This window comes from Pristis pectinata, chromosome 8 (genome assembly GCF_009764475.1).
Source record: "Pristis pectinata isolate sPriPec2 chromosome 8, sPriPec2.1.pri, whole genome shotgun sequence".
Taxonomy (NCBI): domain Eukaryota; kingdom Metazoa; phylum Chordata; class Chondrichthyes; order Rhinopristiformes; family Pristidae; genus Pristis; species Pristis pectinata.
Window position 1 is genome coordinate 69,423,530 of NC_067412.1, and position 72,089 is coordinate 69,495,618.

General features: G+C 39.0%; 1 long non-coding RNA gene across 1 annotated transcript; it reads left to right on the top strand.

Annotated features, from left to right (window-relative positions):
* Window positions 1–2,939: 2,939 nt before the first annotated feature.
* LOC127573702 (uncharacterized) lies at window positions 2,940–27,644 on the top strand. The gene is made up of 3 exons (XR_007956802.1): window positions 2,940–3,002; window positions 26,360–26,426; window positions 27,410–27,644. It is a non-coding gene; the product is annotated as an uncharacterized LOC127573702 (long non-coding RNA).
* Window positions 27,645–72,089: the final 44,445 nt, after the last annotated feature.

The window sequence follows — 72,089 nt, forward strand, 5'->3', positions numbered from 1 at the left end:
TCTCTTACCTTGTACAGGCTCCTGAGTTTTCTCTAAGGCCTTAATGAGTGACTCATTTCCTAAATCTTGTTGTGACATATGTCTCTTGGCAGTTCTCCTCTGCTGTTATTCATTCTCTCCTTTGTGAAGTTATTATCCAAAGGAACAGGAGGTCGATCCTGAAAAATATTCTAATGGCTTGATTTCCTGAAGAGGTCTGGTGGGCCAAATTTCAAAATATGAAGAACATTACAGCACAATACAGGCCCTTCGGCCCACAATGTTGTGCTGACCTTTAAACCTCGCCTAAGACTATCTAACCCCCTTCCTCCCACATATCCTTCTATTCTAAATTCCTCCATATGCTTATCTAGCAATCTCTTGAATTTGACCAATGTACCTGCCTCCACCACTGCCCCAGGCAGCACATTCCATGCCCCAACCACTCTCTGGGTAAAAAATTTTCCTCTGATATCTCCCTTGAACTTCCCACCCATTACTTTAAAGCCACACCCTCTTGTATTGAGCATTGTTGCCCTGGAAAAGAGGCGCTGGCTGTCCACTCCATGAATGCATCATAATAATATTCAACATAATTTCTATAGACATGGAATCTGCTGTGTGCATTGAGACAGTGCAAGCTTTAACCATTGAGGAAGTTTATTGAGTTTTCTGAGTGAACTGTAGGACAGAAAATTACAGGTAGTTCATTCAAGCTATCCATCATAGATTGGAGAAATAGAATGTCGCAAAACACATTTCCTAATTACTGAAGCTCCAGGACAAGGTTCCTGTTCATTGTCTAACTGCTTAACCTGTCAAGATCTAAGATAGTGAAACTGAAATGCACCACCAAGTCTAGGTCCAGTTGGTTACTTGGGCTCTCAGCCAAAGGTTGACCATAATGTTATCTTTCCAAAATAAAATGTTAGTGGCTTCGGTCAGCTGGTTAGAGAAAAAGGGAAACAAATGTCAGGAAGCAAATTGACCTGCATGGTTCAGGACGTTGAATTATAAGATGAATATTAAAATGATATGTGAAATTTGTGTTATTTCTTTTGAGAAACACCTATGGGCCTAGGAATTCAATTGCATACTGCTGCCTCTTTCACTGTTAAATGATTGAAAATCTTATTTCTTCTCTGGAGTGAAATGCAAGAACAACCATTTTTGGTCATTTCACACCACTCCAGAAACTTAAACAGACACTTTCCATTGCAATTCAGACTCATATACTTGATGTAATTTCAGTTGCACAGGATTATGTAATTTTCCATACAAACATAATTAGGGCATTTAAGACAACATTTTCCCAGATGTGACTAGTGTTAGGGGCTCCTGGGATAATTAGTTTTAGTACATGGCATTGTTTTGGGATTTCAGTAAATCCCTTACTTACTTCTAATCCTCCGGACCTCCCATGCACCCCATCCCTTCGCCCCACACCAACTTACCCACCTATCCTTATCCACAACCACCCAAGGTCCAACCTGACACTTCCAAACATTTTGATTTCTCCCAATGTATCCAACTTCCTTTGACCCTCTGATGTTTAAGACTCCGTTCCAAGGCCCCTGATCCAAATGCAAACCAAAAATGATGGAAATTCTCAGCAAGTTAGCCAGCATCTGTGAAGAGATAAACAAAAATAATGCTTCAGGTTGGTGATTTTAGAACTAATCTGACTTTCCAAGGTCTCTCCCAATCTTCCAACATCCCAAAGGTCACGAAAACCCAGAGCTCCCAATGGTCCTTACCCTGGAAGTTCCTGAAACCCCTATGGACCCAAGTCATCAATTCTTGATGACCTGCCTGATTGACAGTCCCAATCTGTCCCCTCCTGCTACCACCAATCTTTTGGTCAGATATCCCTAACCACACCTGTAAGTGCACTGGAACCTCTAGACAATGTACTTAGCCAGATTTTCTTTAAATGTATCAAATGGAATTCAACGGATATGTTCCTTCAACAAAATTATATTGGTAAGTCTCAGTTCCAAGATCAAAGTAAGTATTACATGAAGGTGTAAGTTCATGGTAATTAGATGTTCTTTCTAACACACTTCACACATTGTTTGTATGAAGGTAAATCAGTCACTGGAATATAACTAACTTAATCTCTTTGTGGCTGTGATTCAACTTTTAAGTCTGATTTTTACTATCTGTTGTCTTCATAAAATGGTGTTCAATTTCTCTTGGCTCTTACACCTTCGCTCATAACAAAATTATAATCTAATACCAAAATGTCCTGTGGACATTACTAAATTAAGTTGTCAAGGCATAAACATTATAAATTATCATGTTCCTGCTTTTGCAGTACTATGTGAGAGTGTGGTTGCTAGCTGATAGAAAGTGGAAGAGGAGAGAACATACATCCTCAATAAAGAAAATGAAAGGGTGAAGATGATAAAATGGCAATCTGTAGTTAAGTAATAATTCACACTAGGTTTTCATACATAGTCACAGAAGGAAGCCATTTGGTCCGTCATACCTATGCCTACTTTTTGGAAAAGTTGTTTATCTTTCACTCATAACTCCAATCATTTATGAGCAGTAGGGTAATGCTAAGGATTTCCACCTCTTTTGGATGGAACCTGTGCTGGATATTCACTTTCCAGGCCCCAGAAAGGCTTGTTGCTAACCTCAGCTTTTCAGCATAGCAGCATGTCCTGTCCAAATGTCAAGAAGTGGTTACTCATTAGGTTAAAATCCCTTTTGCAAAAACAGCAGAAATTGTCCAAGGCTCAAAATGTTTGTTGTTTGCTAAGTTAAACTTCTAACAATATTCCCTGCTCAGCCTCTTTACATAAACAAGAGGACAATGGGATCCACATTTGCTTCATTAAACACTCCAGTCACATGTATGCCAATGACGTCAACTAAGTGAAGAAACAGTATAAATGTTAGAAAGCAGTCAGGGTAGGGGGAATGACAGAGAGAAGGGATTACAGAAAGAGGATCTAGAATTCATTCCTCAGCCTTTGGTTTTTGCGACAGACGACTTGTTCGTCTGCAACTTGTTGGTAAGACTTTTTAGCCTGTAAGAGTTGAACTTGAAATTCTTAAGAAATCCCTTATAAGTTACAAGTTGTTGCAGTGAATTACTTATTAGAATTAAATGTGTCTCACTTAAAATAAAATAAACTGTGTTTAACCTGCTTCGTTAGCTGGAAGTATCTTCCTCTTGGTTGGGAGGAGGGATGCACCGCTTGAAATAATGATTATTGACAGCTAGATTTTTCCGGAGAGACTAAAGCAGTGAAGTTAACTAGTCCCTGAAGTGTAGGTTGATACAGTATAAGCTCCTCATAGTGTGGGTGCTCGTAGATACTTATGCCAGATAGAACTTAGGAACTTAAAGTCTTGACAAGTTTAGAGCTCTCGGATGGTACCCTCAATACCATCACACCAGCCAAATGAATAACATAGAATAAAATCTGACTTTCTGGTGGACTAGATGAATGATAGATGGCACCATGCACCAACATTCTTATATGGCTCCCTACCCCACCTTCTTTTATAAGGGGAGATGTGGACATGGTCATCACAGCTTTTTCAGGAAACAACTGTGACACTTTAATTTATGGCTGTTTGAAAGGAAAGAAACACTAATTTTGCTTAATTGCTGATTGTTCTCATGCACCAAGCTGCCTGCTACTTTACTGATGATGATTCCGTTCAAATGCCCACCAACAGCAGAGGGAGACAGCAGCCTAGAGTTTCAGCATCAGAAAGTACCCTGGTACCTTGTGTTGCACCCTGGTAATTGTTTAGCACTCAGAATTCCTTCCCAGAACTGAGCGTGGTAATAGAATCAGCGCTAACGTGGGCGTTTATAGCATTATATATCTGGAGGTGTGTTACTGACAGTGCGCTGCACTGGGAATCTGGCACTTTCTAGCAATGAATTTCACCAGAGTTCAGTGTGGAATGGCTGCCCATGATGGTTGGTGTTGCAAGTCCAGAGACCATCCCATGGACCTTGTTACCATGGAGGTATCTCTGGGTTGGATTGTGCAGCTGAAAAGAGAGAGGAGGAGACAACCGTTCAATCACACCCAACAGGAGGTGATGAGGGAGAACTGTAGGATCCGAATGTTTTGTCAACACATAGAGAAGATAATGCCAGTCCCCAGCAGTGACTAACACTCATTGGTAAATTTTAATTGGTATATTGGTTTATTATTGTCACGTGTACTGAGGTTCAGTGAAAAACTTGTCTTGCATACTGTTCATACAGATCAATTAATTACAACAGTGCATTGAGGTAGTACAAGTTAAACAATAATAAAATGCAGAATAAAGTGTTGCAGTTACAGAGAAAGTACAGTGCAGGTAGACAATAAGGTGCAAGGTCATAACAAGGTAGATTGTGAGGTCCATCTCAGCACCAAAAGACTGCACCATTTGTCCCAGCCCACCTAACACCAGCCCTCACAGTCCCCCTCTCCACACCAACCTGTGGAATGATTCGTTGCTGGGGAAATGACAGCAGTGGGCAGAGCTTGGTGCCAAGCTTCCACCATCTCGGTTCCTGCTGCAGCAGCAGTAAGGGTAGAGGATTGCTCCAGGTTCGCGGCAGTGCACAGCCCAAATACATATCCATTTTTGAAGTACAGACAGGTATGTACTTGTGAGAATAAGAGGACCAAGAGCATTATAATGAATCAGTGCTCTGCAGGGTATCAGTCAGCATAGTATCATGGTACAACTCAGGCAGAAACAAAGCTGTTTCCACAGCATAAGAATGGTTGTGTACTTTACAGGAAGTATAGCAGGTCCTGGGTCTGGCCCACCCACAATGGGCTCCACAAGAAATGCGGCAAAGACTTGGAGCACATTCATTCATATCTCACTGTGACATTACCACATTTCTTCTTCATCTACCATCATCGACATTGGCTCAGACAGTAGGATGTTGATTCTTATGTTGCTGGTGGTTTTATAGGAGGATCACTGTCCCTTGAGATTGCTCTTGTGGAAGAATTTCTGAATTTCAGAGTCTAAGGAAGCCGGTGTTTTCTGTCATTTCCCACTGCTATTGCGAGGAAATGAGTTCACTTTTCTGTGACTACAGCTTCCCTTTTAACAACAAAATGCTGCCTCCCTGGATTTTACACACCCGAGTCTCAAGCACTACAGACTAAATACTCTGTGCAAGACTGCCCTCTATCTTTCGGATATTGAAAACCAATCATAGGTTGTATAAAACAAAAAACAATCTGCTGGATGAACTCAGCAGATCAAGCATCATCTGTGAAGGCAAAGGGATGGTCAACATTTTGGATCAAGATCCTGTATCAGGACTGAGAATGTAGAGGGAAGATAGCCAGTATAAGAGAGAGGAGTGAGACCTCCACACTCTCAACCCTGGTGCAGGGTCTCAACCCAAAACGTCAACCATCGCTTTGCCTCCACAAATGCTGCTTGACACACTGAGATCCTCCAGCAGTTTGTTTTTGCTCCAGGTTCCAGCATGTGCAATCTCTTGTGTCTCCATGAGTTTTAGAAAGGTATCTGCTACCATTGAGGATGAGAAAAAAGTCTGCAGGGAATTGAAGCAAATGGACTACGGTACCAATGTCATCAGTAGGTTATTCGTGTGTTAAATGAAAATGAGTGCACCACCTCCAGCCTACCACCACCTGCCCTATCAGGCACCTCTTACCCCACCTGTGGCAGAGTTTTCAGATCTCATAAAGGTCTCATCAGTCATCTCAAATCACAAAGAACAGGAATGGAAACAAATCATCCTTAATCCTAGGATGCTGCCCGAACCCAAGCTATGAATATGTTTTAACAAAATTTAATTCTTAGTTCTGTCCATGTGATTTGCTCCTGCATGGACCTAAACAATTGGATCAGTCCCCTTCTGTGTCCCTAGGAGACAACATCACTCCTGTCACCAGGTACGCAAAAAAATCATTTGGGATTTCTGATCACTGCTGCAGAGAAGGATATCCATCCTCGGGACTATGATGTTTCCTATCTCTACCAAATTTCTTTTCGTTCAACACACGTGAATGATCTGTAGTACCATGGTACCCTAATCCATTCCCCCCACCCCCACCCCTTCCCTGCAGTCTCTTTTCTCATTTGCAATGGTAGCAGTATTTTATGGTCATTGGACAATGGTGATGGCTGAGTCTCGTCCACCACTATCTCTGTGTTCCCCTACCTGCCTGTGCCGCATTCATATCATTCCGTATCTGACTACTAACTGAATCTAAACCAGTATCTGACAATAAGAGTTCAACTACCTCCTAAGTTAAAACATAGCCCTCACACTCTCTGCGTCATTGTAATGTTCAAGATTTCAGAGATGACTCCAATAACTTCTAGGTGACCTGCAGTCCTTGATTTGGGGGAAGGTCATTGCTCTCACAAGCTTATTAGTCATCTGCATCCAGGGCCATAGTGTTTCTTCCAGTGTGTCCCTGAGTGCGGCCTTTGCCCAGGAGCCTGGTCCCAGTCCAACAGCATGGCAGAAGGCAGAACAGTGCAACACAGATCCTCCCCTAACACGTAGCAGGCTGCACTAAAGAAACTGGACTGACATAGAACAGATTATATTTCTGTTAGAGACAGTGTTGTCAGCAAAAAGAAATAAATTACAACCTTGGTCTTGGCTGGAATTGAACAGCAGTAGGATCATCATCATTTACTGTACCATCCCATCTCTATACATGTTTTTATGTAGGTACTGTGGAAGCTTCTGATCATTTAATACCAGACAATCACAGAACATCAAAAGAGGATAGTTCCCACGTTGTGTAAGTAGCAGCTCTCTGTCAGAGTGAGCAAAACAGACCTGTTCTCTTCAATATGTCTCACACTCCTTCAGTTACCTAAAACTCAGTTATGGTCTCTGCCAAAGTATTTTAAGTAGCAGCAACTTTCTTGGGGTGATTTTCTTCAATACCCTGCCTTTGTTATGTCCAGCTTGCTAATTCAATACTTTCAATATCAACGTTAAGAAGTAATTTCCTTTTTGAAACATTATATACACCAGGAAAACCATTATTGTAGCTTTTATCAGATTTCTCCACTGCCGTGAAAATGATTTAAAAGTTGCTGTTGTAGGGTGTCTTGTGGGAATTTGCAGCTCTTCAACAACCATTTTGAAATGCGGCAGAAGGCCCAAGAGGGCGCACTTTGAATGGAGAACTCACTATCATTTATTTGCATGCTTGTGAGATTCTGATTGTGCAAGCTGAGACCTCTGGAAGATCGAAAACCACCCAGCTGTGTGAAAATTGAGCTCTAAGCACTTTGGTAAGAAAACTGAAGGTTTCTGAGTAACGCTGCTGCAAATGTATGTTAATATTAATATGGACAATTTGTCAAATATAAAATGAAAGAAAATGGACAAAACTGAGTGTGATAAGAAAAAAAATGATACATATTATTCAGGAGTCATAAAGAGGGCAGTTGGGATTTAGCAACAGGAATTTTGTAGTTGGTAAACATTGGATATGATTAATCAGGAAGCAGATACAGAAGATCATGGTCCATTATGTGTGAAAGGGGTAGCCATACTGTCAAAAGCTGATAGAATCCACATTTACAGAGTTTGAAAAATGTGGAGAGTATTGGCTGGTAACTTCCAGTGAAAACAGCTGCACTGAATGTGAGATCCTGTACCCGAAGCAAGTAATGAATCCTATCAGCTATTAATACTTCACCCATCTATAAGATGCTGTGTATTCTATCACCATGGAAATGCTCACCTCTCAGACTTGTGTGTAATTGTGGATACTGATAACTAAAGGATGGAAAATCCGATGATAATTCTTCAAGCAGTGTTTCCACTACTGTAATATATTTGTGATTTAGCTGTTCCTGCTCTCAATTGATACTCAGATCATTGATTCTAAACAAAAATTGTTTTTCTAATTGGAGCTAACATCAAACCCCACTGGTCTCAGCAGACTGAGAAATTGAAATATTATCTCTCAGTAAATTGCTTGCAGATCCTGCCAAACATTAGCCAGCAACATAATTGCAGACAGCAAATGACTGTAAATTGGGATTGAAGGAATGTTTGGTGGTCCTGTAGTAAACTATAAGGATTTTCGGAGTGGTTCAAAGTCGGGTGGGGGAAAGCTCAGGTCACTGAAGGCTGAAGTGTTTCTTGTATAAAATTGATTGGGGCTTTAGTTAGCAATATTGGACAGGCAATGCCATCTCCCCATCAGCTGTCCACACAATGTCTGTGCACATCCAACACGCCGGTATGTATTAGAATTGCAAAACCACTTGAAAAATGCCAAATCAAGTCAATGATGAATGCAGAATGAGATGCTGAATTTTGTCTGAACTATTATGGTTCTTCAGTGCAATTATCTGCTCCTGAAATATGCTTTGACCTTATTTCAAATGACATTGGCTGTGCAGTGGTAAGTTTGGAAGTACTTTAAAGCAGTATATCACCAGGTGCAGAGTAATTGAGGACTGAAAGTAATTTAAGTGATCTTTATTACTCTGAACAAGAGAAAGATGAACTTTGACATACTTCACACATCATTGTTTCATCAAAATCCACTTAACATTTACGTTGGTTTCATTAAACCAACTCTGATCTTGCAGAGTGGAGCAAGTGATGCTATAAATGGATATAACCTTACATTATCTGCAGCAAAGTTTAGTTCAGGGTTGAACCTACAATGTGCTATTAGCAAGAAGATCATTGATAACTATTATTTTGTTATTCTCTTGAAGGATGCATTAAGGAAAGAAATGTTAAATTAAATAAACATATACTTAATTAATTTTCATTTTAAAAACACTAGCCTAGATTTTCTTACTGAATTTACATTAGGAACGGTGAAGAAAGCATATTGTGTGAGATTGATAATGGTTTATATGGTATTGTTATTCCTGATTGATTACTATAATTTCAATGAAAGAATGGACCTAACAACAACATGGCATTCAAGTACTCTGATAGGTCATATTTCTAACTCATCTAATATGTTAATGTAAATCAACACCTGTTAATCTAATATTCAAAATAAATTTGTTGAACTAGGAGCTAAAAATTCTGATTCGTTTGTTCCTGTTTAATGGAAGGAATGAACAACGCAAAATCATGCAGACCCAGCTCATTACATTCCACTTATTAACTTCAGTGGATAGAAACTTTAATGTACCATGTTGAGATTTTGTCAGTTAGGCAACTTCCTAACATGACTAGCAATACAATTTTGTCTCCAAAAGTGTTTACTGAAACATGTCCAAAATAGTCTCCTCAGTACTGCCCCACCCCAGTTCATCACTGATGAGAATTTAAGATTGAAGAAGGACCGAACCTCTCTGTATAATCAAATGACATAGCAAAAGAAACTGCAAATAATATGGACGGTCTTGCCAGATTGTAATAGGAGGCTCTGACCAAAGTATGCAGTCACAAGATAAGAATTTAAAATGTTTAAATGTCCACTCTATTAAAATTCAATTGGTTTTATGACCTGTTTTGGTCTCTTTCCATCCCTGCTGCAAGTGGCCATCAAAAACCATGACTACCTGTGATATCCCTGAACATAAATTAATTATGTTGTTATGAGTCTATAAGGCAGGGATGATGGATTGTCACTTAATAAGATATGACAACAGCTTCATGCTTAACAGTCATTGATATCCATGACAAGCTAAGCCTATTCACATTCTAAGTGGCTACACCCACATCTCAAGAATAAACAGAAAATTAAAATAAAAGCCTGAAAACAAAGGATTTGAACCCATCACTGTATTCATATTCAGGGCTTTACATGGCATAAAAATCCAGGTCTCACCTGTTCTGGTTTTGGCACATCTCCACACTAGTTTGGGGATGAGGAGCCAAAAGATAATGCTGGAAAGCCACAACCATTGGAAGCTAACACAACGCTTATAGTCAGAAACAGGGAATTTATAATGAGGAACAATGAAATAGCAGAGAAGTTAAACAAATAAAAACAGAAAATGCATGAAATACTTTAGGTCAGGCCATATCTGTGCGAGGAGAAACAGAGTCAATGTTTTAGATCAGTACCCTTTGTCAGAACTGAAAAGGAGACAAAAAAATCTTGTAAGGCTGCAGGGATGGTGGGGGAGGGGTATGTCTCTGATAGGGTGAAACCAGAGCAACCACAGGGATAAGCTGTAAACAAGGCTATCTGGTTCATTCGTGAATGGGAGCAGTTAGAGAGTGGGAACATACGCCCAAAACATCAACTGTTTATCTCCCTCCATAGATGCTGCCTGACATGCTGAGTTCCTCCAGCAATTTGTCTGTATGGACAAAACTATAAAGGAGTTGTGAAATGCAGAGCAGGAAGACATGTCTGGCAGGTCAAGCTGGGCATGTCCTCCACTTCCAGAAAATAAAAAAGAGAACAAGGGAAAAAAAAACAAGCTGAGCCAATATCACAGATGAACGATTGATGCAGGCCGAGAAATCAAATTGCCTGAAATTATAGAATTCAATTTTGACTCCAAAAGGCTGCAATATTCCAGGAAGGAAGATGAGCTGCTGTTCCTCAAGCTTGCATTGTGCCTCAGTGTGACAGTACAGGAGGCCACAGACACAGGTTTGGTTTCTCCATTGCAGAGCAGACAACAGTATGAACACCAAATGCAGTACACCAGATTGGAAGAAGTGCAAGTGAATCTGTGCTTCACCTGTAAAGACTGTTTGGGTTGCTGGATGGTGGGAAGGAAAGAGGTGAAAGGATAAGTGTTGTATCACCTGTGGTTGCAAGCAAAAGTGCTGTAAGAACTGGGGTGGTTGGTGGAAATGGAAAAATGTACCAGGGAGTCACGAGGCAAGGTTCCTGTGACATGCTAGTTACTAACATCCACTACAAGTGTACTGACTCCCACAGCCAATTCCACGACTCTTCATCCCACACTGCCTCACCTAAGGACTCTTTGCCATTCTCCCAGTTCCTCTGTCTCTGTGATATTTGCTCCGATAATGAGGTTTTCCATACAGGTGCCTCTGAAATGTCATATTTCTTTCTGAACCGCTGCTTCCCCTCTACCATTGTCATCAAAGTCCTTGACAGCATCTCATCCCCTCTCCTCTGAGACAGAACACCTAATTCATTTGCCCATCACCCACACACTCCTCCCACTGGGTCCCCTCCCCCTGCTGTTCCCATTTGCCCAACATCCCTCCGATATTTGTTTCTACTTATCACCTTCCTTTCTTATCAGGTTCTATAATCTGCAACCCTTTGTTATCTCCACTAATCTCCAGCCTCTATCGGTATCTCCACCTCTCCCTCCCCCACCTGACTCCATCAGCCAATCAATCCCTCTTCACTTGAATTGATGTACCCTATTCACACATTGAGCAGATAACCTTGTTTACAGTTTATCCCATGGTTATCCTGGTTTTACCTTGTCAGAGACGTTCCTCTCTCTCCTCCATCCTCCCTGCAGCTTTACTAGTTTCTATTGTCTCCTTTCCAGTTCTAAGTGTCTCTGACCTAAAACATTGATTCTGTTTCTTCTCCCATAGATGTGGTCTATCCTGCTGAATGTTTCCAGCATTTTGTATTTGTTTTAGATTTGCAACATCATCATTTTTTTGATTTTCAGTTGAACAAATACTTTGGGTCTGTCTTTACAAAGGAGTGTCTAATACCTAATTCCCTGAATCGCCTGGGCTCACCTATCACCTGAACTCATCTATCCCCTGCCTGTGTGTGCTCCTCCCCCTCCCCCCACCTTCTTATTCTGGCTTCTGCCCTCTTCCTTTCCAGTCCTGATGAAGGGTCTTGGCCTGAAATGTCGACTGTTTATTTCCCTCCATGGATGCTGCCTGACCTGCTGAGTTCCTCCGGCACTTTTTGTGTATTGCTCCAGATTCCAGCATCAGCAGAATTTTTTGTGTCACCTAATTTCCTGATTTTGCTTGTTAGCCACAGTTGGACTTTCCTAGGATGGCCTCCCTTCTACTTGGCTCCTTGACAGAATGGTCCAGAAAATCATTCCCACACTCCAAGAAATCCTCCCCTGCTGTATTGTTCCTAACTCACTTTGGCCAATGTTTATGTAGGTTAGGGTGAACCAGGAAGAAAGTCTCCAGCAACAATCTGCTGGAGCAACTCAGCGGGTCAAACAGTATCTGTGGGGGGAAAGGAGTTGTTGATGTTTTGGGTTGAAACCCTCTGTTAGGACAGCCTTTACATCTTCTGTGTCCAACGTAGCATTATGTTATTCCTTACATCATTGCAATGTCTCACATGACTCATTTCTTGAGATATTCTTATTCCTTATCTATCTCAATGATGTTCTGATTGCTCAGTAAAGATATGGGACTGTTATGAGAAAGGTTCTTTTGGTATCTTAAAGATAAAGTTATCTGGACACACAGTCTTTGTGCTTTAAAAGGAGGATTTTATTCACAAAGACCGACACAGGAACAGAATGTGAAGGAACAAATGCACACTCGCACTAGGGTGACCGCGAAACGTGGGGGGGGGGGGGGGGGTGAATGTCGCAATGTGGGTGAAGTGAACACACTCTCACACACACACACACAACTAACTAGTACAAACTATCAGGGAATGAACAAATACGTTGTCTGGACCCCCTGAATTGGGACAAGCAACGGCTCTACGCTACTGGGAATCTACTCAGGACACTCCTAGACCCCTGTGGAAGTGCACCCTCTCACCTATGGTCTCGACCCCAGCAGCAATCGGAAAAGAGAAAGAGAGCCCACATGCACCCTCTTTTATAGGGCTGTAGAGGGGTGGAGCCCGCTCAGGTGAAACAAGCCAGTGATTCGGGGTCAAGAACAAAGGTGGGTTATGAGCCAGTCCTCAGGTGTACTCTTAATGGGTGGGGCGGAGCTGGACCCCTAATTGACAGTGGTATAGCTTCCGACCTGATAGGCAATGCTATCATCCAACCATGGGGGTCAGTAGTGTTGTCACGGTCATCTGACCCCTGGCCTTCATACTACAGGGACTTATTTTCCATTCCCAGAATATCCTTAATGAGCATAGCAACTCACCAAAACAACTTCCCTCCCACCGCACCCCCCCCAACTCCCCCAGATTGCCTTGATGATCTGAAGCTTGAGCTGTACTTGTGCAGGATACTGGTGAGTCTCAAAAAAGACATTTTTAATGAAACGAGAATAGTAGCTAGCAAACAGGATGTGAAAAATATTATCTAGAAACATGACTGGATCAAGATTTACTGATGAAATTTCTACCACGGCAGCAACTGAGCTGGACCAATTACAACTATTGAACAGAAAGTAATACAATATAAGTATGAAAGCTTTCCCGAGACCATGTAAAGCACAAATTCAACCAAAGCTGTTTTACCAGCAGTCAGCTTGGTGCTCTGTTGTTCAGCTATGTAATACAGACCATATATTAAAAAAAATTAAATGGACCCATCTGAACAGGATCTTTTTGCCCTCACTCCTGTCATTTATTATTCCTACACTTGATTGGTAGCATATAAACGAATGAGTAAAGGCTCCAGCAGATTTAAGCACAAAGAAGACAAGAACCAACCTATTCTGATCTACTGCTGTTTAATTCCAGTCCTCTGTTCTACATTTCCATTAAGAATGGTTTATCTACAGAGTGCAATACTACTTCAGTTCCCAATCATTAAGAGGTCTGAAATGACTCTGCTAATACTTCGATAAGGAATGATATCTGAAATCTACAGTTGTAATTATACAACTTCATTTTAAAAATGCTACTGGACTCTGAATTAATTTAACTTCCTATGGGTTTGTTCCACAATTTTACCAGCCTTGTTGAGAGAATGCAGCCTGAAAGCTCTTATCAGCAAGTAAAGAAAGCTTCAATCAATCAATAAATACACTACTAAATGGGAATATAAAAAAAATCCATGCTAGGCAACAGAATTCCCATGAGGAATATTACACAAAATTTACTTCATTTCATTTACATTAAATTTGATTTGGCACTGTGGAAAGAATGGAAAATTGCTCTTGGTCAAATTACAAATGTGCTGATATCATAGATTCATAGAGTTATACAGCAGGGAAACAGGCCCTTCAGTCCAACCTGTGCGTGTTGACCAAGATGCCTGTCTAAGCTAATCCCATTTGCCTGTGTTTGGCCCATATCCCTCTAAACTTTTTTTTAATCCATGTGCCTGTCCAAATATTTTTTAAACATTGTAATTGTCATTCTCTCTACCACCTCCTCTGGCAGTTAGTTCTATATACTTACCTCAGTCTGTGTGGAAAAGCTTGCACCTCAAATCCTCTTTCTCCTCTCACCCTAAACCTATAGCTTTTAGTTTTAGACCTCCTTACCCTGGGAAACAGTCTGTGACTTTCTACTCTATCTATCCATGTCATAATTATGTAAACCCCTATAAGATCACAACTCAGTTCAATCCAAGGAAAACAATCCCAGTCTATCCAATCTCTCCTTATAACTCAAGCCCTCCAGTCCAGGCAACATCCTTGAGAATCTTTTCTGCACTCTCTCTTACTTAGTCACGTCCAAGAGCATAGTGTAATATCCACACATCAAATGTAGTTGGCATGGTTAGTAAGTTTGCAAGTGCCACCAAAATTGTTGGTATAGTGGACAGTGAAGAGGGTTATCTAAGATTACAATGGGATGTAGATCAACTTTGCAGTGGGCCAAAGAATTGCAAATGGAATTTAACTCGACCAAGTGAGAGGTGTTGCACCTTGGTAAGTTAAACCAGGGCAAGGCTTACACAGTAAATGGTAGGGCCTTAGCAATCGTTGTAAAACAGAGAGACCGAAGGTTACAGGTACATTGTTCCCTGAAAGTGGAGACACAGGTAATCAGGGTGGTGTAGAATGCATTTGGCATAGCAACCTTCATTGGCCAGGACATTGATTACAGGGGTTGGGACATCATGTTACAACTCTTGAGAAAAGATTGACAAGGATGCTGGAAGCTTGAGTTACAAGGAGAGACTGGATAGGCTGGGACTTTATCCCTGGAGCTTAGGAGGCTGAGGAGTAACCCTTACAGAGGTATATAAACTCATGAGGGGTGTGGATAAGGCAAATGGTCACAGTCTTTTTCCAATGATAGGGGAGTGTAAAACTAGAGGGCATAAGTTTAAGGCAAGAGGGGAAAGATTTCAGAGGAACCTGAGGTGCAACATTTTCACACAGAGGGTTTCTGGAATGAACTACCAGAGGAAACAGTAGAGGCGGGTATAATTACGATGTTTAGAAGACGTTTAGACAGATATGTGGATAGGAAAGGTTTGGAGGGTTATGGGCCAAATGCAAGCAAATGAGACTAGTTCAGTTAGACAACTTGGTTGGCTTATATGAGTTGCGCAGAAGGCCCTGCTTCCACGGTGTATAACTCTATTACTCTTATTTAAAGGAGAGGGTCTGATTATAAGAAATAGGAGCAGAAGTAGGCCATCTGGCCCATCGAGCCTACTCCGCCATTCAATAAGATCATGGCTGATCTGGCCATGGACTCAGATCTACCTACCTGCTTTTTCCACTAAACCCTTAATTCCCAGAGAATTAATAACCCAAAGAAGCCAGTACAATGTTGTAATCCATAATTTCCAGATCTCCGATCAATTCTCAGTGTGAAGCTGATAGGAAGTCAAAGCTTTTCTGGCTGCACAATGCAATCAGGTGCCACTAAATATGTGGTCGCCAGTACTGTGCAAAGTCATAGATTGTGATCAGGAAGTCAGTGAGCTTGTTGCAGGGAAGGTATAAACTTTCCTGATGAAATGTGGAGGGGTAATCCTGCTTCTCCTAGCTTTCAGAGGTAACCGAATCTTGCCAGTTTGGAACTCTTCTAACATTTTCTGACATTAAAACCACAAAGTCTTCCCTGATCAAACCACCAAGTAAAACTGCTGTTTGTCCCTTTTGATGTCATCAGATCCTGATCAGCAAATTTAATAAAGGACATTCCCAGTCTCAGGGTACGGGTGATCATGAGCATATGTAAGAAGTTATAGTAAATTATAGTTAACCTGACTCTACAGCAAATGCATAGCACATGCTTTAGGAATCCAGCATTGCATCTAAACGAATTGGTGCAGGAGGCTCTTATTGCCCTTATCTGCTAAGTCCTTTGATCCTCCCCAAAACCAGCTGTTCATCTTACTCCAAGTTTTCCAACTAAATCTAAAAACTACCTTCGTTTTAATTTCTGGATAAAATTAGAAGTGCTAAAGGCATTCTATTTATTCCTCTTGATGTATGTTCTTAGGAAAGTCAGCTGCATCAGAACACAAAGCACTTATCTACATCTCCCTATTGCTCTCCAAATCATTAAATCAACATATGCACCAGTTACTGTTCACACTTCAGCTATCTTACCCATGAGGAAGACATCCAAACAACACATGCAACTTAAGATATAATTTACAGAAATGCAATGAGATATGACTGCCTGGAACATGTATTTCACTTCTTTGAAATTCTGTATTCTTTGGTGCTAACATCAAAGGGCTTGAGCATGCTGATATATGAAATGATCCAACATGAATAGATCTGCTTGTCCATCTGACTTTTCTCATACAATTATAAAGCATTATCCTTTACAGTAAGAACTTCACATTTTGTATTAATATCATGAATTATTATGAAATAGAAGTGTGTTCTACATCATATTATCTGCTTTTGCTGTAATGTATGAATTCCTTTGTCCTTTATTCAAGCATTTTAAACATGCTAACCCACTTTTCAGAAATTAATCTTTTTTAAAATCTCAAACAGAGGAACTTCATACAGAAGCAGGATGAATTCAACCTCATAACTTGGATGGTAAGTCCAAGGAAACAGCAGAATTTTATCTAGCTGTCAGCCATGCAGGTGGGTATCCCCATAGTTGGCCTCAGGGTGACTGATGGGTTGGTGGTGGGGGATAGTTAAACATTGCAATATTAATTAAATCATTGTCATGTTCAGAGCAGTATTCCTTGTGTCTCTTCTGGTCGTAATGTGTTCCCACATTGGCTGCTTGGCAAAAGAGTCATTGCAATCTAGCACACATACATTAAGGAATTCAGCAGACTGTGGCTGGTTTTCCTTGCTTCTTCCTCAGATTGGATTTACTGGGTAAAATGTAAAACAGAAAATATTGTCGCATCTTTGGAGAAATTATTCTCTATTGGAACACTTATGTAAACCAAACTTCCAGTATAGATATTGATTGAATTATTACGTTGGCAGTTTAAATGTAAAATCATAAAGCAATGTTCTCAAAGACTGATGGGGCTGCAAGATGTTTCCTATCAACTCCCAGATAAGACAAGTCTGAATACTTTTATCTGACAGTACTGTCCTTCTTCAGCTACTTATAACAATGCTGTTCATCAGCTAAGCTTCATACTTTTAGATACAGCAGTAGTTTCTCTCCTACTAGGCATGCCACTGTGATAATATAAATAATTTAGAGAATCTTGGGCTGAGAACTGACTGCAAAATGGGTAGGTGCACTGCTGTGCACATAACTATGTGTTACAGCTGCAGAATATGATGGTAAATGTCATCCTCCAATAATTAACTAAATGTTCCTCTTTCACCAACCCAGAGTATTTGTACTTAGAGTATTTTCTCAGGCTTGCTTTATTTTTGATATTGTAGATTGTTAATATTTCTAATTTTAGTTCATTAAGACATGGATAAATTAATTTTTTTAATTCATTGGAAAATTTTAAAAACAGCACCAGACAAACAAAGATTTTTCTCAAAATGAATACTGGGATGAGAGAAGAAACCGAATGTGGTCCCCAGCATAAACTCATTCCAGCTTTTAGCTTTGTCCCTCTCCATGGTGACTGCCTGAGAGAGAACTACACCACCCAATACCATGCTGTCATATTTAACCACAAGGTGAACCTTGGAGCATGAATCTGCACCATTGTTATGTCTACCTAATTTCACCGAAATAAATCACCTGACTTCATTCCTTCTCTCAGCTTATCTGTTGTTGAAAGTCTCATCCATGCTTGTGTAACTGTGCATAGCACTTCTAGCCAGCCTCCACCATTATAACTTCCATAACTTGGAGATCATCCAAAACTCTCCTATATCACACATGTCAGGTTCACCCATCACCCCTATGCTCATTGGTCTACATTAGTCCCTGGTTAGGCAATGCCTTAATTTTAAAATTCTTACCTTTGCTTCTCTTATCCTTGTGTTGGATCATATCTTCCTATCTCTCTAATCTTTCGAAAGCATCCAAAATATCTTTGTGCTAGGTCTAGCCTCTTAAGCATTCCTTATTTTAATCATTCCACCATTGGCATTGATGTCATCAGCTGCCTAGGCCCTGAGCTCTGGAACTCTCTTTTATAATTCCTTTCTTGAACCTTTCAAGTTCCTTACTTTTCCATTCCCCTTCAAGATACTCTTTGACCAGGGTTTTAATATCAACCCTATTATCTTCTCACGTGGCCCACCTTGGCCCACATTTGGTTTGAGAGTGCTCCTGTGAAGTGCCCTGGTATATTTTGCTACATGGAAAGCATTATAAAAATACAAGATATTGTGTTATTACAGCATTATTGTCTGAGAATGATAGAGTCATTGAACATCAAATAGGCCTTTCAGCCCACTGAGTCTGCACCCATGCCGAGCACCCATTTATACCAATCCTACGTTAATCCCCTTTTATTGTCCCCACATGCCCATCAGCTCCTCCCAGATTCTACCACACATCTACATACTAGGAGCAATTTACAGTGCCCAGTTAAACTTCCTACATGCAGGTCTTTGGGATATGGAAATAAATCGAAGCAGCTGGGAGACACCCACACGGTCACAGGGAAAACACGCAAACTCCACATAGATAGCAACCGAGATCAGGATTCGAACCTTGATTACCAGTGCTATGAGGCATTAGCTTTACTAACTATACCATTGTGCTGTCCATTGTATACTGTGAGTTCTCATATACCAGATTATTTAGAACATTGAGAGTTATCTAACAAAACCTGGAGATGTTCACGATTATAATGCAAAAATAGCTTCCATTCAGAGATCGTGTCCAAATAAGTGCTTGCCACAGCTTCTATGTCAATCAAACATGTTTCACATTCAAGGTGACAGCTTTGATTGATAGCTCAGTGAGCCAGCAATCAATGCAAAAAGCTAAAGGAGGAGCCAGAGGTTACATTTATTAAATCTGTCCATCTCTTGATGCCAGAGGCTGCCTTTTTCATTTTTTTTAGACTGGAAGAGTCAAGGTGAAACATAGTCTAATCTTCCAAGAATAGAGGCAGTTTTTTTGAATCTGGTGGTTTATAAATTTAGTTTGGCTCACATCAAGGAGATCAAATATTCGTTTTCATCATTTTCCATGTTACAAAGCGAGATTGGATATTGAATGAATCTTATTTGAAATTGTGCTCTTGTTTATTCCTAGACCACAGGAAAAAAGAATAGCCAATTTATTGGTTTACAACAAATTCACACATTGACACTCTCCAGTGCACATTCCAAAAAGTCGGATAAACTCATGCAGCACTACACGTGTTTAGTTTCTGGTGTAAAACAAATGAATGAAAAAAATGTGATGATTGAAAAGCTAAGCTGTAAAGAGACAATGTTTGTTCAGGGTGTCCAGTATCTTTGGAGATAGCGGCCCTGGTCTCAAAATGGCTGATGCCTCCCTCCAGAAATATCAGGACTTGCCAGTCAGCTGTTGAAATGTTATAATATACCTGACCCCAGGAAAGGGTCAGGGTTTTCAGCATAGGAAAGAAGCAAGTGAAAGTTGTACAATTCAGGAAATAATTCTTTAAGTGTTTCATACACAGTGAAAGTGACTGTGACACTACCAACATATAAGCTTACTGCTGGCAGGATTTCACCCTGTAAATTTCATTTTTCAGCCATATAGATAAGAGTGCAGAGGAGCATTTTAAGGGAAGGTAACAGAGTTAATGCACATTTGTTAATTGGGTTGTTTAAGAAGCAGATATTCTCAATTCCTATCGATCCCTTTGCCAAAGGGAATTGTTATACATTAATATCAGTTTCCATTTCATTTTATATATTTCAAATCAGTGGGTTGTCATTACTAATATTATTGGAATAATGGGATGCCAGAATCCAATTCATTTGATAGTAGTTATTGATAGCATGTAATTATTTTTAAAAATTCACTTTGCTGCTATAACCCGGTCAGCAAAATCTGTTTCAGTGTTCATAAAAACAAGTAGGTTTCTTTCTAGAAACTTAGGAAGAAATTAAGAATTGCAGCCTATATATATTTTAATAAAATACTTCGACTGTCACAGAAACCAAGAGAGCAGTCTGCCCACCTACTGCTGTAGTTGTGTCCTGCTATCAATATTGAACCTGCTGTGTACCTTGCCCTTCCACATGCCCTAATTAGGATAATCCGCACACTGGGCTGCTTCCTGATTCCGGTGCTGACTTCACGGGTCACAATGGTAATGATCAGTGGAATCTACTGGGAGCTCTTACAGCAAGAGCAAATAAATAATTCATTACATCTCTGGTCACTGCAATGCATGTCAGCATATTTAGAGACCTCAATGAATGTTAATAAGTATTTTGCAGCTTTAATTAGTTTTTGTTGTAAATAATTCCATAATCTTTATTCTTTCCTTCTTCTAACATATTTACTAAAGAATAAAATTTGTTATTTATATCTAATGTGTCAATTTAACTTGTTGAAATGTATAATGTTTGATTATTAATTGTAAAACAAGTACACAAGGTAATTAATAATTGTCTGTGGTGAAGCATTGATTAATCATAGATGAATCATTGTTGTTTTTTAATTTTAATATCCTGTTTTATCCAGCACTGATCTTCTCAGATTTGTAAATTCACAGGGGGTTACGGTCTGCACTTATAACACTTGAGAAATTACATTGGTTGCTTGTAGCATTGGTGATATTTGCTGTTAATTTTGATGCATTATTGAAAGATTGCTTGTTTATTTCCCAATAATTCCCCATCACTTTTCTGACGTGCTAACTCAAAGTGGGAAACAAGTAATTCCCAGATGGTAAATTCAGCTTGCGGATCAGGACACTGAGGAGCTGCAGACTATGGAATTGTAGTGCACCCCATAGCCAAAACTGACTCCGACGTTATCTGATGTCTCCACACAAACAAATTACTATAAAGATCTTTGCTGAAGCTAATCCAAAACCTCGACCGAACTACCATCTCTGGTGAGATCAGTACCGATGAAAATTGAATATGCAGCTTTCCTAGCTGAATGGCTCATTACCATTTATTCACTTGGCGTTTGTTGATGTTAACGTGCATGATTGATGAAGAAATTGGCTGTGGTGAGGTGGCTGGGAATTCATCTTTGCTTGCCGGTACAAAATGTGTGCAACAGCATCAGTGCTTCTTGTACTCACCTCAATATTTTAAGGACAAAAGATTTTTTTTCCCTCTGGATGTCTTATTGTAAATATTTTATTTGAGCCCAGGGACAAACAACTAAGCAGCTATTTCCAAACACTGAATTATGTGCCCACTATGGAGTTCCACAAATATGATAGAACTCAAATACAAGTATATCCTTGAGATATATTGTTACAAAAATAATCTTAATCATTTCCATTTTGGCACTATGTTCAGTTCCACAAAATCTTTAATACTCTTGTTAAGAAACTCTAAAGAAAGATTTAGAAAAAAACAACTGTATGACCTAGAGCTGGAGATGAGAAATAATGTCAATATATAAAACGCTAAACAGTGAAAAAGAGGTGAGCAGTTGCTGCTCTGTAAATAGGTTATAATCTGTATCCATCAGTGGTCAGGGCTTGGGTGGTAATGGAATCATACACCTTGTGATGGATGTATTGCTTACGCTGAAGAGCTCCTGATAGTTGCAGCAGTATCCCCAGTGACATCTTAAATCTAAATGTATTATTTGATTGACAAACAACAATAATTATTCTCCAGATTAGAAGGCAGAGAAAGTTGAGTCAATTTGGGATTGTAATGACTCAAGTGTGTCAACAGAAAGTTAAAATCAAGTCAGTTGGAGACATAGAGATTGCAGATGCTGGAATCTGGAGCAAAAACAAACTTCTGGAGGATTTCAGCAGGTCAAGCACCATCTGTGGAGGCAAATCAATGGTCAATGTTTTTGGTCAAGATCCTGCATCAGGATGGTCTGCTGCTTGACCTGTTGAGTTTTTCCAGCAGTTTGCTTTTTGCTTAAAATCAAGTCAATTGCTTATACAGACTAGGTAATTAGGTCCCAAGTGGGTCAGTATTAATGATCACAATAGAAGAAGAGGGGAAGATCAGTCACTGACCAAAGGGATTAAACTGATACTCTCTGGAGCTTCGATGTATGAGAAAAGATCTCATTGAAACATATAACATTCCTGGAGGATTGACAGGGTGGAAACTGAGATGTTATTTCTAGTGGCTGGAAAAACTTGAACCAGCAGAAATAGTCTGAGATGAGGAAATAGTTCCTCTTCTCAGGAGGAAATTTGGAAATTCTCTACCTGAGAAGGCTGTTGATGGCAACTCTCTGAATACCTTTTGAACCAGGCCAGTTTGTGTTCGGCTACAATTGGGAAACTGACAATGAGACTTGGTTTGTTCATTTAAGTCTGTTAATTGTTCATTGAGTGATATTAACAGCAGTCTTAAAATCTGACTGGAGCCACATAGGTTACCTCAGCTATCTGGGACATGTCAGTGAAATGAAGTTAAGGGCACAGCAGTTTTGGAAGGAAGGTGAGGAGTTGACAGAGAAGCCCATAAAAAAAAACTTCAGCCTCAGAGCTGCTTTCTTGCTTGGCTTTGTACAAGTCTTTCTTCACAGATGTTGCATCAGTTCCTTGTTTGGCAGCGTTTGGATAAACTCGTGCTGAATCAGTGAGTAACACTAATTATTGTCAACATTTTGCAGTTGCCACATGCTGGTAGCACTTGGCAGCTTTCCCTGGTCAGATTCCAATAGGTATTGCAGAAGCAGCAATACTGTGGGACCCAGAAGGTGACCTCAAGAGCAATCATAAGAGCCTCAGGAACAGCATCATGTTGCATCTCACCTACCTGCAGCAGCACATACGAGAGGCAATCAGAGATGGGCATCATGTTGAAGCCCATAACCTACTCAAGGGCTCTACAGCTTCTACCTGCTGGAAGTATGCATTGTGATGTCAATCAGTATGTAATACTGTTGAAATGTTTGTGCTGCTATTTATTCAGCTCAATGTTCCAATAAATATCTTAGCTTAACTAGTCAAGGATGAATATGTATTCAGCAGTCAGAGGAATGCTCTCCACTGCCACAACCACAACCACTTCATTACAAAGGAAACATCAACTCTGCAGTTTAGTTGTTGATTGATTCTTACAGGCTTTTGTCAAGATGGCAAAGGATTTGTTATTTCTAAAGTTCTTCAAAGTTACAAAAGACAACATGGAGTGATGTGCAAGATGCTAAAGGACTTCACCCTGTCTACATTTTCTGCACAAACTAGTTTAACCAGACATGTGTGCACCAGTAGGCAATCTTCTGGAAATAAAGATTGACTGTGAGGAGGAAAGAAAGCAAGATACATTTCTGGAAGAGGGAGGAAGAGGAAGGGAGGAAAGGTGATTTGTAAAGGTCATATCCATCTCATTTTTGGCCAGGGAAAAATTCTTTGCTTAAGTCTTAGTTGGTAACAGTGCAGGATAATTTTCCACATTGCATCTCTCTTTAAGAGATGCAATCTTGTTTTAAGTGGTAGAGAATTGTTTTAAATAATTCTCGCATTTCAGAGTTTTGAGCCCCATACCAAGGGCCTCTGCTGCTCAACAGCATGAATAAACTGGCTGTGCACTGCAATCATGTTAATTAGTAGGTAGCAGAAAGTTGGAATGCTACCTGCAGTGGAAACAACGGGTGCCGATCAATCCCACATTACAGTCCCCATGGCTGTCTTCCAGGGCTATTGTATTCAGCTCCCAGAGAGTTTGCTAATGGCAATACACCATTAATATTAAGAGCATCACAGAGGAACAAATTGTAATGCTAAAGATGCCACATCCAAGCACACAAAAACAAGCAGATAAATTAATGGCACACTTGGAAATTCAATTAAAAGATATGACAGTAGATAAGCAATGGCAAATATTAACACAAAGAACATAAATTTCCATGAATATATACTTACAAATAACAAAATACATAATGAGAATGTGGCACAGATCTAACTAGCCAAGAAAGTTAAAGATAGCATAATATTAAAGTAAGACGTATGATGTCATCAAAGAATAAAACAGAAAATTATAGAGCTGTTTAACAGTTGAGGAACAGATGCTGCCTAAATCTCTCCTTGCTGCAAGTCACCCTAGACAGTGAAGGGCTGCCTTAGAAGAATCTTGGGTTTAGTCATATGGTCATCGAGTTATACTGCACGGAAAAGACCCTTTGGCCCAACTTGTCCATGCCGACCAAGATGTCTGCCTGATCAAGTCCCATTTACCTGCATTTGGTCCATAACCCTCTAAACCTTTTCTATCCATGTATCTGTCGAAACTTCTTTTAAATAGTGTAATCCGACCTGCCTCTACAGCTTCCTCTGGTAGCTCGTTTATATTCCCAAAACCTTCTGTGTGAAAACGTTTCCCCTCAGGTCCCTTATAAATCTTACCCCTTTCACTTTAAATCTATGTCCTCTAGTTTTAGACTCCCCTACCCTGGAAAAAAGATTATGACCATCCACCTTATCTAGGTCCCTCATGATTTTATATGCCTCTATAAGCTCACCCCTCATCCTCCTATGTTCCAAGAATAAAGTCCCAGCCTATCCTGCCTCTCCTTATATCTCAAGCCCTTTAGTCCCTGTAACATCCTTGTGACTCTTTTCTGCAGCCTTTATGGCTTAATGACATCCTTCCTATAGCTGGAGGATTGGTTAATGGTCTGAAACAGGGAAAATAAATAGTAAAAGTACCACAATGATTATCAACTTGGATGATGGAATGGAGAGTCATATATTATTGTTTGCTGATGACAGAAAGCCAAGGGCAAGTGAACTGTGAGGAGGACACAAAGTGAGCAAGAAAGTGGGAAAGATACAATGCATGGAAGTGTGAATTATGTAATTGGATAGTCCACTTCCCCTTCAGCACAGCCCAACCTATCTTCATTTTCTATGAACAGGAACAAGAGCTTTCCTATTTAAATGTGAAAAAAGAACGAAGCATGGAAAATGAACAGACACTACCACTCAATCTTACATGAGTAGCCAACAACTGAGACATTGAGTGGATTTTAGGGGTTAGTACAAAAAAGGAGTCAGTGTGAGGGGAATGAGTGGTGCAGGTATCAGTTAGCTGGCGGTTGAGCATTCTCATTAAGTCTGCTGCAGATGAGTCATTGGAGAACGTTAATGGGCCAAACAACTAAGGAAGCCTGAAGAATCCCTGTAAAGATGTGCTTGATGCATTGGAACACTTGCAAGAGAGTTTGCCTTCATTGTCAAGGAGCATGGAGGAGGGCAGAACTAACTAGACTCAGGGCCTGGAGCCCATGGTACCTCTGTCAGCACAGGAGTAACTCAGATCAACACAATGTTTGGCACCTGGGCTGCAGCTTTAACTAAAGCATGAACAGCTCTACCAAAGATTTGATTCCTGTGCAAGTGACAACCGCATTAAAGCCATTTGGGTAACCGAAATTTGCCCTCACAGAATTCACAAATCACAATCCAAAAATTTGAGATACGGAATAAAACCACTCTCAAGGAATTCACAAAGGAAAAGAAAGTAAATAAATAAACACAACATTTATATTTTTTCAACTCACATTTCTTGACACAGGTGCAGAAGGTGTGGCTTCATGTATCTAGGAATGCAACCCCTCCCCTCATACTGCGGGGGTTGCCTGTAATTGAAAATTATATTACTGCAGTCATGACAGTGAATACTACTGTTCAAGATGTCCAAGCATCACAAGAGCCCATTAATCTGTTTTCCAACAGATTACTGTGATTTGCTGGGGCACCGCCCTGGGAAAATGACCATGATTCCTTGAAGCATAGACCAACTGCCCTCTATGAGGATGACAGTATCCCTGCCCCCACCATCAGCAGACTTCCAGTCCCCTGCTGTTGTTTTCCAACCCAGACTGCTGTGGTTCACGAAGAAATCGTACAATCTGCATTCTACAAGGCCCAGAGCTGCCTGAAGTCACCCACCAAGGTCACTGGCAGTTTCCTGCCTTGACCTTCTGCCACAAGTGCTACGGTCACTGCAGAGCACTTTGTCGCAGCACTGGTGCAGGCAAAAACACAAGGAAGACAATTTACAAGGGTAATTAGTTAATCCTTTTGCGCAAGATGTCACGATTATGTTTATAAAATTGCATTAGAATGCACATTTCTTGACATTTTTACTTTTGTGCTGCAGGTGTGAGGACAATCTGATGGTCAGTTGTAAAGGAAGCACTGTTGGTGAATGAGGAGCTGTGACTGAGGTTAGTTGATTTGCTCATTAATTATGCACTGCTTCCTCATGCTCCTGCATTCAGCTCCATGCCTGACATGTCCTTCACAGCTATGTCATGAAGAAGGGTCCTGACCCGAAACATTGACCACCTGCTTTTCTCCACGGATGCTGCCTGGCCAACTGAGTTCCTCCAGCATCAGAGTGTTTGTCATTCAAACAGCTTGGAACTTTAAGTCTGCTTCTCTCTCCACTGATGCTGACTGACCCACTATTTTCAGCATTCTCTGTTTTTTATTTTGGATGTCTAGCAGGTGCAGTTTTATGTTTTTTTTTCACTGAATAATTACTGCCAGGATTATTGGAATTCACTTGCCTGTATCACACACCAGCCATAGACAGAAGGTGTGGAATCCCTTTCAGTTCATGAATAGGACTGAGTTAACACCAGATGCTAGAAGGGAATGTATATGCAGTCAGTAACATGTCATACAGTGACAGTCTTCCCAAGCCTGTTCTGTCTGCTTGAGCTCTGGTAAAAAGGAATAAGAGGAATCTGTCTCTCTGTCACTTGAGACCTTCATTGATCAGCCTTACACTGCCATGTGCTATAAATTGCAAGGTATTTTTCATAGCAGCCTAGGAGAAGGCTGTCATATAAATGTCAACAGGTATGACCACTGCCTTTGCCCTGCTTTAAGTTGTGGCCTCAGCATTTGCATTTTTCAGTCAAATCCCTTAAGTAAAAAAGCAAAATACTATCAAATATTGTTCCTTACAGAGTTTCAGAGAACAACAACTCTCTAAAGATCCTGTTGGGCCCTTTACTCCTCTCCTCCCCCTCCCTTCTCCAACATATTGACCTGCTTTATGTGGCATCTCTTCACTTTCCATTCCTGCTCAGTTCAAACAGGATAAAATTTACCCCTCATATTCCTTTTTCAAAGAGGATAAAATTTACCACTTAGATCCCTTTAAACCTCCTCCCTCTTACAATAACCCTACGCTTTCTAGTTTTAGACACCCCCTACCAACGCAAAGAGGAAGAACAAAAGGACAATGTCTGGAAGTGACTTACTGTAGCTGAAGGTTTAAGTCAATGAAGAGATACTTCAGCAACAACCAGATTCCCCCTACAGGCAGATGAAGGTTCAGGCATGCACAAGAAAGCTCCAAGAATACATAGAACTGGACCAGAAGCCAGAAACAATATTCCAGCAATTAACCTGTATCTAGTTTAAGTATTGCAAGTGGCATGGTGGAATCCTAAATGGTTTTTAAATTGTGTGAAGTGCACGTTGGAAAGTGTCAATCTAAATTAGCAGATAGAGAATAAAACTAACTAAAACAAAAGATGTGGAGAATAAGCACGAGATTAAATTTTTGTATATTTATTGTTTTTATATTTCAGTTAGTAATTAAGGTTGTGATAATATCATTGTACCTACAGTTTAGATTGTTTTACCTAAATAAGTATGAAAATAATACTGTTTTTTGGTTTGAAAGCAAATAAGATCAATCATTTCATGGGAAAAATAACTTGCAGCCCCCGAGTTTGCGTGCAGAGTAAGTGTTAATAATTTCACCAGATAACAGCAAAATAATGACTATGATTTAACTTGTTCCTTGGCAGCTTTCAATTATGAATTATTCCTGAACTCAGATATGGATGGATTTGTGTTTACTGGTCTCCTGCTGCAAGATGTATCGCCATATAACAGTGAATTCAGTCTTTCTGATTCCTCTCACGTTTCACACACTTCAGTGATGTACAGGGACAATGTGATTGCCTTCACTTCAAACACTGCGGGATAAAAACCTGTCTTTGGTCACCAGCGCTAAAGAAGTAGTAATAGTAACACCCGCCTATCAAGTCTGGATTTCAAAATACTGGGGCTCCCACTAAGCACTTTTTATCAAACTCCATTCCATTCTTCCAACAAAATAATGCCAGCACTTCCAGTATAACTGAGGCACTGGGCTAGACCCCCTTGCTATGACAGTTCCTAGATTGTGTGGCCTATAACTAAAGTAATTATGTGTGTCAATTTCCTTTTGTTTTCATTCTTAAAGTATATCTATTATTTCTAGAAATATGGTGAGCTTTATTTTTTGCTATTATTTGCTTCTGCATTTACTAAACTACATTTAGTATTTGGTATTTAAAGAAAATTATAATAGCAATTTCCAAGTTCCAAGAGCTTTACATATTTGTGCAATGTCAGGTCCTTGTGGTCATTTTCACCTGTTATTCATAAATAATAAACTTTTTGGTTGAAACTAGCAACTCCCAAAGTGTGACGTTCTGCACCTTCCACCATTCTTCAACAGGAATATTAAAATTTCAGTGTGGTTCACAGAGTCATAGACGTACAGTATGGAAATGGGGCATTCAGCCCACTGTCCAGGCAGACCATTGTGCACAGATTTTTGGTAACACTAATTTCACCACAACCCATTTTTTATTATCCCCACCATCCCATCAACTGGCCCCTGGACTCTTACTCTCACTTACACACTAGTACTAATTTACAGTGACCAACTGAACTACCAACCCGTATGTTTTTGGGATGTAGGAGGAAATCGGAGTGTCCAGAGGAAATCCATGCAGTCACAGGGACAAGATAGAAACTCCACACAGATTACACCAAAGGGTAGGACTGGTTATGGGTCGCTGGAGCTGTTGGGTAGCAGCTCTACTAGCTGTACCACTGTTCCACCCGAGGATAAAGAGATCAGGAAAAAGCTGACCTCAACTTATTTACCCTGTCTGGCAGTTTTGAATCTGCATTAAGGCAAAAGAATGTGAAGTCTCTCAGTATGTTTCTTACTAATTGTCATTGAGTTATGCTCATGGATTATCCAAGTTCACTGGAGGCAAACAGGACTCAGGTACAGCTTTGAGGTGTCAGTGGGACTTCACACCCTTCGGACTTAGGTGAGGAGCAGTCCCTAAAGGGCTATTGAAAGCTGCCCAGAAAAGAAAAGGGTAAGTTGTTGCTTGGGGGGTGGGGAGGGTGGTGGGGAGGAGGGGTCAAGAGGAACATGCATTTTCCTCTCGGTTCTACTTGTCACTCATACTTACTCAACAATTTCTCCCTCCTTTGATAAGCTACCCCTGGCTTTAGTCCACTCTAATTTTCCACCCCTCCCTAACCCACTGCCTGTGAACACTAGAACTATGCTTTCAAATAACTGACCTCTTGCCTTCAAATTGACTTCTTCCTTGGCCTCATGCCAAGAACTTTTAACGAGCAGCACAAATGGTTCTCCCAGTGCCTAAATTCCACCCAAGAGAAAAATTGGTTTCCATAAATCAAAATATAACTGCTCTTTCCTCACTTGAATATTTCACTCATGGTCCTAGAAGTGCCTCTTCTTCTCTATGAGTCAGTGAGTACCATTTTTACCAAATGTAATAATAGAGTTGATAATATTTTTATAAAAATGTCGATTCAAGCCCCACTGGAAATTAAATCAATAGACCAGATTGACATTGCAATGCTGGACTGAAGGACTACTGACATGGTGCTTCCACCTTTCAGATAAGTCATTAAGCTGTGCTCCACCACCCAACCTTAACAACCGCCTCTGCTACTGTTCATAAAGGGTCCTGCAGCAGTACTCAATATCACACTGACCAAAAACAGATAAACTGGTCAGTCATCTCATTTCTAAATTACTGTGGTTTACAATAAGCATCTATTCCTTCTCCAGTATAGAAAGTTAAAAGCTATAATGATTCTGTGCTAATGCTTTTAGTGAAACAAGAACTCAGATAGATTACCTTAATACAAAAGTTAAGTCTTTTTCATGGAGCCTGCTGTTTCTCTATCAAGTGAACTGGGTGTATGTTTCTTTGTTAGAAAATGAAAGTCAGCCTATCGTATGTATACTGAATTTTATCACCAACAATTATTAAACAATATATTGTCTTTTTGAAATTTGGATCCACTGATTTAAGGGTCACTACAGCCGCTGATTCTTGATAGTGCAAGTGAGAAAATGCACCACAAGAAGTGGTATTAATATTGACCAAAATAGTTGCAGGTTCAATCCTTCTCCATGGTGAATTATCTGATCTGAGTGAGGATCAGCTTCAAAATCTCTAAATGAAAGAGGGGAGAAAGAATGTCATCCAGAATATGTCCACGTGGATCACTCAATAAGAATAGGGTTAGACTTACCTGTAACTTTCAATATGATTCTTAACAATTGTACATGAAGGGTTAATGACCAACTCTGATATTCATATAAAATTGGAGGAGATATACCTATCTCACCTGATCTCACCATTAAAATTGCAATAACCTGCTTGGCTAGAAAATGATGTCTGCCCAAACTGATAATGGAGGACTTGCATTTCTGTCAGTATTGAGAAGTATTCTTTGGAGACCAATTGCATCATTCAGACCAAGCCAGGTAACGGAGTGGGTAATAATTAGCTGCAGGGAGAGGAGAAGAGGGATTGTGAAGGAAAAGAGAAAGGAGAGGAAATGGAATGGAGAGTAGGGAAAACATAAATGAGGTGAAGGGCAAAAAGAGAGAGAAGTTATGGCAAAGGGAAAGAAGAGAAGAAAATAGGGAAGATAACAAAGAAGATGGATAGCAAGAGACAGGAGTTGCTGGAGCAGGGATTGGGAAGCAAAGGCAAAGCAAAGTGATGTAAAATCGGACGACAGCACCCAGGAAGTTTTCAGAAAAAGACAGGTTTTCTGTCCTTACCTCATTTCTACCTGCACTTTCTCTTCTCGACCAGCAGAATCTATTCCCATTGACGAGATGAAGCTACCATTCTTTGCTGCTGGCTATCATTATACATACCGGCTTTTCGATCTATTTCTCTGAGGTAATGTCACTGTTTCAATTGGGGGTGTCATCCAACAGACAGCAACAACATGAAATCAGAGCAAAGGTCATTGACCTGAACCATTGAGCCAAATTGAACCAAATTGTCTGTCTGACAGTTGCACAGACAATAGCCAGCAACCTCTACCTTGGGTCTGCTCATCTCCAGCTTCTGTGGCTTCACATTGCAGTTGAAGACAAGCTGGCAGTATATCATATTGAGGCAAGGCATAGAAGGTTATGAACCTAAGGCAGGTAGATGGGATTAATATAGATGAGTACAATGGTCAACATGGACATGATGGGCCGAATAGCCTGTTTCTGAGCTGTACAACTCTATGACTCATTTTGGATCCTGCTCTCTTGCTTATGCTGCCCACAGCTGGCATAACTAGTGGGACTCCATTCATTTGATTAAACGATAAAAAAAACATAGAACAGTACAGCACAGTATGGGCCCTTCGGTCCATGCTGTTGTGACAACCTACAGTATATAAACCTTATCCCCATTCAATCTGTTCCCCTGAGTGCAGTTAAATGCTGTATGGTTTTAAATTTTATTTCATCTGTATGTTTTAATGAATTTCTGGAAGTTTAAGAAATGTTTAACTAAATTTCTTTCTTTATTGCTAAGAATTTTACATAGCCACATGAATTATAGAGAAATGGAGAGCTATGTGGTTAGACAGATATTAGAGCAGGATAAAATGTCGATGCAACATCGTGGGCAGAAGGGCCTGTACTGTGCAGTAATATTCATTGTTCTATGTAATTTTTAATTCTTAATCATTTAAATCTATTGAACTGTTTTTAGAAGCCTTTCAAACAAAAGGCATTTGCCAAACAGTGTGAGCTGTGAAAAGGCTCACAGAGCAGCTTTTGTGGGTGCCTCACAATCTGTCACCTGAGGCCCAATTACAACTTGCAGCCCACTCTGTCTTGCAGGATATTCATGCAGTCCAGACCTCCAAATGGATTGATCCGTAGACGTGTAAATGCAACTGTGGGAAACAAGCCTGTACAGTGGGTACTTTCTGCTCTCTCTCAGATGCCCAGCATCAACAGCATTTTGTTTGCAGATTATTTTATAAAGGGAATGGTTGGTTTCTTAGAGAAACAATAAAGCATCAAGAAGGGAATATCAACAACTGAGCTTACAACCAATATGGCTTGGAAGCAGGGGATGAGAGTGGTGCCTCTTTTCAAGATTACTGTTTTTATATTTGATTGGATGGAGCTCTACATTGAAAGATAAATAAATTATAATTCCTGTCTTCTGAAGATCAAACCGATACCAGGCATTGATAACACCATCTATCTTTTGCCTAGGTCCTAAGCACCTCAAGATATTTTTTATATAGATGCAGTTTGATCTGTTTAATGCAATGCGAAAGAGGGAAGCCTGGAATTTACAGTGAAATTAACAATAACATTGTCAGTGTGATAGCAACTTTTGTAGTATGTGCATGCACAGTTAACCTTGGAAATCCAAAAACTGTCAGTAAGTCTCTGCCTTTCCAGTGAGGGAATTGCTTTGCAATCTTCTCCAGCTTATTTTTTCCATAAATTTGAGCTTGTTCAGAACTTCAAGGATTTACAAACTTTCTTGCTGTAAAATACCTCTAACCTACAAAGGTCTGTTTTTAATCATGTACTAAATCATAAATACATTAATTCCCTCAAGTAAATATTTCAAAATTTCTTTTGTTCAACATAATAAAAATGTACAACTATTTTAATAACAGCAAACATTACCTGGTGAGACTGATGTTTTTGTTAGAAGTTAGAAAGATCCACAAAACTGAAAATTCGATCTTGACTGATTCTTGGACTCTTTCTTGGAATAGATGTTGGTAAACTAAATTGGTAAATTGGTTTATTATTGTCACATGTACCGAGGTACAGTGAAAAACTTTGTTTTGCATGCAATCCATACAGATCATTTCATTACAACAGTGCATTGAGGTAGTACAAGGGAAAACAATAACAAAATGCAGAATAAAATGTTACAGTTACAGAGGAAGTGCAGTGCAGGCAGACAATAAGGTGCAAGGCCACAACGAGGTAGATTGCAAGGTCAATCTAATCGAGTCCATCTTATCGCACAAGGGGACCGTTCAATTGTCTTATAACAGCAGGATAGAAGCTGTCCTTGAGCCTGGTGTTATGATTAAGACAAGCCTTATTATGATCATATAACTTGCATTATTATAACTGGGTATAACACTGTTTAAAATAAGATTAAAACTTTCCACCTTAACACAGCATGGAAATAGACCCTTCAGCCCACAGAGTCTGCACCAACCATCAAGCACCTAATTTTACACTGATCCTACCCTAACACATTTTATTCTCCCCGCACTTCTATCAGCTTCCTCCCCACACACACACACACACACACACAAATCCTACCACTCATCTACACAGTAGTGGTAACTTACAGTAGTCATTTATCCGATCAACCCAAGCATTTTTGTGATATGGAAGAAACCCAGACGAAACCCATTAGGTCACAGGGAGAATCTGCAAACCCCATGCAGACAGCACTGAAGGTCAATATCAAACCCTGGTCTCCTGAGCCATGAGGCAGCAGCTCTACCAGTTAGGCCACTGTGCTGCCCCTACTGTATCTCTTTTTGATGGCTCCCAGATACAGGCCAATCAAATGCAGTGTAAATTCCTTTATTCAGGAGAAGAGAATCATTGTTCTTTCTGAATGAGAGAAGTCATCTATTATCAATTCATGTGAAGACATTGGTTATTTCCTGTGTAGACCTATGACCAATGAGACCTGTCCACCTCCTAGTAGAATTTGTTACCATATGCTCGTTAAGACAAATGAGAAAGATTTTTACCTCACGACTCTGACAAAATTGATTTGAGAATTCAAAGACGAAAGAGGTGTACTGCTGAGCAATTGCATACCTAATCTTCAAAAGCAAAAGAGTGCAGATTCAGCAAATCTGAACTAAAAACAGAAAATACCAGCTATTCTTATCAGGTCAGACAGGAAAAATAATCAACCTGAAATGTTAACTCTGTTTTCTCTCCACAGATGCTGTCTGCCCTGCCCAGTACATCCAGCACTTCCTGATCTTATCCCACACAACCCAGTTTCCTGGCTTGATATATATTTCCTCCACATAATGACCTAGTAACAGGATTACTGACAGCCCATTCATCCTCATTTAATTAATTTTGAATTATTGATCCAAAATAATCAATTTTTTTCATTAAAGTGAGCATCTTGTCATGACAATGATAACTTTTCAAAAATAACTATTAATTAAATTTTATTCAATGTACTAATGCAACTCAGATGCTTTATGATATGGGTACAATGAGATTGATCATCAATTTATTAATTTTGTTTTGTAGTAACTCATCCAGGTTATATTGCTGCCTCTTAATTTAACAAAGATAATTTTATTCAGTCTGGGATTGGTGGGGAACACCCTGGAGATTTTACATTGGACAATTGTCTAATTTCAAGCTGATCTGTTTTCCATTCAAATTATTTTCAGTTGGAAACATTCCATCTTGTTAATTTTCAATGATCATTTTGTTTTGAAGATGGGATTTGTTGCACTGCTGATTCTTGGCACGTCAAATAAATACCCAACACCAAATGAAATATTAATCTGTTCTCAGTTGGATAACGGTTTGGCGAGCCAGTCCTGTGTGCTCTTAATCTGCATGGAAGTTCTTTGTTGTCACTACAGTAAAATTTGATAATCTGGCACGCTCAAAACTTTGGTGTTGTTTGATAATTACATTTCTGAACTTTTGGATGTTATTTCATTAATACCCCAGCCCATTTTTAATTCACTTTTTTTTAGATGTTACACAGTATTACAATAAAATTTCCAGTGAACCTGGTAAGTTTAAAAGGGAGTATGGAAAACAGGGCCTTGGTGAGTTGAATGGGAGTGTTTGTAACTGGAGCTCCAGCAAGTCAAAAAGAAATGCAGGAACACAGGCCCTGGTGAGTCAGAAGAGAGCATGGGGACTGGGGGGTCCAGTGAGTTAGAAGGGAGCACAGCAAACATGACCTGGTGAGTCTGAATCTGAACCATCAGGATTTCCAAATGGTCAGACAGCAGATTATTGAAGTTTCACTGTACTTTGCTTTTGCATCTTTTAAAGCTTCCCATTAATTTTTAGTTGACGGCCTCAGCATTTCTCAAAAGCCTGAGGACAGATTTGATATTTTGACTCACGACAGAATCATACATAAGCAGAAGGCATGTCCTGCAATTTGAGACTGGAGAGCAAGCCTAACAACCCAGGATAAAACAGCTGCATTTAAATTAGCCAAAATAATAAAATCCTTCACTCTTACTTAATATGTACTTGATAAGCAAAAAAGTTGGAGATCAAACTTAACATTAATGTTTGTTTTTAAACAGAACCCTTGTGCATGCTCGTGAAGAAAAGGAATCTGTATTGATTGCATCTGTTATCACCTTAGGTGTGGTTTTAATTTTGGAAACAGACTGAGTTGTGAGATACAAAACTATACACCAAGCAGGTCCTAGTATTTCTTTGGCAAATTTAATATGTTCTCCTGTCATAACTCCAGTATGATATTGATGGAACCTCCCAAAAAGCATTTCAGGATTAATGCCAGTGTTCATGATTATTTTATTTGTGTGGAATTCCTTCAGGCTGCTGCCAGAGTTAGTGCTGTTGTTAGTCCAGAAATACACTCAAGTCATTGAATAAATCTGCAGGAGAGCTCAGTAATCTGTTTTCTGCTCTAAATTATGCAAACAGTCTCAAGTAAAGGGAATCCAGAAGGTAAGATTTCTTACTTTACTGAAAGTAGAAAAGCCCACTGGAGTGAGATATCTTATGCCATTGCCATTAGGTTTTTCTTGTGCAACCCAATAGAATTTTATCCGAGTATTAAGTGTAGAGGGGCACATTGTGGGTTTTGTTCAGTTCTGCATTTTTGTATTGAGTTCTTTCTGCACATGATGCAGGTAGATAAGGATACTTCTGGGCAGAGATGCCAAATGCTGTGCCACACGCACGGCATTAATTGGATGTTCAAGGCCTACTTCAACATTAGTACAGGGGGTCTAAATCTTACCTACCAGAGAAAGTGAGGCTCTCATCTCCCACTGTTTTTCTTTGCGATCACTCTTGTCTCCCTCCTCACTACCAAACCCATTGTATTCCCTGCGCTTAATCCCTCCAGTTGTTTTTCTCCCTGACCAACCCACCCCAGCTGCTTCTGATTATTTCCCCAGTAGATCCTCCCATCCGGTCATCTTTCCATCAGAACATTCCCAGCCGACAACCTGACCAGTTCTTCCATGATCTTCTCTCTCACAGCTTGTGACTTACTCTATCTCTCTCCACACTATGATTCTCTTTCCTGATCCTCTCTCCTCGACCTAGGTCTCCTACCACATTAAATGCCTTTTCCTTCTCAGCAGTACAATTCACAGCCCATAGGTTTTTTTTCTGCCAACAGGAAAAAAGGATGAAAATACACCCCCTTAGTTTCACTTTGTTTAGCAAAATTGCATTTCTTTCTATTTAAAAAAGAAAAAAAAAGGCAACATTTCAATTTTAACAACAGAACAAATCTGTCATTTCCCCAAAAATGCGTCAATAGTCAAATTTAGCCATCCATCTCTGCATAGTCCAGTCCTCAAAGGTGTTTTTATGCTTTCAAGACCCATTTACAGAAATACTCTATCCCTTTCAAATTCTATACCAGGTCTTTCATTTAGTGCCCTTTACAACATGAAATGCTTCATAAGAACATTAACAAATAAAATCTAATGCTGAACCACATAAGAAGATGCAAGAAGATGGACAAAATTTAGTCAAAGACTAAATGTTGTACTTGCCCAGTCACACTCACTGCTCCAATTTTCTAGTTGATTCTGATACTTCTGCCTCCGCACTCAAGTTAACAGGTAACGTGTAATTCTGTTTCCTCTCACACTCAATTAACTTGATGCTTTACTCTCTCTCCCTTTGACTTCACATTAGTACCACTGCATTCTATTTCCAGGAAATGCCTTTCAAAAGTATTGAGAGTGTTGGCTGTAAAGCCGTTTGGGATATCCCGAGATCACAAAGAAACAATATAAGTGGACTTCTTTCTCTCAATGACATTGGGTATGTTTTACAGTCAGCAAAGAAGGGACAAGGGTCACTGCAGACATTGAAATAAACTCTCAGAAAGGACTGGCAGGTTTAGTGATGTGAATCTCTTTATTGATGTAGTTTTGAGTCTGGTAACTTCAACAGATGATGTCTAGTAATGCAATAGCTTCAAGCAAGCTGTGTGGCCAATGAGCTTGATGGATAGTCACTGACAGCAGTATGGAAGAGAAAGTGAAGATTTTCAATAATTTTTTCATCTTTTTATAGAAAGGGAAAGAAAGATTGGAACATTATCAGGACATTGAGGTACTTGAGAAATATCATGAGAAAATACTTCTAAAAATAAAATTTAAAATAATCTTTATTTGTCTAAAATCACAGGGCTAGAAATTCTGTTAGGTAGTGCAATGTTTATGTGCACTATTTGGCAAGAACCACTTTGAGATGCTAATAACTAACTGAGATTGATGATATCACATCATCTCAAAAGTTTATGAATTTTTCTTCACGGACCTTTGCAGACTGAGCAGGTCAATCATGTAAAAGCGGTCCTCTGCCACAAATGTGAAGCTTGCTGAGGCAAGCCTTACAATTCAACCTGCATGAACTGATCTCATTCTATGGAATCTTATTCAGGGAATCACCTGCAGATTGGAAAGTGTCCGTTAAATTGAGAACTTTCCCTTATTGCCAATCTCCCTTGGGTCCCCCAAACTCTCCCTGCATGCTGAATCATCCAATCACTACTCCTATTCCTTCAGTGGGAATGACCCCAATGAATCCTCAAAGTCCCAGACCCCTCCTAAAAGACAACCTTCACATCAGCCACTAGAGATTCCCTACCTGTGCCTCCAACATGACTTGGACCTGTGGTCTACTTGAGAAAATGGGGAAAATATCTTTGAGTATGGTCATTGTGCTAGGCCTGTTCTATTGCAGGCAAACATAGGGTCTTATGTACAATGACCCACTGCACATTGCACAGTGCCCTTCCAGGCACTTAATTATTTTCTCTGAGTAAGTGACACACTGTGCTTATTCATATTTCAGCATCAGAGGTTTATTCAAAACCAATTATGAATCAGTGAACTAGTTAAAAACTCACTTACACTTTATTCAATATATAATACTTTCTTATGCAGAGAAAAAATGATTAAGTTCTCATTAAATCTCTTGATTTTGCATTGATTGCATTAGTAAAGGCTGATTCTGTGAACTCTCTGGAAGAAAAGAGTCTCATTGACAGCAACTTCAGTATTTCCTTATTTATCTGCAAATATGAAAGAAACTGATGCTAGTTTCATAGCATACTGACAGCAAATTCTGGGGTGTTATTTTTCCTATTGCCTGCAATTTACTCTTCCTTTCATTGTTGTCCATTATGACCTGATGTAAGTTAACCCAAAAAAAATCAATACAAGCTGATTACTTTTAAAATAGTAAAATTGGATTAGCTACAATGCTTTGCGTTGTATTTCCTTCCGCATCTTCCCTCATCTAGTTGTTTTGCATTAGAAGACAACTATTTTTGTATACAATATATTATGTAACTAATCTAACCTTACTGCACCTTTCATGGGAGATGAAGCCCTGCTGATCTGGATTATAATGTCCCTAATAGAATCACCCATAGTTCTGATTTCTTTAGAAGCTATTCTTTGCTTGTAACATGCTGCAAAACTGTACCTTTTGCTGTGGTCACAATTCCCTCTGTGACTTGACTAATTAAATTTTCATTTTTCCCCTATATGAATATTCAGGCCCCAAATCATTCCAAACCCTGAACTCATTCAGCAACCCACCTTAGTGTTTCTAAATAAGATGGACCAGACAGCATTTGGAAGAAGCAACTATGCAGATGCATGAATCCATTTTAGACTTAACATGGATTTGATAATCTCAACATTGGCATTATAGGAAGTTTTTTTTACTCTGTCCCAAAACTGATATTTACATTAGTGTGGGACAAGTCCATATGATCAATATTAAGTAAATTCAGAAACATCAGATTGTAGTGAGTTGATACAGCTTATATGAATTAAGACCTGGAGATAACTTTGGAGTTAAACTTCTGCTGTTTTTACAAAGCAAGTACATAAAATATTACTGCATCATCAATGTGTATCAGTTATATGTCCAGTAGAAAAACTTCTTTCTTCCATCCATTTGACTTGTACCCACTGACAAACTATTTATTCTGAGAGACGTTTCTGCTGTTTAATTTTATTCAGCCACTTAATCATGCATAACCTCACTCTTCAGTAAAAAAAATTAATCTCATTTTATAATCAAGAGAAGATGAGATTTGGAAAATCAAGAATTGCACTTTAATCTTTTGGGGATAATTATACACAATTTTAAAATCAAATAATGTTGTACTAATTGCCTTTCTCATATTAATGAACTTTTACATAGATTACAGTTGATATATCATTGGTATTAATTGTATATGACATAACAATTGACCTCAGTTTAAGTAGTGGTAACAGCAATAATAGGTTATTAGAATTCAGGTTCTAGCAGCTTCTATCCCGTTTTAATCCCTTAAGCAACCTCTCCCTAATTTCATTTTAAATAGCAAATTCACTGAGACCAAGAAACAACTATAATGTTGTTTAAAACAATAAACAACTAGAATGTTGTGTTATGATCAAGAAAAAGTCCTAGCCTAGAATTTTGTTTGTCATTTATTTACTATCTCATGTCTGGGAAACTACCAGATATGTTGAATTAGAACTTAGGGAGATTTGATTTGCCAATTTCCTAAATTCATTAGAGGGAGAAGTAAAGGTTCAATCATAAATGTAACAACATGAAAGAGAACGAGTTACGCGTTGCCATACTTCTGGAATCAACATTTTTTTAAATGTCCAACTCAACTTCGATTTTATAAGTTAACAAATGCTGTGCAAATTGCTTTCTGCAAGGTCCACTGTCAGGTCAACTAGAAAAAGGGATATCCAACAATGAAATAGTTAATAATAATTAAAAATATTTGGAGAAACTTGAAGAAATAAACACTAAACCAGGGAATCAAAAGTGATATTATGCATAGGGCAAGTAATTGGCTGCAACTCAACATGTTACAACCCTGTGACTTTTAATTTGCAGCACAATGTCTCCAATTATATCCTCCCTTCACTGACCCTCTGGTTTTAATCAGTGAGTTTCATAGTTTTGATTTTCAGCCTCACTCAGTAACAGTAACAGCTGCTCATACAGCATTCAAAAATACCAACGATGCCCTAATTTCAAAGCTTAATTGTAAGCAACTCTTGTGACTTTAGCACATGCTGAAAGAAAAACAGCTGTACAATAAACTGTTATAGGCATGAAGTACAATATTGGAATTGAAAATGTACGATGATTAAACTTGAACTAACTATGGTGTATGGGCAAATAAACAGCTCAAAAAGTAGCTCCTTAGCTTACTGTGATATTGGCATTTCACCAGCAACTACACTTCTTTTGAAATCTCTTTTAAGGACAGTGTTCAAAGCATAGGTAATTTAATTCAACACCATGCAGGACAGAATTGGCTAACACTCACACTAAGAATAAAGCTACATATGAATGTTGTGTTCTTTTAAGTCCTTGTTTATTGTCTTCTTCCACAATTAATATTTGGGATAAACAAATTATATTGCAAAAACCCAAGGGAAATCAATGCAGCTCATAAATCAAGCAGCATCCCACATTTTTCGGAATACTTTGTTCATATGTTGATTTTAAATTCTTTTCTAATCGATGCAACACTGGAAGTATATTTTCCAATGTTAATGCATGCAGTCACTCATAAATACACATAGGCATATAATCATACTTTGCAAAAACATTCACACAGACATATAGAAGCATACACATGCATGGCTATGCATTCATACACGCAATCATATCCATATGTTGTCATATCTTCAGATTTTATCATACTTAATAAAAATGAGATTTTATCAGATTTAATAAAAATTCTCTTTGCAATTTAGAACCTCTGTATGCCTTGTACAACAGAACACAAAAGCTTGTGAATGCTGAATATGTTACTGTAAAATTTAACACACACAGATATTGGATAGTCTGAAAGCTGGATCCGATTGCAGCTGAGAATAAAGAATTAAGTTCTTATTTCATTTGTGTAGTGTGAAAGGTCATGGCTGTCACATGACACCATTGAGCACATGGTTGAAAGCAACACCACCGTCAATCAAGGTCTGTCTGCACACCCCCCATTAATACACACCCTTGACCATTGGCTTCTGTACACACCTTTGTACCTGGCCATGACCCATTGGATCTTTTGAATTACCTGGGCTGGCTCCACGCAGCTCTCCAGCACTATAAAGAATGCCATATGCGCATGGTTCAGCCTCTTTTGATTGCTCCAGGAATCGAAACCATGCTGAAGGGACCATTGGTAAGAGTGTGCACTTACACAGGGGTTAGAAGCATCCTGAGTAGATTCCCAGTAGTGTAGAGCTAATGCTTGCACTGAGTCAGGGAGTCAGGCATTGTATTGTTTCTTTTGTTGTGATCATTTGTAACCAGTTTGTTGTGTGTGTATGTGTGTGTGTGCATCTCACCCTTGTTGCGATTTCCCCCACGTTCGCAATCACCTGTGTGTGTGTGTGTGTGTGTGTGTGTGTGTGTGTGTGTGTGTGTGTGTGTGTGTGTGTGTGTGTGTGCAAGTGTGCATTTGTTCCCACTCATTCTGTCCCCGCATTTGTCTTTGTGAATAAATCATTTTTAAGCTCCGAAGACTGTGTCCAGAGTCCTTGCCCTTTGAGACCTCAAAGAACCTTTCTTACAACAATTTGTAAGCAACTTAGGTAAAATAACATGGAGAGTATAATTTTGGTGGGTATGAACCCCCAGTTCAAAAGAAGCCACAATTTACCAGAAATTAACTCTTTATTGTCACTCGTATCCAGAAACATAAGAGTTGTTGGTGCTGTCAAGTTTACTCTTATGTTTGAAGACTAAGCAAATTTGCCTGGAAATTCTGAGCACACATTACACAAAGCAAGCCACATAGCATTGTGTACTTTGCTTCTGAAATTAATTCTTTTAAAGTCAATGGAACTGAATTTTGGAGGCTGAGTACCACATGCTGACACTGTGATATAGTTTCCAACCAGGGATACATTTCCTGAGTGGAAACAGTTTGATCTCCAGTCAATACCAAAACAGGTCCATTTTGAAGCTGAGGGGGTGGCAGCATCCACATCTTAAAGTTTACTGCTTGTGTTTGTTGCAAAATAAAAAAAACACAGAAGTGTTCTCTTTTTCTAGAAATGTTATGAAGCAGGTGAACAGCACTCGGCAATGTGACCCAAGCATGATAAATTATATTTAATTTTCTAATTGTATGATTTGACTGGATAAGTGAGCAATGTTAGTAGCAGCTGGGATGGCTGAAGGGCATCTCCGAAGCAGATCCTGAAAGATCACTATTGGACCATATTCAATGCCTGTCATTCCTGATAATCTCCACAATCTCCAAGTTGGGTGTACTTGTGTGACCTTGAATCTAGGGTTTTCTAACATTACAGATGATAGAGGGAACTACGTTATTGTAAGGTAGCCCACTTAGATATTGCTCTGGCAAGTGTTATTGATGATAACATTGCTCCCTGAAAAGTCAGAATGGATAAGGGGCTGAACATTACCTTACATTGTCTAATGTCTTTCTTCTTTTTTTCAAATATTTTACATTTGATGAACACAAACTGCTTCTCTATTTGCAGGATTTCATCTGGAATTTCAGTCTGCTAAATTTTGAGGGCATAGGTCCTTCCACACTGACCAATCTTCTTAGGTGATCCAAGTTCCATATTGTAGAGTTGGGTTAAAATAATAAAGTAAGTAAAAAAAATAAATGTGTCAACCATTATTGATGCAAACTTGTCCTGACTCTTTTGTTAATATTTGGTAATGTACAAGATCTCCAAATTCTTAAAACATAATTAAATTCAACCTATCTGTTCCTTCATATTTGCCAACGAAACGAGAGAAAGAGTTGCTCCCATCTATTGCACACTTTGTGCATGACAGCTAATTTACAATCACCTGTTAAAGTGGTGACTTGGATCCCAGTATGGGTCAGTTTACTTGAAGTTTGTGTTGTAGAGGCTTGTGTGGCACTCTCCCAATGACCACAAGAGAAATGTGTCTGGCCCTTTAATAGTGGTCTTGTGAGGTCTTTAACATTAATGAAAGCTCTGTGACTGTACAGTGCCTGTCAGGATTCAGACCTATATGGTTGAAAATCTCACTGGAGATAAAGTTTGAACTTTGCACTTCAGTTGACATGGATTGCCTGAGCTGGATAACAGAAAAGCAGAGCTAGGACCAGAAAATCTTCCAGCAATAAAGACCTTTCAATAACAATCTCTTGCATATCTCTCTCAGAGGTATGTGCAAAACTACTTAATGCCACATTGACACAATTTTCATCTGCACAGTGCCTGTTTTTCTGGCAGACACATATCTAGTTCCCTGTCATTTGAGTCTGAAATTTAAACCATTCTTCAACTCACATTGGTCGTGTTGCATGGAATGTGCATTAGGTGAGAGCAGCTTTTTCTCCAAATGTTAACAAATAAGTCAGGACAAGTTTGCATCGGTAATGCTTGATATGTTTATTTTTTATGCTTCCTTTATTATCCTAACCAAACACTAGAATATGCAATTTGGATCATCTAACCAAGTTGCCAAGTGTGGAAGGGCCTACGTCTTCAAGAGTACCAGCTCATAAATTGTTCTGTGGCAGCACAGTGGTGTGCTGCTTCACAGCTCCAGCATCCAAGTGCTGTCTGTGTGGAGTTTGCATGTTCTCCCTGTTACTGCGTGGATTTCCACTGAGTGCTCTGGTTTCCTCCCACGTCCAAAAGACGTGCGGATTGGTAGGCAAGTTAATTGACGATTGAAAGTTGCCCTTCTGGAGGTCAAGCGTATGGGAACCTGGAGGTCGAGTGTATGGGAATCTGAAAGTCGAGTGTATGGGAATGTGAGAAACTTGGTAGCTGAAAGGCCCATTTCCATTCTGTATGACTCTATGAACATTTCATTCTTAAATCATTCACAAGCCTGAGATCATTTTGTAACAAATGTGCAGTTTCCTTGTACACTATTCCTTGTTATAGCTCAGGGTCCTGTGGTAAGTACAGGTTGGTATACATCACATAGAATTCCACAGTACCAAATCATAGGCTTCCTCTCCTAACACCTCATACCCTTTCTCCACCCCTACCTAATAATGCTAACAATGGCACTGTGTTGATCCTTCTCCTAAGCATCTGTTACTGACAACTTATGCAGAACCCTTTGGTATTTTAAACTGATGTTATATCAGAGTCATGGTCAGAGTAGGTAGAATCAAGGTGAGTGGGAAAAGAACCAGAGGACATGAGAAAATACTTTCCAATATGTACTACAGAGGGTGGCGGTAGGGGAAGGTGGGTGCACTGGTGGAGGCAGATTCAATCATGACATTCGAAAGGAAACCGGATAAGTACTTGAAAGAAGACACGTCTGCGGGGAGAGGCCAGGGGCATGGTACTAGCTGGATTGTACCTTCACAAAGCTGTCACAGACTCCATGGGCTGCACAGCCTCCTTCTCAATCTCTTCTGTGATTCTGTGATATAAGAGATAAACACAACACGTGAATGAGTTAAATTACAGCAAATATTCATGCTGTACACAAGTTGCTACTTAACAAGAAACAAAATGACTAGAAACGTGTCTGCATTGTGAAGGATTCATTGTCAGAGCAAATTTAGGAAGGTAACAGCTACTCAATTAAAGGTAAAACACAAAATTAATATAATTTCAGACAATTAGGACATGGAAAGACTGTAATCAAGAGAATAAATTAGGTATTCAATGTGTCAAGCAATTCATTTTAAGGAATTTAACATGTATCAGTCATTTGGTAACGAGTCTTTGCTTCAAGGAATTCTGCCAAAACAGGTTAACTAGTAATTCATCTTTTTTCTCCCGAGGATTGCACTTTGTACTGTTTGTCACATCTGCCTGCAGTCACTGCATTTCAAATTAATTCCCTGTATTGACATAATGGGTTGCACACTTACCTCAAAGTTTGAAAGCTGTGGATTTAAGTTGCATTCCAAAGACATTAGATCAAAATCCAGGTTATTACTCTAAAAGAGTAGTGAGGCAGCTCTGCACTGAATGTGGCATTAAGCTGAGACCTTGTTTACTCTCCTAAGTGGCATAAAAGGTCTTCTGACCTATTCTGAAGAAGACTGCGGAGCTATTCTGAGTGTTTTAGCTAAATTCTAATTTATATCACTGAAAAAATTAACTGGTCATTACCACATTGTGACTTGTGAGAAATGGCTGTGGAGAAAATGGTGCCACATTCTGACTACAGCACTGAACAGACAGTGTCTTTAAAGTACATTGACAATCATGATAGGAGATAAGAGCACTGCAGGGATCAATGCAGAGATTTGGATGAGGAAATCAAATGTGATATTTTGATATTTGCCAACAACACTAAACTGTGTGGTAATCTGAATGTGAGAAGGATGGAAAGAGACTTCAAGATGAGAAACTGGGCAAAACCATGGCCTAAGTAATATAATGTGGAGTTATCAATTTTGGTAGGAAAATCAGAAAAACAGAGTATTGTTTAAATAGTATTATAGTGAGAAGAGCTGATGTAAGAAGAGACTTTAATGTCCTAATACAACAATCACTGAAAGCAAATATGCAGATGCAGTTACGAAGGCAAGTGGAGTATGATGGTCATCCTTGCAAGAGGATTTGAATAGGAACAATAATGTTTTACTCCCATTATACGGGCAAAATGCCTTCTCCTGCATCTATTTTCTACATTTCTATGTTGCTTTCTCTTTCTTTGCTCCCCCCACCAAAGCCCACCAATCATCAATATTCCCAAGCTTCCCACCACCAATTATTCATATTCCCTCGCTCCCAACCACCAGTCACCAGCCCCTGACTTGCTGATTATATTTCCATTGGGTAATATACTTCTGCTGGCACCAATGAATGTCTTTCTTTCTTCACGTTTTTTTGAAGAACTTTTAAAAGTTTGAGTGAGCTGAAACAAATCCAGGAGTTTTTTTTACAGGTGTGTGGGTTGATGCAGAAAAATAACAGATCAATGGTGTGCATTTCTATTTCTTCAATGATTTCCACAGTGTAATTGGCAGTATTGTTGGAGTCTAAAGCTGAGAAAGTTGTTGCAGAAGTTCAAGGATATCAGAAATCATTCACAAATCATTCAAAACAGACCCTTCAACCTGTATTTTTTACCCATTTGTGAACATTGTTGAGTTATGAAGCAACGTTACCTTGGTTAATAGTATTTAGAAAGAAAGAAATTTACAATTCTAAAACAAGTTAGGTAATCACTAGTAATTGACATAACATTTTTCAAAATAATGCCCAAGAGACATTCACCTGTATAACAATAAGCCCTCTTAAAGTAATGCTTGAAAAGTAAATAATTAATAAATGCTTCATGTAAACACCACTTCATGAAATTGTTGAAATCTGCTGTCACCTGCAATCTGTACATAAATGTTAACTTCAGGGAACATCAAAATGCCTCATTCTTTAAAGTATATGAAGCCAGTAAATCAACCATTAAAGAGCAATATCGTGGTGTTTAAGTAATTCAATCTCTTTTTTTTATCTTAATATTTTTCACCCAATCCTATATGAATGTTGTACATTAATTTTGTGTCTAAAGAGGTCAAAATGGTCAAGCTGATCTAAAGAGCTATTCTCTAAAACCATGTAGATTTCAGCCAGTGTTCATCTTTGCCAAGTCCAGTGGAAGGATATAATGAATATAATGGAATAGATATTAGGTTTGAATTGGTGATGCTGGATAACTCTTTACCAGCTGAAGGGCAGGTTGAAAAAGTAATTTAAAACAAAAGCATACAAGATCATGGCCTTTTAAACTGAGAGGTGGAGTTCAAGAGAAGCAAAGTTACAATACAAAACCAGTACAGCTGGAGTATAGTGTACAATTCTGGGTTAAGCTCGTTAGAAAAGATATAAAGGGGGTGCAGAGAGCTTTACTAAAATAATTCCATGGTTGAGGGACTTCACCGATAAACCAGAGAAAGATGGGTTTGTTCTCCTTGGAACAGAAGAGGTTTTGAGGACTTCTGACTGAAATATTTTATATCATGAAAGGAATAGGTAGGGTAGATGGAGAGACTGCTGATGCTGGAAATCTGAAAAAAAGCAGTAAATGCTGGAAGCACTCAGCAGGTCAGACAGCATTTGTGGAAAGAGAAACAGAGTTGATGTTTCAGGTTGAAGACCTTTCATCAGAAAACAAATCAGTTTCAAGTTACAGGAAGGGTTGGGCAGGAATGAGTAGGACAAAGGGAATACCTAGGGAGCAAGGGGCTGTTTCCAGTGGTGGAAAGGTCAAGAACTAGAGACCATTGAACGAAGATGATCTGCAAAAGAACCAAAAGTGTTAGAAGGAAAAACATTTTTACACTTAGTGGTTAGCTGGATTGCTCTTGTATTCAAGCCAGTACAGACTTGATGCACTGAACGCCTCCTTCTGTGTTGTAATCATTCTGCAATGCTAGTAGAGATTCTTTCAGCTGACAGAAACTCCTGCCAAAAATAGGTGAGAACTTTATGATAATAAAATTTTGAGGAAAGGATATCATTCAGCCATTGAGCTAATTTACCCAGAGGTAGGCAGTCTTCAATTGTCTTTATATAAAGAGTAAATGGGGTTGGAGGATAGACCTGCCAATGCAACAATGGACAATCCTAAACGTTCAGGTCTGACTTCAATTCACTTCTCCCTTACCCCCTAAGTTTGATGATTTATTTTTCATATGGTCAGCTCTTTGGTGTGGAGAGTTTATCAGCCTTCAGGGCACATATTTTGCAAAGAAGCTTTGCAGCCATGGACACCTCTGCAAAGATTCCTGTTCATTTGAATGATTTGAATGAAGAAGAAGCAATACAAAAAGGGAAGGGATGTAGGATTAGAAATAGCATGTCACAGATGGACCATAGCTACCTTTAACTTCTCACCCTGGAAAGTAGACAATGGCTGACTTACTCAAACTTGCCCGCTGAAGAGTGCTTATGGGGACTTTGGTCCAAGTTAGGTCAAGATTGAAGCCAAGTTCTGGGTCAGGTGCGGCAATGCCTATGATAACCAAAGTTATTTCAGTCCTTAATTCATCTCAGCATGCTAAGATGGCCATTTACAACATTGCAGGATACATTAAAATGGTTCTGTGTGCCTCCACAAACCTTCTCATGGATAATGCACCCAGGTACCTCCTTGGAACTGACCTGATAAACCAAATATTGACAGGAACTCAAAATATTGACCATTGCCAAAATGGCAGCCTGCCAGAAAGCTGCACTCTGTTCAAAGAAAGCAGCACAAGCACTGTTAATTTCTGATTAAGTAGAAATTTATATTCTTGTTAAACATTGCACCTGCAGGATATCTCTTCCCAATAAACTTGCAGTTATTAATAATTTCATTTGTAAATTTACAATGTAGTCATGCTGTGATATTCAGTATAAGTAAAACAAAAAATAATCTAATGGATCTAACGAGCAATATTGTTGCAGATGATTTTCAGCAAGTAGTTGTATCCTCTGATTTACAGCCTGCTGACATAATTCTCTCTAACGGAAGGAGTTATTGTGTTTGACTTAAATCTTTGGAGAACGTGCAGGACTCAATTTTGTTCAGTTCCATCTTTTGCCATTTAACGCCTCTTCCCTGCCCTGCCCCCACCTATTCTGAGGATGATGACACACACAAAACTTCTTCAATTGTTAACGCTCAACAATGTTTCATTCAAGATGTTATATCTCATTTCAACTAGACATTCAATAGTGTCAGGCAATGTTATTTTCATGAAGCCCATTTCTGAATTCTAAACATCATGACAATACAGCTCTCAGGGCTTAAACCTGAATTCAATAATTTCAGGTAACCAGCCTTTCCATTTAGTCTCAGAACTGGTTAGTTCTGATGAAAGGTCATCAACCTATAATGTTAACTCTCTTTTCTCTCTCCACAGTTATTGCCTGAGCTGTTGAACATTTCTAGTGTTCAGATTTCCACCATCTACAGATTTTTCAATCTCACAGTTCCAACAGGGATCAGTTGCATTTGACAAGCCTTTGCCTCCGTTTCTTGGCCGCCACCACTGCATCGTTCATACTTTCTTGTTTCCTACATTATCACAGGCATTCCCTTTATCTCCTCGTCATTCCCCCTTCTCTGCAACATAAAGCATGTTTGATTCTAACTTTTTCTAGTTCTGATGAAAGTTTATCAACCTGAAACTGTAACGTTTCTTTTTCCATGGTGCTACCTGACCTACTGAGTGTTTTCAGCACTTTCTGCTTTTATTTCACATTCATATATTCCTAGTTACTAAACATCAGTCAGGACCAATTTACTAGTGTTACTTAGCTTGGATAAACTGAGTGGCAATTGAAACATTAGAGTCACAGAATCACATAAGCATATATCATGGAAACAGGCCATTTAGACCAACACATCCATGCCAACCAGTGGGTACACTTCCATATTAACCCCATTGCCCAGCACTTGATCCATAGGCCTCTATACCAAAGCAATTTAAGTACTCATCTAGACACTTGTTAACTGCTGTCATTGATCCAGCTTCAACCATTCTCTCAGGCAGTGCATTTCAAATGGTCTCTCTGGGTGAAGAAGTTCCCATCATATCCCCTCTGAATCTCTTCCCATTTACCCTTAACCTATGTTATCTAGTTTTATCTCCCTCTGATATGGGGAAAGGTTTCCTACTGTATATCTATACCCCTCATAACTTTATATACCTCAATCATGTCCCCTCTCAACATCCTCTGCTCCAGGAATAATAGACTAGCTTCCCTACGTCTGTATTCAATGCCCTGACTAATGAAGGCCAGTATTCTGTAAGCCTTCTTAGCCATATTGGCCACCTGTGTGGATACCTTCAAGGATTTGTGGACTTGTACTCTCAGGTTCCTCTGTTCCTTCATACTTCCTAAGATCCTACCACTCATGGTGTATGTCCTAGCCTCATTAATATTCCCAAAATACATCACCTTACAGTTATCGGGACTAAGTTCCATTTGACATTTTGCAGCCCATTTCACCAACATATCAACATAACCCTGTAGCCTAAGGCTACCCTGCACACAGCCAATGACTCCACCAATCTTCCTGTCATCTGCAAACTTACCGATCATGTCTTACACAAGCATATCCAAGTCATTTGTGTATATTACAAACAGCAAGACTCTCAGCACTGTTTCTTGTGGAACACCACTAGTCTGAGGCATCCAATCACAAAAACAACCCTCTACCAACACACCCTCTGTCTCCTGTTGTCAAGTGAATTTTGGATCCAATTTGCCAATTTGCCCTCAATCCCATGGGCCCTAACCTTTCAGACCAATCGCAGGTTAGCATAATGCTATTACAGCGCCAGCGATTGGGGTTCAATTCCCGCTGCTGTCTGTAAGGAGTTTGTACGTTCTCTCCGTGACTGCGTGGGATTCCTCTGGGTGCTCTGGTTTCCTCCCACATTCTAAAGACGTACAGGTTAGTAGGTTAACATGGGCGTAATCGGGTGGCGCGGGCTTTTTGGGCCGGAAGGTCCTGTTACCGTGTTGCATCAATAGTTTTAAAGTGGATTGTTGAAGGCCTTACTGAGGTCCATATAAACTACATCTACTTTCCTGCAATCATCAATACATTTAGTTACCTCCTCAAAAATTTCCATCAGATTGGTTCGACAAGATCTGCCATTGACAACTCCATGCTGGCTATATCTGATTAGTCCCTACCTTTCCAAGTGATTATTAATCCTGTCCTTCTATTATTTTTCCAATCACTTCCCTGCTACTGATGTAGGGTTCACAGGTTGTAATTGCCAGGCTTTTCCTTGCCAACCTTCTTGAAAATGGGGACCACGTTTGTCATCCTCCAATTATCTGGTATCTCATTTGAGTCCAGCAAAGATTTAAAAATCTCAGCCAGAGCCACAACAAACTCTTCCCTTGCCTCCACTAGCAGCCTGGGATAAACATCAACAGGTCCTGATAATTTATCCACAGTTAAGCCCACTAAGGCATCAAGTACTTCCTCATTATACACCATGAATAGTAAGGTTTTCGGGAGTATTAAGGAACAGAGCGACTTTGGTGTGCAAGTCCAAAGATCCTTGAAGGTGGCAACAAAGAAAGATAACATGGTTAAGAAGGCATATAGAATACTGGCCTTCATTCAGGCAGGCACGGTAGCATAGTGGTTAGTATAATGCTTTACAGCGCCAGCGACTCGGGTTCAAATCTGGCCACTGTCTGTAAGGAGTTTGTACATTTTCCACGTGTCTGTGGGGGTTTCCTCCGGGTGCTCTGGTTTCCTCCCACATTCCAAAGACGTACAGGTTAGGAAGTTATGGGCATGCTATGTTGGCGCCAGAAGCGTGGCGACACTTGCGGGCTGCCCCCCAAAAATCACTACGCAAAAGATGTATTTCACAGTGTGTTTCAATGTACATGTGACTAATAAAGATCTTATCTTATCTTATCATTAGTCAGGGCATCGAGTGTAACAGCAGAGAGGTTATGCTCCAACTTTATAAAACATTGGTCGTACCTCATCTGGAGTACTTCGTGCAGTTCTGGTCACCGCACTATAGGAAGACTGTGATAGCACTGGAGAGGGTGCAGAAGAGATTTACCAGGATATTGCCTGGGATGGAACAGTTCAGATAGGAGGAGAGACAGGAGAGACTGGGTCTATTTTCCCTGGAGTGGAAGAGGTTAAGAGGGGAAATGATTGCGATATGTAAAATTATGAAGAGTATAGATAGAGTAGACTGCAGGAAAGTCTGCCCCTTACCAGAGGTGAATAAAACATAGATTTAGGGTAAGGGGTAAGAGATTTAGGGGGTATCTGAGGGGGGCCTTTTTCACCCAGACAATGGGAGTACCTGAAATGCACTGCTGGAGAGAGTGGTGAAGCAGTCACTGACAGCATTTAAGAAGTGTCTCGACAAGCACATAAATCACCTAGGTATAGAAGACTACAGGCCAAGTGATGGAAAATGGGATTAGTGTGGATGGATGCCCCCGGCTGGCATGGATAAGGTGGACCAAGTGGCCTGTGTCCATGCTGTATGACTCTATGTGTGGACATTCATTCAGAAATAAAAGGATGAGTTCCTTCATATTCCTTTTTCTCCTCTTGCATTTTCTTCATCTGCAACATTGGGCAGGATGCAACACACTTTATCCTAAATGAATGCCTAACAGACCTGATAAAGCAGCAGTAAGAACTGCACCTTTACTGAGATTGGACAATGAATCCTAATGGACTTCTCCCTACCCCACCCCACCCCAGACATATAATTCAGATGAAATCCATTATAGCATTTATAATAGCAGAACATATAGAGAATCACAACACTTTTCAGTGTCATCAACATAGTTTTATGAAAGGGAAATCAGCTTCTACAAATTTACTAGTGTTCTTGGACAATGTAACAAGCAAGGTGGATAAAAGGGGGCCCAGCAGATGTGATGTAGTGTATTGTTACAAAAAAAGATTAATCTACAAGGTATAAGGTGGTATTGAAGATATTGTATTAGCATGGATAGAGGTGTGACTAACTTGCAGAAAACAGAGAATGGAAGTAAGAGGATCATTTTCTGTTTGACAAACCGTAGCTAATGGGTGATACAGGGTTAAGAGCTGAGGTCTCAGCTACTTGCAATCCATGTCATTGGCTTAGCCAAAGGGACAAAGTGTATTGTCATCCAATTTGCTTATGGTAAGAAGATTGTGGAAAAGCAAGATGTAAGAAGGTTGTAAAGGGATGCACATGGTTTAAGTGAACAGAGAAATATTTGGTAGATAGGGTCTGGTGTGGGAAGATATGAAGTTATCCACTTTAGGAGGAAGAAAAGAAAAACAGAATATTGTTATCCTGCCACAAATGCAATATCAATGGGACCCTATACCTGTGGGAATTCAACAAGAGAGGCAACACAAGTGCTCACTCAAACAAACATACAAACAAATAAATTAAGAGAAGGAATAGGCCACTTGATTAGAGTTAAGAAGCAAAGGTGTCCTACTACGTAATTCAATAGGCCATCAGATAGTATAAGTACTAAAGAGTGATGATACAGGACGCTTCATATACCCCATGTGGATTGGGATAACGTAAGAGTACAGGCCAAAGGAGAGGAGGGATTTCTGAAATGTGTTCTGGAGAAAATCTTTGATCGATATGTTTTCACTTCAACAAGGAAGGAGATATTGTTGGATCTGGTTCCGGGAAATGAGTTAAGACAAGTGAACCAGATGTCAATAGGAGAAAATTTGAGGAACGGTAGCTTTTGCAACACAAGGTTGAAATGGTAATGGAGACAGGCAAGGAACAATCCAAAGTGGAAGTTCTTGGTTGAAAGACAGATGACTTCAATGAGATCAAAGGGAATCTGGGCAAGGTAAACTGGGACTGAAGACTGGCAGATAAATTTGAAATGGGTGATTATTAAAGAGAAGATGATTCAGGTACAAGCTCGGTACATTTCCACATGGGAATAATTCCCGAGATAAGGGATTTCAGCTACAAAGTTATATTAGGGAAGCTGAGTTTGGTCTTCTTGGAACAAAGAAGATTAAAAGATCATAAATAAAGAGGAGCTGTTCCAGTTACTGGGTGGTTAATAGACTGTGGAGATGTTCAAAGTAAAAGGCAAAAGGAGTGAAGCGGTCTTGAGCAAGGTATGGTCATGATGTAAAACTCACAGCTTTGAATGGTGGTAGAAATAGAGTCAACCAAGCGAAATGGACAGGCTTTTGAGGCAAAGCAATTTACTAGGCGACAGGAGAGGAATGGGCTAATAGGACTGTAGAGAGAGCAGGCATTGATTTGACAGGCAGCATATCCTCTTTTGCGCAACAATGATTCTATGTTTTTGAGCATTAAATGCAACAGTACAAGAATAGTGGAGTAAACTTTAAAACTTAGTCACACTTCCCAAATCTTGACAGATCTATAACCTGTTTATTCAGTAATGGAGTCATAGAATCACACAATATGAAAATAGGCTCTTTGGCCCACTAAGTTTGTATCACCCATCAAGCATCCATTCTACATTAATCTTACATGAATCCCAGTTTATTTTCCCAATATTGCCACTATTTTCCCCCAGATTCTATCACTCACCAACACACTTGAGCAATCAATAGTGACCAATCAACCTACCAATCTGCACGTCTTCAAAAGTGTGGGAGGAAATCAGAACAATGGGAGAAAACCCTTGTGGTCACAAGGAGAACATACAAACTCCACTCAGTCAACACTGGAAGTCTGGCTTGAGCTCAGTTTGCTGGAGCTGTGAAATGTAAAACAGTCTGCAATTTCATTTAGTAATTCGTAAATACGTGGAATTGAAAGGTTTGATAATGTTTTGTAATGGTTGAAGAAGTTTTAATATTAGAATTTGGCATTATAAAACAAAGTAACAGATGACTGCAAGATACGGTGAATGGAGAATTTGGGAGTTTTACTAAGAATCCTCTTTCAAAAGTCTCTTATTTGTAAAGGTTTAAGCTGTTCAAGCAAATATATCAGAATGCCTTAGTTTGCAGTAACCATAATCTGCTGAATGGTAAAGTTGACTTCAATTAAAAATGGGTTGTTAGTATTCCAGAACAATTAATCAATTAGAAAAAAAATCAAAGGGTTTTTAAATCTTATTCACTGAGAAATACATTTGTTTTCAAGGTATTTTATCATTAGACCAAATAAATTCTAAAACAGACTGATAACACAATATTCTGTAACACTTAAAAAGCTTCAAATTTTCAAACATATACTAATCATTTCAGTTATTCAGTATTGGTATTGAAGGTTCACAGTGATGTGTTGTATATGTATGTTATCTTACTAAAATAAATTATTTTGAATACAAAAAATATTGAGTACTTAGTAGAAATGTGACACTGTGGAATTCACTTCAGAATAGCAGTTGAGGTAGAAATTATGTTAGTTGTCAAGATTAGATTGTATAGATGAAGGAATGAAGAAGGTTATAGAGATTTGGGAAAAGGGTGGTTAAATGAGCTTCCATGTGGTAACTTTTATATATTTCAATGTATGAAGAAGCTGAAGAAATTAGTCTGACTGGGCATTGGTTAGTTCAAGAGTTGAGACAAAATTAGGTCCAGTGTGGAAATTATTTTGAACTATCTTTGAATTTATAGGATGGGTTTTGAGGAAATAAGAAAAGCACAATAATCAAGGGAGTTAAAAATTCAGACTTTGTCATTTATGCTAAGCATACGGTAAATTCAATGGAACTAAATTTCAGAAACACAGTTGAATGTGCGGTCACTTTTATGTTGCACATCTCGTACTTGCGACTGATGACAAATTTCTTTCCAATATCTTTTATTGGGCTGACAGACACAACTATGCTTTAATGTTTAAGCTGAAACAAAGTAATTGCCTGTAAAACACTCAACAAGAAGGTTGAGTAGTACTCTCTCAACATTGTTCTGTCAACTTACATTCCAGACCAATTTTTTTAGCAAGGATTGAATCCACAATAATATGACATACCAAAATGCTGTAACTGAGTCATAGCTTAGAAAGCAGCAAGCATTAGGTTCTCTCAATTTATCCAAACCAATAAATCAATGTTTATGAAAACTGTTGCACTAAAAAAGAGACGTTTAGGGCTGCTATTAGGATATTAGTATTAATTCTGGCAGAAATTATATTTTGACATATATTCGAAAGTTTAATGTGACATTTTTCTTAAGTATATCATATAACCTTCTGCTTTGGACAATTATTTTATTAGGTTAATATGATAAATGACTTCCCAATGTATTTTGCACATTGGCTCTGAGATGCGTGGGGCATACCAGTGACATTTAATGTGCTCTCATTCTAAGCCAGGGAGCTGAAGCAGAACGGTAAAGGAGAGTGGAGGACAGCAGAGCACAGCTTATGTGTTGGTTACATCTTTGAAAATGAAACAAAGTAACATCAGGAAATGGACATGGCACTTCAAAGGAGTGCTGTTACACACAATTTAACTCCAAGCCAGGTAAAGAGATATTAGTCTAGATTTGTCAGAGAGAGAGGCTTGAGAGGGAGGGTTCCAGAGCAAGGCCCCTTCTCAGCAAAAATCACTGGTGGAATGGAAAGAAATGGAGTTCAATAATACCAATTAGTGGGTACCAGCAAATTAACCAATGAATGTGGCAATGCCAGATCACTGAATTAATAAATTAAATCAGCAAAGTGAACCAGCAAAGCAATTAATTGAACATTAAATTAATACTGCAACAGGATAACCAGTGAATTAAAAAATTAATATAGCATTGAGCATCAATGAATCAAAAAATAAAGTGTATCAAGTACAATTAAATTAACAAATGAAGGCAGCATGACATTTGTCATCAAATCAATTCTTAACGGAGAATTAGGAAAGCAGCATTTATGAATCCCTCTGTGGTGTTGTGTTTCTGTTACTTTGATGAATCCTATTCGAAGTCACAACACTGAATTTAACTGGGGGTCTTTGGAAGTCCACTCTGGGGAAATGAGATAGAGCATGAGAGAAGTAGGGGCAAAGCAGTGGAATGGGATATGGGCCAAGATTAGTTTCTAGGCTATAAATAATAAGTCATACAACTTAAATTGAGTAATTGCCTTGTTAATGGATAAATGATGCAATCAGAAAGTCAATCAAAAAGATAATGCCTTTATTTTCAATTAAACACCAGAAACATGATATCATATCACTATCATTTATTAATATCATTCATTTCCTTGCATTGTGAATAAATAATGACAAGATTAAAAGAAAGAATAAACTGTTTGGGCAATGCTAGTATTAAAATATCATTAATCATTGTTAAAGAGTAGAAGCATTCATCAGATATCGAGTGAAAAATAATCTAATGAATCTTGATAGATTATTGCTTGAGGACCCTCTCTACTTTAATGTGAACAACTGGAAATTTCTTCTTTCATTTTCTCTTTGAAATGTTAGAGCTCTATGATCAAGTACATGGGGATATTGTTTTTAGCCCATCATGGGTTGTTCGGAGTGAACTAGCATGGATTTGTAATCAGTAAATCATGCTTTTGAGGATGTTATGAAAGTGTTTCATGAGTCAATAGGTGTTTTTCAATAAGTTCCCACTGTGGGATGCAAATGCTTCAATTTACTACAGAGACCAGATCAAAGTGCTGGGACTGAAAAATCTGGATGATTGTTTCAGCTATTGAGTTACGCTGTTGGACAGTGACACAACAAAAAAATCAGTGAAACATGCTCTAGCACCTCAGTAAACATAATTTGACTCCAGGCCACACCGTATTAAGAGCAGTGACCAAAGTCTTGATCAGAAGCAGAGAGGTTTTGGAGGAAATTTCAGAGCTTAGGCCCCTTGGCAGCTAAACTCACAGCCAATGGTGGAATGATTAAAGTTGGTGATATGTTGGCCATGTGTCTACTAGCTGAGACTCTGAACTAGAGAAACACCTTCACCCAGCCTTATGACTTCTATGTGCAATGAAGTTATTTAGGCTGTATAATCAGTTGCAGGATGAGTTACTTCTTTAACATCACTCTGACAGGTATTTTTATAATTGTTATAATACAGTTGCACATTTAACAGCATTTAAAAGTTATAAGGATGAAAATTAACTTGTTTCACAAACCAAAATAACGTATGTTCCAGTACCCAATCTGAAATGGGGAAAGGATGAGGATAGGAAGAGTGAAGTAAGAAATTCTTATCCATTCCATTTCCGAAACTTACACAAGCAAAATACAGTCGGAGTCTGCATGGACTCCACTTGGCTTACTTCAATCTGCTTGAAGAAAACAAGCCACATACAGCTGTTCCCTTCACAAGCAGGCAATATAAAAATGTCCTTATGTAAATATGGTGAAGTGCAATGAATTCATCACATATCCAACCACCGTCCACTGCAATTTATACAAGGGGAACTACTTCTTCACCTCAAAAAATACCCAATGCCATTGGATAGACTGGCAGACTCAACATTCATCCTTAATAGTGTGTCAGAGGTTTATCAAATACCACACAAATAAACAAATAAATTTAATCCCTGGAGGAAATTTCTTGCCGCTTTCTCTCCATATGTAATGTTTGTATATTACACAAATAGATGTGCAGTGTGCTGATTGATCTGATTGGTGAATCCTAAGTGTTAAAAAAAAATCAATGTTTTCTGTCAGAAAATGGAAATTACATTTTAGCAATGATTTCTGAAACAAAACTATCAAATCATTTGATTTTATTTGCAATTTTATTCCAGTCACATGCCTTCTTCACTAAAATTAATGCATACAGCTAAAAATAAAATTCATAAACAATTGACAGTTAACCAATTCTGAAAAGACACACGCTACTGCCAAAAATTTGGCTCATGCCTTACAGATGTTTCTCCCACATAAACCTGTGCTCTGATATCTGTGTTTGAGTTGGTTTTTATCTGTGGGATTTCAAACTGCGTGAGTGAGTGCAATCGAGTGAGTTGGAGATGAATCATTTGAGTTGAAATTTTTATGCTGCATTTGTTGAATAACAATATTGAGAATGCATCAAGACACCTCCAGTAGAATGACAATTAAGTTGGAAAAAAACTGGGAGTTTGATATCCTGTTGGAAATTCTGTGTCAGTGCGTGTGAGGCCAATACATCACAAATATTGTTTTCTTCATATTTTTGTGCAACCACAATACCCCAGTGTATTGGGACAGGCAGACAAGAAATTTTAATTTCAAACACAAAGATTGATCAACTGCTTGCACTTACTAGAAATTTGATGCAGAAAAAAATGGAAAGTTAACACAACCAAAAGAAACTCATAATTGGGTGAAAATATTCAAAAAAGAGGAAACATTTTCTGTAGGGGAAATATTTTGTAAGGGGAGGAAAGAACCAATATTGCATATTCATCACAACAGGTAAAAGTTTTTATTTGGGGCTGGAAAAGGCAACACTATTTTCTTCTTATCAAAGTTTGCAAAGTAATATGTAAATAGTTCTACCACTATTAGGGCAGAGAGCCTGGATCTTTGGGCAAAGTGTACTATAAACTTACTTTATATAAGTGATAAACCTCCAGTAAATTTGGTGTCCTATGCTGTCATTGTTGCTTTTAACAAGATTGAAGGAAGCAGATTACCAGACAGACTCAAGGATATCCTCAAAATCTGCTTGAAGTCATCCAAAAACCCCACCGACACCAGGGAACCTCTGGCCCATGCTCACTCTGAGAACCTTAAGCACACATCAGGAGCACACAGAATTCCCATGTAAGTGATGAAAGGAATGCACCACCTTACAAACTGCCCACCTGCCTGCCCAGCCAACCATCTTCTGCCTCCTCCTCTGTAAAGGAGCAACCTTTCACCAGCTCTGCTACAGTGCACAGAAATAATGAGCTAGTTGGTTGGGTAAAGACTCTTGAAAAACAGAAACTAAACAGAGGCACATGGATGAGTAGCTACCATAATCTTTTGTCAAGTTTAGCTTTATTTTTGATTTGTGAACTGATTTAACAGAAGGATATTGATGAAGATTAAAACATTTGCTGCTGCTTTCGTATCTGATGCCGCATAATTCATGGTGTGGGCAGCAACAGGGAAAGATCAGCAAGGGAATAGGGTAAACATGCATTCATGTTTTCCCTTATTTAGTGGCATTGTTAGATCCTGACCACAGCAAGAAGACAGTCTTCTATTGAATATGGCTTCTTCTGAATTTGCCAGCATGGAGACAAAAGAGACTGCAGAATCTGGAAAAAAACAAACGACCCATTGAAGCAACTCAGTAGATCAAGCAGCAGGGGTTCAACATCAATCATCGACAATTCCTTTCCCACTACAGATGCTGCTTGATCCGCTGAGTTCCTCCAAGATTTGTCAGCATACTGGGAGGAACGCTGATAATCGCTGGTACACATCTTCATCAGCTAACCATGAAAGTAGCACTCAAGAAGGAAATCACTTCAGACTGAGGATGCTGCATGCCTTGGAGTCCATTTTACTGGTGATCACATGCCTGTGGTGGATGGTAAGAGCTAAAGAGCTGCAACAGGTCAGAGCTTTCATTTGTGCTGGGAAGCTACCTTACTCAAAGTAATGGTATTCAATAGCACATTGGCATTCAGAGCAGGTGTGAGAGAGAAAGTAATGAAATGGCAGGTTTCCTCGCAGAATGTTAAGTGTGCCTGCCATCTTCTAGCTGAAGGAGATGAGTCATTATTCATTCTGGTGCGAACAACTCTCAATAAGGCAAGAATATAGCAGGAATCTTTTTGATCTGTCCTGCACTTGTAGTGACAAGTACATTTTATCCTTGGACTTTGTCAAGATTTCTGGAGCATCCCTAACAGAACCGCAATGATGTAGGTAGAGATTGGAATGATTAGAGGCTCATACCTTCACCAGTGCATTGGCAATTATCCACTTATCATTGACTCAGTGCCTGGCTGATGATGATAAGTGACTGCTAAAATATCGTATGGTGGATAATGGCTTTTGCGTGTGCTGCCGAGCATCAAGTGAAATGGATGTAACTTCCACTTGCCATAGATGCTCATGGACTGAAGCAGGTGCTGCCATGCCAATCTGGCACAGGAAATTCAATAGCCAAATAGTGCAATGTTATCATAATGAGCAAATGCATGTAAAACCAAGAACTATACAAATAGACCCTACAGTCCTCCATCTTTCTGAATTAAATTTGATATTTTCTCCAGTCAGTTAAAAATATTCAACATTTGAGAATCAGGTATATGAAAGAACAAGATATTGGCCTGGATCTTGCTGATAAATGTCAGTGATTCCAAATGACTACCAGAGACTTTTACATATTAGTAAATAACACTATCTAGTTTAACAGCCAGCAAAGCTGGGGATAAGGTTTTAACTGCAGTCGAACCTTGCTGTGTCATTTGGGAGGTGGGGCTTCCTCAATGTACTCCGTACCCAATGGGGACAGTGTGTCTGCCAAGACCAGGCCACTTAAAGACAGGGTGCTGCCAGCCCTCTGCATCTTAGCCTGGTAACTGTAGACATGAGGAGACCTGGATGATAAAGCTGGGCTAGGAGAATTTCACCCAGTATATTTGAAGCAGTATTCTGTTGTACCCGATTCAGAAATTCTATCTCAAGACAGAACTGGACCTGTATGTTGAAGCCCTCTACAGTAGCAGGTTTATTGAAGAAGAGATGACTATATCATTTGCAGTATAACTTGTGCCACAGTATTTCTTCTACATAATAGAGATGTTACTTTGTTTTATTAAGATAAAACTAAAAGGAATATTGCATGTTGAACCATCAACAATTCCTTTCCCCTCCACAGATCTGCTCAACCCACTGAGTTCCTCCAGCAGTTTGTTTTTTTTGCTCCAGATTCCAGCATCTGCAGCCTATTATGACTCCACTTCAAAGAATATTACTTTATTAGACATAAAAAGGATTAATTGAGAGATAAGCCTCATTAATGACTCTGTACCCTCCAACGATTTATGTTCTTTCATGCCTTGCAATGTTAGAAAATTATTTTAAATGAGCAAGGTCAGTGATTGATGGTACAATGCAGTGGAGCTTGTCATCAGAAAGCAGTTAACGCTTTAGTAAAACATTCTTGCTTGTTTCTCTAAAAGTGATGTCCTTATAATAATTATTGTTATTCTGCTCTGAACCTTGAACACCTGGAGAACCTTAACATAGTAAAAATAACAAATGCCAATAATATCCACCTAATTATGTGAAACCTAGAAATAAGGCTAAAGCCAATCGAGTAAGATATTGCCAATGTTATAAAGAAGAACAGCTGGGAGAAAGATAGATAACAGGCTGGCCTGAAGTTTGACAGGATAATGAAATATATTCACCAAGCTAAATTTCATCAACATCTATGAGCATTTATATGAATGCTTGCACACTGGGTGTCTGGGAGATATTTAGGCCAGAAATGTTATCAGTGCTGATGGCGAGATTGGCCAGGGAGTTTGGCCAATCTGCAGACAAAGAAATGTCTCTATAAACAGAGGAATTGAATGATACTCCATTTGTGTATCGGATTAGAATCTGTTAAGAAGAAAATAGAATGAGTAGTTACTTCTCAAAAAGTTGACTAGAAGTTTTACTATCTATCCAGGAAAGCAAAACATATTGTAAACATTTTCAAACACATTAAAATCTGAGATAACCTTATAGACATATTTTGAGAGCTCATTTCCAATTATTGGCTCTGTATTTTGTAATTTGCATTTGTGCAACACAGACTCCAAATTTAATATATTGACTTGTGAATATTTGGTTATAATTAATTATTTGTTTCCACTCTCTTTGCTTCTTCATTCAGGGATCACTACTGGGTGTCCAAAGTACCCAAATCAAATGTCCTCTTCTTTAATTCATATTGAGGACCACAACCCACTTGATATTTTTGAAGAGAAGCAAACACACAGTTTGCCAAGCAAAGTCAGCATAATATGGATAGAACTATGCAATCCCACATCTAAAGCTTTGTAATCATGCCACATGCTGTCATGAATCGTGATGGATAATTTGGCAGTTTTGGGGAGAAGTTGGACTCCACAGTGAAGTCCAGCTCATTTATGGAAAAGACAAAGCTAAAATCTTGGCAATCATCTTCAGCCAGATAGGTCAGTTGGATGATTCATCTAATTTTCCTCCTGAGATTCACACCATCACTTCTGCCAGCATTCAGCCAATGTGATATGGCATGTAATACTGAGAAGGAGCTAAGTGCACTAGACAGAGCAAAGGTTATGTCTTCCAATATCCTTGCTGCACAACTGAAGGCATCTGCTTCAGATTGTCTACAAATCTAGCCAAGTAATTTCAGTCCAACTACAACAAAGGAAAACATTTAGTAATCCCAACAATGCTGACCATTGTTTAGATATATCCTGTCAGAAAAAGCTGGAAAAATCCAATCCAGCTGTTCTGTGTTCCATCAAGCTGCTCTCAATCACCAGTAAAATGTTAAAGTCCTCAATAGGCACCATCAAGTGAGAATTAACAGTTTGTAAAGTGCTCAATAAGAAGTATGACCAAAGAGAAACTGTGGATAACCAGACTACACTAATTCTCAAGGTTCCCTTAAAGAACAGAGATGCTATTTATCAAAGAATGGGAATGGAACATGTTACCTGATCATAATGGTGAAGCTCTTTTTTTCTTGTTGTGAGACTTAGCTGAGGGATAAGGACACAGATCTCATGCCCATTTTTTTTACATGGATTATGATTCACTGCTTTAAATCCCAGAATTGCTTTTGCTAGCTCTTTATACATGAATGTGCTTCTGATGTACAAAATAAATTCCATCACTTCCACTAACCATTCCACTAAAGCACCTTCATTAACATTTAGAACATTATCACAAACTGTATTTTCTTCCTCTACCCCAGAATAGTTTAGATAACTCAGTCCTCTGAAGTTTTGAGATCCATTACTTGAATACCATTAAGAAGAAAAAATGGAAATTAATGAATGTTAATGCATACCTTGGAAATCCTTAGCAAGTAATGTTTTCTATATTTCAGAAGCTATCACATTATGTAATATGCTTGCTTAGAAATAAATGCCATTTATGTCCACTCAGCATGGCAAATTATTTCAGCTCTTAGCAAGCAGGTGCAGCATTCCCTGATACAAGAGAATTATTCAACTGCTTAAACAATCTGTTACTAGTCACTGATTCAAATCTGAAATTTAATCCAAATTAAGACAGTAATACTGCAGGCCAGAGCTTCCATTGAGAACTTTCAGCATACTGCAATACATGCAGCAATGTGCTCCAGACCTATACACATGCAAGACAACTTGAAAATTGGGAAAATCTTTCAGGTTAACTGGACCCACAATCTGACCTCTCATTTAACCCCTGGATTTAACAAGCTGGATACACTAGGATTATACCAGTCAGAGGTGGAGCATGTAGCATGGACCATTCATGTGAACAGGGTTGCTGATCTTCATTTAAGTGGTAAGCTCTTATACCTCTTTAGATTATTTTCCTTCAATTAATTGTGTATTTATAGACTCATAAATTCATACCACAGGGAAACAGGTCCTCCATCTGACCAAGTTCACACTCACCATCAAGCACCCATTTACACTAATCCAACACTAACCCCTCTTTGTTCTTCCCACATTCCCATCAGCTCCCCCCAGGTTCCACCACTCACATACACACCATGGGCAAATTACAATGGTCCATTTACCTCCCAACCTGAATGTCTTTAGGATGAGAGTGGAGCAGAGAGTAAGCTGGCTGAGTTGGGGTGATTTCTTCCTAGTATATAGCTTGTGAGAATTCTTTAATGTGATTGGCTGCTTGGATGTCTGACTGACATCCTTGAACCATTACCCAGCCGCAAAGAGCATCAGAAAATGAGACCTTTCTTTGAGAACACCCACATCTGACCACAAATTCTACGTAAAATTTCTCTCAGCACAGTTGTTACCTGGCCTGCTGAGTACTCCCTGCATTTTCTGTTTTTTTTTATATAGTTATTCCTTGTTGCTTAAATGTACTGGGATATTCACATGAAATATGACACAATTTTATGTGTGGGCTATTTTCTGATTGTGTTTGCACAGGTTACCTTTAATTGCTTTATTTTGCCTTTGCCACCTGCCAGTAGTTCTAGCCCTAATTATATGTTATGTGTGTCTAATGAATTTAAATTGAATATCCATGACTTACAGGATGTATATTCAGTACCATCGGGCTGCTTAGCATATTTAGGAAATGCAATTAATAATACAGAAATTAAGTTTGACTATTATAATGAAATTACTTTTTTTAATCTGTAACTTCTGAAGTATTTATTCTGCTGGTTCATTAAATTATTTATTATTCCTTTATATGGTCTAGCCTCCAGTAAACTTACTGTTAGTAAAGCATGGCTTTTTGTGACTTCCATCATTTTGGTGAGAAAGTTGTGATGTTCCTCACAAGCACTGACATGAGCCTTCATTGATCATCCTTAGGATACATGGTATGAATACAGGATAATCCAGGGTTGCCTTTCTCTCTCTGAAGAGGAAACTCATTTTGACACAGGAATCTACATGAACTAATCAAATGGACTATAGATTTGAATCTCATTGCAAACTTCCTTATCATGAATAGCAGTAAAGATAAATTGCTGCTGTTCAAGATGAAAATATTTTAAGCACTTGATTCCTGTTATTCCAGAAATAATGTTAAAAATTAAATACAGGTGTTTTAAAATATGGATTTCAATTACAATAATGACACCTGGACTTATCAACTAAATCCAGTTAGTCTCTGAAGATCTCTGCTTATTTCAAGTACTGTAATATTTTGCTTCACTAAAGTTGTTATCCTTTAAGTTTTTCTGATACTCCTGTTTTCAAAAATGTACCTTTTAAATAAAAATCTGTATTGTAGCAATTGAAACATCATGTTTCAATTTCTCTTCAATATCAACTTGTTTTAAATTGTACTATTCCATCATGGTCTTTTCCACTCATGCCTATCTAACAAAATAAAGCAACAGTAGAACTAAAATGTCTACCTGTCCATATTATAATTGATGGAAATATTTCAATGACGCAGCACCTTCGGTTTCAAATGATGTTGATATGCTCTGTTTTCTGCCTTATAACCTTATCTATTCCTTCTTGCCTTGTAGAAAACCCTGGTCTTTGTATTAACCCAAATATTTATGTTGACTTTTCCTACCACATTTGAGTCTTGAATTCAAGATGTATTCTCAGTTTTTCAATGTATTACTGCTAACTACATCACAAGGTTACAACCAGACGTTTTCATTTTCATCCTGACAAATCCATTCCTTCATCCAAGTATGATGCTGCCTATACAATGTCCTGGGTGATAGGGCAGATAATTTAGAAAAACCAACATAGAGATCATGGACAATGGGACCACTTTTATTGTGAAGGAACTAATAGCTATTTATGTTAATGCCATCTGCATTTGATAGCACTAGCAACTGTTTCATGCCCTACTTCTCAAACTCTTGAGGAGGATGTGATGTTAATCCGGCATGCCCAGACTATCCTGAAAAGGGCAGGTAAAGTTGTCTGTGTTGTCCTGGAGCTGCTGGGAGCTGGTATTTGCCAATTTCAATCTTCTTTGTTGAGAGATTGGAAAAGGCATCTGCTCAAAACCAAATGGCAAATTCTTCTGCACATGCATGTCAGGTCCTAATCACATCATCAGAAGCTAGCTACAAGTTTTACTTTACGCCCTAAGTAGGAATCCTCTGTGCTTTCCAGCCAGGGAAAGACACCAAAAGTGTGCAAAGCTTGAAGAAGCACAAACAAGTACAGACTTTCACAGCTTGTTTATGTCCTGCAAAGAATAGTTAGGTTTCCATTTCCGTTCTCAGTCACAAGTCTACCATGGAATGACACAGTGTTGACAGATGACTTCTAGAAAACAAAATATTCCAACAGGATTTAATATGTTTCAAAATGGAGTCAATGCATCTTATGAATGCAAGAAATTTGGCCTTCTGATCATATCATATCATTAGCTGTAAGGTTCATGTCAGGATTATTTTTTGGATACCAGCTTTATATTTGCATATCCTGAACCAGTGGGAGGAAAACCAACCATACACACAATTATCTGATCGATGTCAAGTTTCCTGAAGATAGAATATGGCTCCGATATGAAAGTTCTCTCACCCTGTACTGTAGTATAGAATATATAGAAAGTAGAGGCTATACATTTTTATTCATAATCTGCTCTGTGCTTAAGATGGCTGCTGATCTCCTTAAGATGGCCGCTGGGCCTCCTTCTTCTTCAGCTCGAGCGCGGGAAACTCTTAGTGTGGGAAACATATAGCTCATTGAAGAAATAGCCCATTCCTATGGAGACACTTTTGATTTAGTGTAGCTCATTAAACCGATGGTTAGCTCATTCCTAGGAAGACACTGTTGATCTATTGTATAGCTAATGGTCATTAGGGTTAGTGCAACTAATGATTTTGTAGCAGTTCTGAAGCTGATAGTTTTTTAACTGATAAACCAGATGCCAGCAAGTCTCAGAACTCATAGGTTATAGGGGCACATTGTAATGCTTTATGACCGTTAGCCTTGTAGCGAATAAGTCTAGTATTGTTTTATAACTGATAATTCTGTAGCCTAGTACCAGAACTCCCAATGCCCATAAATAATTGGGGCACCCTGTGATTGAGTCATAGTTCTGTAGCCTAGTACCAATACTCCCAATACCCATAAATAATTGGGGCACCCTGTGATTGAGACAGGAAATGACTGTGGCGAAAAAAAAATGGTTGTGAGCCAGGAAACAACTGTGAAAGGAGGCAAATGGTGAAGGATAAAACTGTGAAGATAAGAGAGGACATGATGGATTGCAACAATGTAATTGAGCTAAGAAAAAAGGTATAAAAAAAAGGCCCTCGAGCTTTGCTCGGGGGCAATCAGAGAGGGCAGTAGTCAGAGGGTGACTAGTAACTGACTGTCTGACTGTCACAACTTTTTTTTGCAAATAAAAGTTTAACTCCTTGAGGAATCTTCTGCTTCTCCTGGTCATCTATTTATTGCGAGTAACCACGACAGTAGCACCCGAATTGTTGATTGATACATCTGAGATAAAATGGGGTCTGAAAAAGCTTACGTCATTGAGGGAATCTGTATCATTTTTATTCCTGCTGCACAATTTTTCCTCATTTCATAAATGGATAGATTCTGACATGGTACATTTCCATATAACAGGAGCAGGGAGGAATGATGGTAGAAGCTTCAAATTGCCCATGAATATTGTATGAGAGATTGGTTTAATGCAGAATGTCAGATGGCGGTATAATTTGTATAAAGGTGTAAGTCTTCTATGTTAGCTTTGATCACCCCAGTATTATCCAGATTTAATAGATCTTCAGGCTTCAGTCAGAAGCTAGCAGATAAAAGGTAAGAGCAATGCTTGGTAACCCACATGCCAATTTGATCCCTTTCCATGTGGAGAAATGTTTGGTCTTTCTCTGACAGGATGATTTAAAATTGAAACTCACTGCTTGTGGTATCATTGTGAAATGCCCCCATATTCTTCTAGTTGAACATTTAAGAAGAATCTGGATGAACACTTAAATTGCCAAGGTATACAACTGCTGGTAAATGGGTTTAGTATAGATAGGTTCTTCATGATTGGCATGCGGGCCAAAGAGCCTGTTTCTGTGTTGTATGACTCAGTGAAAAAACAAATTGTATAATTTTTATTTGTAGCACAGTTATAAGATGACTAAGTCCTAGTCTTTCACTTTCTTGTATTATTTTGTACTTTGTTACCAAACTTTTATTACAGTACTCACTTCAACAGTTGTGCTGAAAATGGGGACAGAGTACAGCTGGTTATAGTTGGTTCCTTCCTGTGTTTTCTTCTGCACTTGTTGATTTCCCATAATGTCAAACCGAAGATCAATCCTGCCTTGCAATCTGATGTTCACAGCTGTACTCCTAACGTTTACTCTTCAAATGGGAATAGATAAATGACTTGTAACAGTAACAGTGCTGAAATTTAAAGAGACTCCCTTAGAAGCAATAGGTAAAATATGTTTGGCCTTCAACAGGATGTGACCTGCTAATTAAATATGGTATTGATTTTGCTCAGAATTCAGGAAAGGGCAGCAAAGTTCTCTGCCCTATCTTAGTAAAATAGATTCAACCAGTATTTTAATATCAAGAGACCCCCATTTGCTTGAACTCCAAAAAGACTAGCGGATGATTTATAGTGTGATTGGTGCAAGTCTGGAACTGCTACTTTGGGGAGCTGCTACTGCATTGCAAGACTGGTGCTAAATGTTTGACAATTTCTCAAGCGTTTGAGCCCATCTCAGCCATCACTTCAGAGTTTCTTTATGGGCTTTTAGTTTTCCCCATGTCTGGTGCTTCTGGATTTCTTGATGCATTTCAGTCATAACCTTTGCTGAAGATTTTCCATGACAAATCTCCAAACAATAATCAATATATGATTCAAAAAGTTGTAATAGACACTTCCAAGAACAGGCCTGACTGGTTTATTTCTCTATAATTTCCTTAAAGAAAGAGAAAAGGCAACTTCAGTCACGTTTGGAACTTTAACACCTGGGTTAGAACATGGTGAATTCTAGAGATGAGATGAGAGGGACTGCGTTTGATTTCAAGGCAGCATTTGCCTGAGCATGACATCAAGATACTCTGGTAAAACCAGTCAATGGGCAGTGGTTGGAGTCATCCTGAACTCAATGGAAGCTAGTTGTGCTTGTTGGAGGTCAATTGTCCCTGCTCCAGGACATTACTGCCAACTTTTCTCTGAGCTGTGCTTCTTCAATGAATTTCCTTCCGTTATAAGGTCAGAAATACAGATGTGTGCTAGCGGTTGCACAATGTTTAATTCCATTCACAATTCCACAGCACATGCCTGCATTCAGTAAGGCTAGATTACATTCACACACTGTCTTATAAGTGGCAAGTAACATTCATGCCACAGAAGTGCCAGGCAATGATCATAGCCTACAAAAGAAAAATTAAGCACTTACATTGACATTCATTTGCATTAACATTGCCAATCAGAGACCAGGAGGTCAACATCGACCAGAAACTTAACTTGACCAGCCATATAAATACCATAGCTACAGGAGCAGGTCAGAGGCTGGGTACCTTGCAGTGAGTGACTCAGTTCCTGACAACCCAAGGCCATTCTATCAACTACAGGGCACAAATCAGGAACGTGGTGTATCACTCTCCTGCCAGGATGAACGCAGCACCAACAACTCTCAAGAAACTCAACGCCATTAAGGACAAAGCAGCCCATTTACTTGCACCTCTTCAACCATCCTAAACATTCCTTTAATAATTCAATAACTGCACTTAAAATGACTGGGCTTCATTAACATAGTACATGTTGACCAAAACTTTGACAGTTAGTAACTCAAGTACTGTATGATATTCTGGGATACAGTATACAAAACCCCCTTCAACTTTCTCTTAGCTGCTTTCTTGGAGGCATAAATCCATTTATTTTAATGAGAAATTTCAGTGCAATTTCAGGTTTTGTGAAAGCAATAACTTAAGCAATTATGCCATCATTTATGAAGTTTAATAACCTGGGCTGAATTTTTTTAAAAAGTGAAAACTTTTTCCATTCTCTGTGGAAATTTTTATACTTTGCCAAACATGATTTTCCTTTCATAAATCTATGTTGCCTCTGTCCAATCCTATTATTATGTTCAGTGTCTAATTACCACAACCTTAATTATATATTATAACACTGGCCCTGCTACTAATGACTAACTGTCCTATAGATCTCTGCTTTCTCTCCCATAATCTTAAATAGTTGCAATTCATTTGCTACCATCCATCAATGGGAGCCATTCTAGAATCCATGAAATTATGGAAGATGACAATCATTACAGCAAACTATTTCCGAATCCAGCTCCTTCAAAACCTTAACATCCAGGTCATCAGGTCCTGGAGATGTATCAGCTTTCAGTCCAATTAATTTCTCCAATACTAATTATTTGGTAAAATTCATTTCTTTGAGCTCCTCAAATACTCCAGACATGTAGTTTTCAACTATTTCTGTAATTTCTTCTTTGAAGGCTCACACAAAAATATTTGTTTAATTTCGCTGATATCTCAGCATTATCTGATATAACTTTTCCTGTCTTAGTTTGTAAGAAATCCGCAATGACTTTTGCTAATCCTTTCCTTTTTATGTATCAGTAGATGCATTTAGAGCCCAAATTTGTGTTTCTCACAATCTAATCTGATATTCTACTTTCCCTTTCCTATTAAATGCCTTGGTCCCTCTTTGCAGATATCTTGACACTTTCCCAATCCTCAGGCTTATCAGGGTTTTATCTGACAGCATTGTAAGCCATTCCCTTTGACCTAATACTACAACTTCTCTTGATAGCTACAATTGGCCCAGTCCTTCTGTTGGGGCTCATGCTTTAGAGGAATATATATTACTTGTAAATTAAGATTTTTTTAAATGCTAGCTGTACCTTTTAATATAGTTTCCTAGTACATCAGCTCATGTTTCATACCTTTGTAATTGCATTAATCTAAATAAATTAAAGTCCCAATTTTCAGATTGAACTGAATCACTTCCAATGCCAATGCTTAATACCAAACTCAAGAATATTATGATTGCCATTCTGTAAAGACCCTGTTAACTTCTAGATTCTCAATCAACTCTTCCTTATTGCTCAGTACCAGATATTAAATCCTTATTGACAGCCCTGGTTATTTAATTCTTCTGGACATTGGTCCTAATCTGATTTAAATGAAGCCTGTACAACACAATAGCTCCTTTTCCTATTTCTGATGCCAGTGTCCAATGAATTGGAACTCATCTCTCCCACACCAGCCTTTCAGTGACGCAGTCAATTCATTGATTTTATTCTTTGCCAACTTTCACATGACTCAGATAGAAATTCAGATATTAGCACCTTTGTGCTTTTCTTTTTTTTTAATTTGGACTCTAGCTACCAGTATTCCTTCAGCAAAACCACCACCATTGTCCTACTCATATGAATGGTTCCCATATGGAACATGACAGCTAGATATTTTCTCTCCCATTCCAAG